The sequence below is a fragment of the Eschscholzia californica genome, unplaced genomic scaffold (assembly GCF_041429995.1).
Source record: "Eschscholzia californica isolate CP2 unplaced genomic scaffold, dmEscCali1.0.p SCAF_6, whole genome shotgun sequence".
Classification (NCBI taxonomy): Eukaryota; Viridiplantae; Streptophyta; class Magnoliopsida; order Ranunculales; family Papaveraceae; genus Eschscholzia; species Eschscholzia californica.
Genome location: NW_028238483.1, coordinates 20,535,104 through 20,605,602, shown reverse-complemented (window position 1 = coordinate 20,605,602; position 70,499 = coordinate 20,535,104). Strand labels below are relative to the sequence as shown.

General features: G+C 34.8%; 6 protein-coding genes and 1 long non-coding RNA gene across 10 annotated transcripts in view; 3 read left to right on the top strand and 4 right to left on the bottom strand.

Annotated features, from left to right (window-relative positions):
• Positions 1 to 4,613, top strand: part of LOC147532346 (RING/U-box superfamily protein) — an 8,000-nt gene extending 3,387 nt beyond the window's left edge. Inside the window, exons 4-15 of the mRNA XM_086648895.1 lie at positions 1 to 31; positions 118 to 209; positions 285 to 408; positions 751 to 837; positions 1,319 to 1,412; positions 1,886 to 1,993; positions 2,176 to 2,276; positions 2,979 to 3,044; positions 3,115 to 3,202; positions 3,819 to 3,879; positions 4,033 to 4,096; positions 4,306 to 4,613. The exon at positions 1 to 31 is cut by the window's left edge and continues 31 nt beyond it. Of these exons, the coding sequence (XP_086505021.1) occupies positions 1 to 31; positions 118 to 209; positions 285 to 408; positions 751 to 837; positions 1,319 to 1,412; positions 1,886 to 1,993; positions 2,176 to 2,276; positions 2,979 to 3,044; positions 3,115 to 3,202; positions 3,819 to 3,879; positions 4,033 to 4,096; positions 4,306 to 4,437 (1,048 nt within the window). The 3' untranslated portion in view covers positions 4,438 to 4,613. The remainder of the gene's footprint in view (positions 32 to 117; positions 210 to 284; positions 409 to 750; positions 838 to 1,318; positions 1,413 to 1,885; positions 1,994 to 2,175; positions 2,277 to 2,978; positions 3,045 to 3,114; positions 3,203 to 3,818; positions 3,880 to 4,032; positions 4,097 to 4,305) is intronic.
• A 1,103-nt stretch (positions 4,614 to 5,716) lies between these two features.
• On the bottom strand, positions 5,717 to 10,127 carry LOC147532345 (putative alkaline/neutral invertase D). Of its 2 annotated transcripts, XM_086648755.1 has the most exons (5): positions 9,924 to 10,127; positions 9,137 to 9,599; positions 8,628 to 9,059; positions 6,791 to 7,349; positions 5,717 to 6,264 (listed from the first exon to the last, which is right to left on the bottom strand). In XM_086648755.1, the coding sequence occupies exons 2-5, from the start codon at positions 9,518 to 9,520 to the stop codon at positions 5,951 to 5,953; spliced, it is 1,689 nt and encodes a 562-aa protein (XP_086504881.1). In that variant the 5' UTR covers positions 9,521 to 9,599; positions 9,924 to 10,127; the 3' UTR covers positions 5,717 to 5,950. The 2 variants fall into 2 exon arrangements, with proteins under 2 accessions (XP_086504881.1, XP_086504882.1); XM_086648756.1 differs by lacking the exon at positions 5,717 to 6,264 and having other exon boundaries at positions 6,786 to 7,349; positions 9,924 to 10,085.
• A 4,162-nt stretch (positions 10,128 to 14,289) lies between these two features.
• Positions 14,290 to 15,714, top strand: LOC147532344 (uncharacterized). Its single transcript, XR_015227822.1, has 5 exons — positions 14,290 to 14,393; positions 14,506 to 14,598; positions 14,771 to 14,842; positions 15,010 to 15,081; positions 15,460 to 15,714. It is a non-coding gene; the product is annotated as an uncharacterized LOC147532344 (long non-coding RNA).
• Positions 15,715 to 28,841: 13,127 nt separating this feature from the next.
• On the bottom strand, positions 28,842 to 32,800 carry LOC147532343 (SET domain-containing protein). Of its 3 annotated transcripts, none has more exons than XM_086649267.1 (5): positions 31,755 to 32,800; positions 31,619 to 31,658; positions 31,422 to 31,519; positions 30,093 to 30,191; positions 28,842 to 29,935 (listed from the first exon to the last, which is right to left on the bottom strand). In XM_086649267.1, the coding sequence occupies exons 1-5, from the start codon at positions 32,538 to 32,540 to the stop codon at positions 28,877 to 28,879; spliced, it is 2,082 nt and encodes a 693-aa protein (XP_086505393.1). In that variant the 5' UTR covers positions 32,541 to 32,800; the 3' UTR covers positions 28,842 to 28,876. The 3 variants fall into 3 exon arrangements, with proteins under 3 accessions (XP_086505393.1, XP_086505396.1, XP_086505395.1); XM_086649270.1 differs by having other exon boundaries at positions 31,603 to 31,658; positions 31,755 to 32,727; XM_086649269.1 differs by lacking the exon at positions 31,755 to 32,800 and having other exon boundaries at positions 31,603 to 31,714.
• A 2,208-nt stretch (positions 32,801 to 35,008) lies between these two features.
• On the bottom strand, positions 35,009 to 42,927 carry ABCG25 (ATP-binding cassette family G25). Its single transcript, XM_086649261.1, has 3 exons — positions 42,610 to 42,927; positions 41,613 to 42,438; positions 35,009 to 36,423 (listed from the first exon to the last, which is right to left on the bottom strand). The coding sequence occupies exons 1-3, from the start codon at positions 42,742 to 42,744 to the stop codon at positions 35,369 to 35,371; spliced, it is 2,016 nt and encodes a 671-aa protein (XP_086505387.1). The 5' UTR covers positions 42,745 to 42,927; the 3' UTR covers positions 35,009 to 35,368.
• Positions 42,928 to 53,149: 10,222 nt separating this feature from the next.
• On the bottom strand, positions 53,150 to 58,649 carry LOC147532341 (uncharacterized). The gene is made up of 17 exons (XM_086649116.1): positions 58,333 to 58,649; positions 57,963 to 58,113; positions 57,787 to 57,837; positions 57,502 to 57,677; positions 57,338 to 57,415; positions 57,114 to 57,225; positions 56,682 to 56,766; positions 56,547 to 56,598; positions 56,393 to 56,451; positions 56,201 to 56,316; positions 55,991 to 56,103; positions 55,381 to 55,449; positions 55,238 to 55,295; positions 55,034 to 55,107; positions 54,497 to 54,545; positions 54,061 to 54,140; positions 53,150 to 53,452 (listed from the first exon to the last, which is right to left on the bottom strand). Exons 2-17 carry the CDS (start codon positions 58,087 to 58,089, stop codon positions 53,390 to 53,392), a joined length of 1,362 nt encoding a protein of 453 aa, XP_086505242.1. The 5' UTR covers positions 58,090 to 58,113; positions 58,333 to 58,649; the 3' UTR covers positions 53,150 to 53,389.
• An 8,330-nt stretch (positions 58,650 to 66,979) lies between these two features.
• LOC147532340 (uncharacterized) lies at positions 66,980 to 68,042 on the top strand. Its single transcript, XM_086648957.1, has one exon. It carries the CDS (start codon positions 67,158 to 67,160, stop codon positions 67,719 to 67,721), a length of 564 nt encoding a protein of 187 aa, XP_086505083.1. The 5' UTR covers positions 66,980 to 67,157; the 3' UTR covers positions 67,722 to 68,042.
• The last annotated feature ends 2,457 nt before the right edge of the window (positions 68,043 to 70,499 follow it).

Here is a 70,499-nt window from a genome sequence, read left to right as displayed (position 1 = left end):
AGCTCCAGAACCTTCCAATCAGCTGTTAAAGGTGAAACCCTAATCCTACGCTTAGAACTTTATGCTCTCTTTATTCATGGGACAGACTAATCAATCGTTTACGCTTGATATTGATAGATATCTATAGATGTTGAGCACGCGAAATGCAGTATTTGCCTAAACATATGGCATGATGTCGTTACTGTTGCCCCTTGTCTTCACAATTTCTGGTACGTTATAGAGAAAATTGTTTATTTCTGGCGTGATTTCGTTCTATAGTCTTACATTTAATTTCTTCCGTCTAGCAACGGGTGCTTCTCAGAATGGTTAAGAAGATCTCAGGAGAAACACTCTAGTGTTCTATGTCCACAATGTCGTGGAGTTGTAAAATTTGTTGGCAGAAACCACTTTTTGCATAATATTGAGGAGGTAATTTCTAACTATTGTCCTCTTAGACATTCGGTTGAGTTCTAGCTTTTATGTGGTAGATATATCAAGTGTTTCATATAGCTCCTGATCAACTGTGAGAAACTAAACATTTAACCAGAAGTGTGTGACTTATCTCAAAGTTCATAACTTAAAGTTAAATGTTCTAAGCGGCTTATAAAAAAGACTCCGATAGTAATCTGCTAAAGCTAAACATCTTTTCCGTTTTTCTTTATGTAATTTGTAACTTTTCAGTTTAAGGGGTATAGAAGAGATCAGGCAATTATTCAATTTTCACAATTCAGCCCATTTTTAGCTTGATGTTTCTTCTCTTTCTTTTCGTAGGGTTTGTTACAAAGTGATTCATCACTAAGACGCGGAAGTGATGAACTGGCACTTTTGGATGGATGTGCATCAATTAAATCAAATCTGGTGAGTATATTTTTCATTGAAAAGAAGACAGGATAGTGATTGAGAGCTGCTCGAGCCAATCTTTTCCTATTTACTCTATTTCCCCCTCAGTTTAGTGACAAAAGTAATATGTCTCAAGTATGGTGTTCGAGCCACTTGCCTCGCTTCAACCTTGTTGGGCCTAAAAGCCTCTGTCATGGAAGCACCCTTTGACTGAGCTCTGATTGGTTCTAAATTGTTATCAAAGTGCATTTGTTACACATTGTTGACCTTTTCATCTCAAAAAATTAGAGTTTTTTTTTGCTTTTCCTACTAAGACAAAGAACACAAACAAAACTTAATTTTTATTATTTTCATTAATTTTTTTCTTAGTAAAGTGAAATCCTATACTTGTCCATCTATAACTAATTATAATGTTCTGCCATGTGCTACTAACATACAAATGCAGGGGTTTGACTGATTTCATTGATTCTTGATTTCTAGTTTGCTGTAACTTGTTTAGGTTGTTGGTGCGGGGAAAAGGTCCCGTAGAAAAAGGCCGTATTCACCTCCACCTGAGGAAAATGACGAGGGAGAACATTCATGTCCTCAATGCGGTAATATTAGAGCTAATATTACGTAGTGCTAATGTAGTTGATCTGATTCTTGTTGCTTATAAACTCGATAAGTATGATGCACATTCTTCAACTGGTCCACATGAAAAAGAAAACGTGTTTTACCCTTCAATTAAAAGAAAAGAAGAGGAAAAACCAAACTGCCCAACATGTTGTGTTCGTATATTTATGAATGTAGTAGTTCACTTGTGTGAGAAAATCATTATTCCGAAAGAAGTCTCTTGAACTCAAAACTCGATTACCTTAGTAGGTAAACAAAAGGAACTAGTTATTGATCAATATTACTCGCACCTAACTTGCAGAAGCATGTCCGGTGGTTCATTTCCTTTGTAGTCTGTCCACGGTTCTATTCTGTTTGCTGTTTTAAGTTCATGAGTTAGTCAAGAAAAAAGAGTTTTGAAATACTTAGTGTTGGTCAAGATAAATTAGTGATCATATTTTTAAACAAATGACAGTCACTGAATTTGGCGGGTTCCAGTGTAACCGAACAACTGCTCATCTACAATGTCATGCTTGCGGTGGAATGATGCCGTCCAGAACTAACATTAGTATACCACAACACTGTAAGTACTTTGACTAACATATTATTTGCTTCTCTGTTGGAATAATAGATCGCAAACACGGGAATACTTCTTTGAAACCTATTTACATTCACATTTAGACCCAAAAGTAATATTTCTTTGAAACCTGTTCGCTTCATCACCGTCTTTTCAGTCTCCTTTTTCTTTTCTTTCTGTCCTTGCAGGTCTAGGCTGTGATAGGGCATTCTGTGGGTCCTACTGGCTGGCTCAAGGGGTGGTTCCAAGCAATTCTCACTCTGTCTGCAGTCCTGAGATCTTCAAACCAGTATGCAAATGCTCTTGCTGTACTAGTTGTTTCTCGGTTTTATGAATTGCTTGATTACAGAATAATGGTTTCATTATAGACTTAGTATTGTCCTACTTTAACACCTCCATGTTTTATTCTGATTTTGTGTTTTTACGTATTGAATTAACATCGTCGTGCTTGAAGTAGAGAAAAGTTATCACGAGACTGAAATATTTAAAAGGATTTTTCAACCAAGAATGGTGCATGCGCATTACAATTGAAAATTGCAGTATCAAAGACTGTTAACTGCTAAGCAAAATTAAGTATTCATTTTTTTTTTTCGCAATATATAATACAACTCTTTTTGCTAAATGTGGTTAAGTGTATAGAGTATATGTTTTCTTCTCGCGTACTAGTTATTGGGAAAAATCTGAGGAAGTGGTTGTCTGTGGCTGTTATTCAATTGGACAATAAATTGCTGGCAGAGGTTATTTTGGGTCATCTTACTGGAATCTGTATACATGATATATGAAATAAAGTCGTCCCTTGATTGATATAGAGAAAGTATGACCATGAAAGCAATAAGATAAGAGATGCATTCCTCGAGCTTGCTTACGCTTTACTTAATGAGATTCCGTTTTGATGACTTTTAATTGCTTTGTAGTTGCTCAAAATTTTTTTTTTTTTTAAGTTCGTATGCAAATAATGCTTTTCTAAGTGTTACATTCCATTTTTTTTCAGATTGCAGCATATACTGTTACAGCAATTCCATCTTTGACGCACCAAAACAATCAGTTTGAGCAAGATGTATGGATATGCTATATTTCTCCATTTTTGTCTTAAAAAAAAATTTCTTTACACATTTTATTTCGTGTAGATCACAGAAAGGTGCATTAGACAGACAGGGAGGACATTGCAAGATGTTATTTCGGAGTGGATTGTGAAGTTGAATAACAGAGAGATCGGTAATATGCTAAAATTTTTATCAGTCCTAGCACAATGGTGTTCACATATCTTATGCGTAAATCTATATGGTAGTCTTATGCTTCCATCCCTTAGTCTAACAGTTGTGATTATAGCAGAGTATGTGTTTACCTCATAGATAGACCAATTCTGTAATAGATTGCCAGCCCATGTCACGTTTGTCGTCACTTCAGATGGAACTCCAATATGATAGTATGATGCCATAATCGTTCCCTATAGAAGAGTTGGCCAAACTGTGTACACATTGGTGGGCATTACTTTTATAGTGTATGTGAAAATTTAAGTCTATTTCTTTTTTTCTCTTCCTTTTATATTCTTAGAAGGTTAGTCTTTGTCGGTTTATGATATTTTGTAACTTTTCAACTTCTTTTAGTAGCTCAAAATAAGGTAGTGTATTTGTTTTTTCTAAGTCAGATCTGAAATCTGACTCAAGGTTTCAATTAAGTCATGGTGTCTGAATAGATGATTTGGACTGATTTTTAGATTTTGGTTTATTTCAGTCATATGATTCAGATTCAAACAAGTTACAATGAGAAAAAAATATATCATCTAAGTTTTAAGTAACATTTCTATACTCTATATATTTTCTCCTTTCAGATCGCACAAGAATGCCACTGAATCATGCCGAAATGATAACTTCTGGGACACAAGTTTGCAAGTAAGATCCATCTTCTATTACACGATACCTATTTATTTTGGTCGATGTCTACTTCCATAACCAACGGGTTGTTTTACTTTATACTGGTTTTAGACTCTTAATTTTGTGGTTAGGTTCATTTTTCCCCTGTTCACCAAGTCTGTTTGATTGCAGGGACTGTTACGACAAATTAGTGTCCTTTCTCTTGTACTGGTTTCGGATTTCACTACCTAAATCCGTAAGTAATTTCCAAATTCCAACTTTCACTGAGAATCTTAAAACTTTGAAAGAACATCTTATTCTATTTTTGTTTTCAATTCTAACCATATGCTTCCAATTTCTTTTCTGTTACAATTTGGTGAGCAAAATCAAAATCCGTTGACTTCGCTAGTGCTTGAAACGCTCTGTTTAGAATAGTTCTTGAATCTTCTTCTTCTTCTTTTTCAGAACTTACCACCAGATGCTTCGAAGAGAGAAGACTGCTGGTATGGTTATTCATGTCGGACTCAACGTCACAGTGACGAACATGCGCGCAGAAGAAATCATGTTTGTCGTCCAACAAGGGGCAATAATATGTAAGTTTAGTTACTTCAAAATTTACCTTAAACACCACCAACTAGTCATGTAAATTTTTGGAGGCACTGAAAAACTTGGAGTTTGTGGGATGTCAATACTTCTAATTTGCTATAACTATTGTGAGACATGTAATGATATTTAAATAACTTAAAATAATTTATCGTCGTTATCATATTGTATATCTTCATTTTGTTATCCTTAAGCTTCATAAAGTTTAGAAATGATTTATCTTGTTGTTGTTTATAAGTGAAAGTCATTTCTTATATTTCTTCTGTGGTAGCTGTTAACCAGAAGAGCAAGTATATACTAAAAGTATAATTGCTTTTGAGAAGCAAAGAATAAGATAAGCTTAGGTTATTTTTTCTAGCAGGGGAATGCATTCCATGCTAAGCGCTTATCGGTTAACCCCCGATAACAATTCTTTAACAAGATAGATGTGGAATCGCCTCAAGATCGTCTTGGGATGGGTCAACTTTCAAACCATATATATACAATATTATATACATATCTAGACATATAGTTTGCATAAAACTTTCTCGGGGATGGGCATGGATCAGCTTGATCTAATATACCCCTGAAGCCCGATCAGAGTCCTATACGAGTTACTCAAGTGGGTCAGTCGATCCAAACTGCATAGATTCCAGTCGGAGTGTGTTCACTTCCACAAATTTCCACAAATTCTGTGGAAAGTGAGCTTGGGCGGAAGAAGCGAAAAAGTGTATCTGATTGAAGTGTTCAATAATCACACTTTTTCTAAAATTTTGAAGTTAATGGACAAAAAAAAGGAATAGTACTTAAATCATGTTGAACTAAAAATTAGAAAACACAATAAGCATGTTACTTTGTAACTCTGAAGTTTGATGAAAACTTGCTTCTTTCAAATCAAACATTTAAACAGTCTAGGGTATTGTGGGCTACCAAAGTGTATATACAGGAAGGTCATTGATTTGGGAAAATAAGAATATTATTCGGGTGAAAATTTTTGAAGATTATCACGGAAAATAAAATATTTCTTTTTCTTCAACTCTGGTTACTCTCTCGCCCAGCTCTCCCTTACTCTCTCTCTCTCTCAGTCCCTCTCTCTCTCACGACATCTCTCTCTCTCGCTAAAAACTCTTGAGCCAACGACATAATTTTTGTGTAATTCACTTTGATTGAGTGATAGGTGTATATATTTTGACAAAAGACACCAAAGTTCGAATCTTGTAGTAGAATAAACATAATTATCCAATAGATTCCTAATGTTTGAGAAAAAGTAGAGAACATGAAACACAAAAAGTACGATAATAGAAAGTTTTTTATCCTTTTATATGAAATGAAAAGCGAGATGCCTGCCATGGAAGAAGATAATGTTATTTTAACACAAACTCAGATTATCAAACCAATCAATCCCAACTACAAAATAGAAACACCGACCCAATGAAAAGTTCTGTTAAAATAAATTAACAAACACTTCTCTCTCTCTCTCTATCTATATCTCTCTCTTCTTTCTCTTTTTATTGATCTCTTCTTCTTTTCAGCTTTTAGTAGTCTCTCCGCAAGTCCATGAATTTGATCTCCTAAGCACAGGTTTCATCTGTTTGTCTTCTTCCAATGATATCATTCCCAAATGAGAAGGATCTTCAAGCATCATCTTTGCCACTAGGTATCCTGCTATTGACCATGTTTGGTATTTCCGTGCTTGTTTTCCTATATATCTACCTTGTTTTCCGTCGTAATATTCTGGCCAACCATCTTTTGCTAGTCGGCTCTCTGTTAGATCAATTGCCCGTCTTGCTATTTGTGGCCTTCCCGTCTTAATACACGCAGCCGTCAGCATCCAAAGTAGCACTGTCACATGGAAAAGGTCTCACTGAATATTAACCAACTGTCGTTAATGATCATAAATATCTCGAAATAACATACAATTTTACTACTAAAAATAATAAGCTTCCTAGTAGCATCCTTTTTACTGGCAAAAGACCCAAGTTCGAAATCACTCTCATTGTCATACTAAATTATGACACTAGTTGTGACTGTTGAGTCGGGCCTGGGATACCGTAATGAGTCTGGGGTCATACTCTGCCGAGCCCGTTCCCCCGAGCTGACTCGTGAGCCCATGCTCAAGGTGGTGAGACGTGAGAGTTACTTTTCAGGGAAGAACTGCATTTTCATTGGAGATGTTGCATAATTCTAGGGTTCCACATACCATTCTGAAGAACACATTGTCAATCTAACACTAAAGTCAAGTTCCTAATGAGAAGATCAAGCTCTTAATTTTTTGAAAACTATCAAGCTCTTAAGTTACACCATTATTTAAGTAGTTGAGATAAGTTTGAAAATATAAAGAAAGCGTTCGTTGATAATATGAACTAACCTGGCCAAGATCCACCATTATGATAACTCCATCTGGTATTTTTAGGATCACAACCTGTTGTAATCCGCCATTCATGGCTTTCAATAGCCGGGTAGCTTATTTTCAGAGGCATCTCACCGATCAATTCTTCCCACCGTGCTTCAATAAGATCCATTATAGCCATGGATTGTTCAGGAGTAGCAAGAGAAGATAGAATAGCAACACAATTACCTAAAACAAACCAACGGAAATCCATCCTTGCTGGACTCACATTACCAATAAAATAACCACCACGAGTTGGCATAAAATCAAATACCCAATCTGGAATAGAATCGGGAATCACATTAAATTTGTTAACTGCTGTGTGTGAGTACTCTTCTGTTTTATAACGATATATGTCATTAAGCTGTTGGAAATCAAGCCAGAAGTAGCTTCTCATGTGATAACTTAAGGCGTGTAGACGCTTTACAATTCTTTCCACAAATTCTTTTCCTTCCGTGTCATGTTTAAGCATCGGTAGAGCAGACCTCAAGGCCATAAAGAAAAGAGCTTGAATTTCAATAGGATAACCATAAATACCCTGTTACCAGAAGACATGATAATGAGTAAATTTATGGACTCCTAAGCAGAATGATCAACTCTGAAGATTAACTTGGTTCATAGCGAATACAATTTATTGAAGTAAGATAGGAATTGTGCTTGATGAAGATGTTTAAGTTATGGTATAGGTAACTTTATACAATAAGGGCAGTGTGTTTTCCTAGAATTAGACACCCGTGCTGGCAAATTAGGAACAATTTCTTGGAATCGACATATATTTTAACCCACATGTGTGTACATATATAGAAGAGTAGTGGCCTGAAATGTACTTAGGAAGTCCAAATACCAAACAGTTCAATTAGGTTGAAGTTACACTTGACTAGATCAGCAAAAAAGGGACAAGCAATGGACCAGAGTATTCTATACTTCAAAAGCAGAAGGCACATCTATTGATAGAAGATGAGGTCTAAGCGTGGAAACACGGGTGTATAAATTTCACGAGTTCAATTCTGTTAAAATGCAAAATTAAGAAATTCAGTAGAATTAAGAGTCTAGAAACAACTACAAATACAAAACTTTCGAAGGTAGATGGTAATAAGTGTTAGTATTTTTCTGAAAGAGTTTCAAGCATAAGAGGCCACGAGAACATCTCATAAATAGCTACATACAAGATCTGTCAGGTATAGTGTTTTTTATGTCTTACGACTTGTCCGAATGATACTTGTAAATCCTATTTAAATCTGCTACAGACTTCAGTTCCCATTGGCCTATAAAAGTACTAGCACAATACAAACATGAAGTGGTTAATCCTCTGGCTTATCTGATCTTATTATAAGCTTGCAATATATAAGAATCGTCCACTCCGGGAGAACACATACAATTCAATATAAAGGGAAAAGTATGGGAGAAAATCAAAATGCATCTAATGACTTCCGTAGAATCTATTGTCTAGTGCATCTAGATGTTTTCAATGAATCATGTTAAAAGGATAGGCAAAATCATTTTTGTTCATAAAATACAGAAAACAAAACTGATCAAGGCTTTTTATTCATGAACTTCTACTTTCGTCTATTTCAATCATCTCTAATCATTGTAAATTGGAAGTGTGATGTTAACACCCACAGATATGAGCAAAACAAAAGAAGGATCTGTATATGCCCCCATAAACAATTAAGATCATAAATGATACCGCCTTTTAAGTTACTTGTATTTCCACTAGTTCTGTTTTTATTATTCTTTTAGGCACATAGCAATAATCTTGGGAAGCAAATCAGCTTGAATAAACAATGACATTGGAAGGATGTCAAGGAAACCTTACCATTCTCCGATCAATCATGGAACATCCATCGGCACAAAGCAGGGTTGGAAACGTGTCAAATCCCTCCGACAAACATAGAGCCAATATTAGCCTCATCCCCTTTTGACATTCAGGGGACTCCGCCAACGTCAAGTCTCCTGTAGATTTTGTATACGCTCGAAGCAAAATAATCCACCAAAAACCAGAGTCAACAGGAGCAACTCTACCAATTGCACTCTCACCAAAATCTGCAATTAGGGTATCTGTTTTCCTAATAGGATCATGAAGTACTTTAAAACTAGCAGGCATCGCACCTTCGCCTAGCTTAAAACGATCTATTCTTTTCTCCCACCCTTGAAGGTGAAGAGTTTTCAAGAGAAAATTCTTTACTATCTCAGGCTCACCATTCATCAAAAAAGCTAGAGCACTTGGCACAAAATCACGAACGAAAACCTGCATATAAATCAAACATTAGTGACTAATGTAATGATCTTCAAATGTTAATTAATGCAAAGTTCAAGAAGTATAACCTGATCATAGTTCAGAATCTCCTCTGATTGATGATCGTGAGCGGCGATTGTTCCGACAGGTTGGCCTCGAAAATATACCAAAGATCGGCGAAGAGATTCCCAGGCTTCTGCAACCATTGGATGAGGCTCAAATGAATTTCTAGTAGAAGATCCAGGGGTTCCATAACCAGAGTGTCGTCCTGGTGAGTAAGTCTCTTCTAATGCTCTTGAAAGACCAACTGATAACTCACTCAAAGATCTCTCATCAAAAGATCTCTTCCTTTCAATGTTCAATGTTCTTGGTTTATCAAAAAGAAGCTTTGAAAAATCATAATCTTCGTTTTCTGAGATTGAACACTGTGAAGTTACACTTCTTAGACTATTATTATCTCTACCTCCATCCATACCTCTTTCTCTCTGTATCTCACTTTCTCTCTCTAAACCGAACCAGCAAAGCTTAATCGTAAGTCGTAACCGGAACGATCTAAAATTCAGGAAAACTCAATCAGTTACAGTTTGAAGAATTTTTTTAGAGTTTCATCAAAACAACAACTGTCAATTAAAGAAAGAAACAGAAAAAAGATAAAGATTAGATCTATAAGAACTACTAGTTTACTACATCACATTGGAAATTAACCTAATCGGATCTCAAACAAATTATTTTCTGAATATTCAAACAAAAAGAAGATGTAACTTGTAAGGTACAGATTAAACTGATTTGAACAAAAACAAGATGAAACTTTAAAATAAAAAAACAAAATCAGATCTGGCAAAAAGCGTTTCAAGTGAAATAAACAAGAAAACTGACCTGAAAGATCTTCAAATGAGACAAGAAGAAGGAGAAGAAGAGTTTCTTCTGTAGTGAGAGAAAAAGATTGATTTCCGATTAGTTAGCCCGGAAATATCCAAAATCTTAGAGAGAGAAAGTAGAAAGAGAAGAGAAAAAGTGAGCATTGGTGCTAGAACTGGTATAAATAGGCAAATGAAGTGGGTAAGAAGAGAGATAGTCTGTGTTAGAAGTTACTGGTAGTAGCCGGTTACTACACGAGGAAATTACCGATTATCCTACGTGGAACTTAAAAGACAGAAGCTAGATCGAAGAGTTAAGTTATTAGTTTCATTTAATTAAGTAAGATAGTAATTAATTAGGGATAGTTGATGTTTTGAAAGCTGTTAATTAGGGTGCTTAATTAAAATTAATAATTATTTACTCCGTCCGTGGCATTTTGTTTGGGTCTTATTTTTTTAAAAAGAAGTCCTAAAATGTTTCTCTATTTACTTTAAATAAGATTCATTTATTACTAATTTTATTAACATCTCCCTATCTACCCCTATTTTCAACTGGTTCTACACTACTTCCTATATAGTACTTATTTATTGTAATACTCTAAAGTATTTATGGGTAAATTAGGCAAATACATTTAGTTATCAAACAATAAATGAAAATCTTGAATAACTTTGGTTTCCGAATAGGTCAAACAAATTGGGATGGAAGGAGTAGAAAATTCAAAATATTTAGATTTAAAAAAAAAAATTATGTTCTATCTCTCATAGCTGGTCTTTGGCACGCGAGAATACATTAGGGATTACATTCACAATGATTTGGGATCCAAAAGTATGTGACTTCGCAAATCTTTTTTTTTATTATTTTGATGAATTGTAATAGAAAATTTATGGAAAAATCAATCTCTACGAGTCATATTAATAGAAGTGAGAGAATGTCACAAATTTCACTAGCTTGTTAGATAAGAGGGACCCGTGGTTAGGTAAGGGGATGTCATGGTGGGAAAGAGTAAACAAACTACCTTTGGAAACAAAATAACATACTTTTATACATTCTCAGATAGCAAAATATAAGCATGTTAGACTACTAGCTAATTCAATCAATATAATTGTTGTCGTGAATCATTTAACAAGATTCCTACTTTGGATAATTGTGTTATTTTTCCGATTGCCGAACATTGATTAAATACGACTTAAAAAAGAGACATTTATGGTGAAAATATGTCTAGGGTAATACGGGAATCATTTCTGGTGCCACTCTGAATCTTAAAAATTATGGATGTCATAGAATTTTAGAGATTTCTTTTATACACCATCTTCAATGTCAAAGTCAGCTTGAATCTTATGTTTCAATGACTAATTTTACATATCTTAAGAGGACAGTTTAAAATACCTCTATATAGTTATTCATCATTTTTTATATTTAAATCAATGGAAAGATACTCTCTTATTTTTTAAAACAACGAATTATGCTTTCTATTAAAATAATAATATCACGTAAGTTAATAAAATAATTTTAGAAATTTTGTATGGAAGACGCAAATATTTCAGTAGATATCGATGCTTGACCTTAACTAATAATAACTAGTCACCAGAATCAAGAAAATACCATCAACATGACTAATGGCCGGACACAAGAAATTCTCTCGAAACGCCTTAAAGGCGGTCAAAGAGTTGCAACGAGGAAGGTAGTTTTTTTTCTTATCGAAGGGGAGGAAGGCAGCTTCGTTCGGGGAAGATGAGGGGTAACAATTAGATGATCCAGGATAAATTGTGAATTTAAGAAACATTTTTCTTGACAACACTTGGTCGCCCAAGCGGTTAAAGTGTTAGACATATGATCCAAATGTCTCTGGAGGTCCCGAATTCAATCCCCAGAAGAGGTGGAATCTCTAGACTGTTGAATTTGAAATTATTAGGGCATAAATGATTAGTTGGGCGTCTGTTCTTGTTTAATCTGACAATCAGATCTTTGACGTATCAACGCCATTGTAATGACTATCGTGCATTAAAGTCAAATTCTAAAAAAAATAAAAACATTTTTCTTGAAATTGAAGAAGTAACTATCGTCCATGAGCCAATAAATGAAAATTTTAGTCAACTTTTGTTTGGTTATCGAAACAATCCTAGCCGTTGAAATTGATTATACTAGAATAGTACGGTGATAACAAAATGGAGTATTTGTTAATTGTGGTGTATTAAAGCAGCATGAAGTGCGCATTGAAAAGGAAGAATATTTTTGTATAGCCGTTTGACCAATCCACAATGCCAAGTGGGACCCTACACTTTGCTGTAATAGGTCTGCAAGTGGTCCCCACATCACACCCTACTGTTACCAAATTCTCAAGTTGGATGAGACAATAAATACAAAACACACATACTATCAATTCTTAAGTTTTCAAAGCTTCTCTCTTGGGACAAATTCAATGTAGGTTCGGGCTTTCAATTTTGAGAGCCCCTGAATTTTGTGAGTCTCGGAATTTTGTCTTAATTCTAACGTTGGGGTTCCCAAATTTAAAATATGTGCACGTGTGGTGTACGCGTGTGAAATTTGTGTTTTAATTTTCACTCATTAAATTATTAGGTCTAATATTTTAAATTTCAATCAATGAAATGTTATTTAAAAAAATCAATGAAATTCTATTTCAAAAAAAGTTACATAAAAAAGATTTACTTTAAAATATTAAAATATTTTATTACAAAATGGGGTGGGGGACCCACTCCAAATTGTCGTTTGGGGGCTGGGAGCCCGGAAGCTTGGGACTCCAAGGTTAGGCGACTATGTATGGAGGCTGGGCTCCCAGAATTCCCAAAATTCAAATTTTGGGAGCCCAACCCCGTACACTGGATTTGCCCTTATGAGGTAATTCCAAAGACATTATTATTATTACGATGGAAACATTATTTCACTTTATATTGTTAGAGATATGAAGTATTCTTAATTTCTTGTAGTGCCCCTTACAAATAATATTCATTGGTGTTTATTAAGTTTTATTTTGCATTTGACAAAAGCCATATATTCGGAACAAATACATATGATGCAACTGTTTGTTGATGGTTTATGCATTATATAATCTTTATTTTTTCTTTGTTGCGAGTATATAATCTTTACTTGGTCTGTTTAATTAACCAATGAATTAATTTATTCACAATAAATGAGACGTAACAATATGAAAAACAAATTTGACATACAAAGTAACATCCACTTTAATTTCAATGCATATGATATATGAACATAAGTTAGGTCCAAGGCCGGTCCAAACATTTGGCTGACCCTAAGCCAAAATTTAAATTGGAGTCCAATATGATAAATGGTAGAGAAAAATTAAGGGAGGATTTGAACCTTTTTACTCATAGTCTACACTATTAATCAATAAATTACAACTTGCTTTTCACAAAGAGAAATAAATTACAACTAAAATCATGCTACAAATTTGTTTGGAATATAGACTATATAGTTACTATTCGAAATTAACAAACAAAACCAAACACGAGGTCTTCCATTAAGTTGCGCCCAAAACGATCTTCTTGTCTATTTTAGGTGTGGGCCACCCTGAAGCTCTCTATCTTATTTACAGAACAGGAAATTGGGTCGAAAATCCAGTTTTAAACATTTCTAGTTAAAAGGACAAGTTAATTTTTTTTTTTCTTTGCTAAAAATCTAAATTTTGTATTTTTTGTTTAAACCTAAATATTTGTATTTTATTTGGTTAAAACCCTCCAACATCTTTTCACAAAGGGGTTGTAAGGTGTTGCAAAGGCTCTATCTAGAATTACAGAAATGTCTTTTCTGGAAAGTTGTTGTTTTAGTGATGAGTGATGACGTTGAGTTTTGTAATTGGATCTACAATAGCACGGTGACCATCATCATCACCAGGAGCAACTCCCACTAAATCACCACCAACCACCGCCATCCATTATATAAAAGACAATGTTTTGTGCTGATTGGGACAAACCAAAAGACAAATCTAGCCGTTTATCGCGTTTTCGGTTGCATCCCCACCTCTTGACGTATTACCTATCGTAAAAATAAAAAATTAATTAACCCACTCGATCCAAGTGAGTAAATAAAGCTCAACTATGAATCTAATGGCCCCAAAATTGTCCCCTTGATATTATCTTGATCTCGAGTTCACCCGATTTAATCATACGGTTAATAAATAAGTTTGCAAGGAAGACCAAAACTCCCGATCCCTACCTATCATTTATTCTCATCTTTCTTACTTGAAAATAATTTTTTACACAAAGAAAATAGGTATGGGTATTTACTCCCACCATAACCACCATCCATTATTGAATTTTTCTTTTAAATACCCAACCTCTCAAGTCTCATCTTCTTGTCCGTTACTGATATTCTGTATAATAGATTTATTACCAAATCTCTCATCTGTTTTGCATAAATAGGCGTATTACCCAATTTCTCATATGTTATAAAAATTTCTAGAGAGAGAGAAAATGTCTTCAGCAACTTCAATGTCATACTAATGAGTTCAAGGTAAAGTTTTTCATCTTCCTTTCCTTTTCTGATGAATTCTTAAAGTTTCTTGTTTAGATATTATTTTGTGTGAAATTTCTCATTTCTTATCATCTTCTTTGAAACCTTGTAGTTTCTATTCTTTGTTTTTCAGATCTTCAGTTGAAACGGAAAAACGTGTAGAATTTCTAGCACATAAATAAATTTTCAGAAATTATATGGGAAGGTATATTATTTTAATTTTAGTTTCTTCCTTATTTAATTTTCTTGTAGTTTCACTTTTTTTTTGTTTGTTAATCGGTATGTTTTTATTTAGATATCATTTTTTTGTATGAAATTTATAATTTCTCATCATCTTCTTTGTAACCTTATTATAGTTTATATTCTTTGTTTTCTAGATCTTCAACTAAAATGGAAAAAGGTGTAGGATTTAAAGTACAAAAGAAAATTTCCAGACATTATATGCGAAGGTATGGTTTTTTTAATTTTAGTTTCTTCCTTATTTAATTTTATTGTAGTTTCACTTTTTTTGTTTGTTGATCGGTATGTTTCTATTTAGATATCATTTTTTGTGTGAAATTTGTAATTTCTCATCATCTTCTTTGTAACCTTATAGTTTCTATTCTTTGTTTTCTAGATCTTCAGCTAAAACGGAAAAACATGTAGGATTTCAAACACATAGGTAAATTTTCAGACATTATATGAGAAGGTATAATTTTTATAATTTTAGTTTATTTCTTATTTAATTCTTTTGTAGTTTCACTTTTTTTTGTTTGTTAATTTCTTTTTTACGACTTTTCTTTTTGCTTAATTAAATTTCATTTTAATATTTTACTTGGTACAAAATTATGCTGAAATTTGATAGACTAGAGTATCTTCGCACTTTCCTTAAACACTTAGTTTTAAAAATTGCTTTGCTTAGTAGTAAATTCTTTTCTAAATATTTATTATTTTTGTTTTTATACCATTCATTGTAATTTAATCCTCTTTATTCCATGATTTTCACTTTAGTGGCTCTTTAATAACTCAAACTTAAATTTTTATATTTATTTAATTAATCTTTTTTTTTTCATAGTTTGCTTCGTAGGCAATTGTGTTGAAAAAATTCTGAATTGATATCAAGCAGTCTCTATTGGTGGTTTTCAGAACTAAACTTGTGTGCCTTTATACTCTCCATCTATCTTCAACACTTAGTTTTGAAATTGATTTGCTAAGTTGTAAATTCTTTTTTCAATATTTGTTACTTTTTTTTTTACCATTCTTTGTAGTTTAATCTCCCCAGTTCCATGATTTTCTCTTTAGTCTCTCTTTAATAACTCAAACTCCGACCGTTGTCTTTCCCATTTTCTTTCAATAAATTATTTAAGTGTGTTAGTTGATCTAACTTATACAGTTTAAATCTCAAGTATGTCTCTTACCTTTTCTCTTATAACTAATTAAAACGTAATAATCATTCTCTAAATGACTCTTATTCCATGAGAGTTTTGCTAAAAATTTCATATCTATGTTTTGGTTTCAAAGTCAAATAATAATGGAAGCAAAATTGTAAAAAATAAAATAAAATGTCTTCTTATTGTTCTTTTTTTTACATGAAGTTTTTAGAAATACGTCGTTTTTCTCACGTATTGGTATAGTTTTTTGCTTCATATAGTTAACTTTAAAACCGCTAAACATACTTTTTTCTTACATCAATTGTTTATAGCATTCTCGAACGTGCGTTAAATAATTGTCTGTTCCTTAGGGCACGAGTTATACTTAGTTCCACTATAATTAACCAAACTAAATCTTAGTTTTACTGCAAAGGCGTTGCAAAACTGTTGTATGTTACAAAGCGTTACAAAGCTATTGCAAAACAGTTGTTAAAGTTGTCGCACGGCGTTATAAAGTTGTCGTAAAGCGCAATAACACTGTCGCAAGACGTTGCAATTTGCAAAGTTCTCACAATGTGTTGCAAATTAGAAAAAAAAAAAACTCGAGGAGCTAGAGACTAAAAAAAAATGACTTATCATTTTTAACAAAAATTAAAATATTTTAGAGAGTTTCAGTCAATTTTCCCTTTACCAAGTTCATCAATGTACGTGTACCCTCCCCGTCCAAGCAACCAAGCTAGCTTAATGGGCACATCAATTAAAGTGAGAGGCCAATCAGATAGCTTATAGCTAGCTTATGTACTCTATAAGTTATATTGAATTGAAGAAGTCTTTGTTTATACGTTATTGAGTGAAGAAGTTTTTGTTTTATAGGCGTCTAATTAGGATAGGTAATTAGGTATGCTATAAGTTATACTGTATAAAGCAAATTTGGAAGCAAATTTGGAAGTTTGTTGGACAAATTGTTCTTCACAGGGCTTTAGTCAATAAACTAATAAATATGTATTAAGTTACGAGAGATTTTATAAGCAGTGTCCAAAGTTGTTATAGACAATCTCGTTAAAGGCAAGCTTTAATTTGGTTAGACACAATGTCTTGTCCATGTTTGACCTAACGACACAATTGACGCCGTTAAGTCAACAGTTAGTCCAAAAACTTGACTTAACTCCTTCCTCCCAAAATCTGAAATCAAAGTTCCTTTTGTTCCTCGTCACTTTGCTCTTCTTCTTATTCTTCTCCAAATCTGCATCTCTCTAAATCAGGCATACGGCGTCAATTATGCAGTTAGGTCAAACTTAACTGAGGCATGTGGGAAACGCGTGTATGGATTTTTTGTGGATGTGCGAAAAATGTGCGTGATCTTGTGTATGTGCAAAACACGTGTTTGAACTATTTTCACAATAATATTTTTTTTCAAAGTAGAGGAATTATTCGGGGACCGACACGTTGGCGGGATGCATTTTAATTATTACTGTGTTAGTTTTTGTTAGAGTTTAAAAAAAATTAAAACTAATTTAAGTTTTTTAAGAAAGAATTGTATTAATGTGTTAGTCTTAATTTTAATTATTAATGTGTTAAAAATAAGTAATTACTTTTTTTTAAGAAAAGATAATATATATTTAAAAAAAATCAGATCGTTGAATGTGATATGACGATCAAGATTGAAATGGTCATATGCCGTTGGGGACTCCCAACGATCCAAGAAGGGAAGAGATTGGGTTGACATCAGGGACGAATCTACATGCAGGCCAAAGGGGGTCATGGCCCCCCTTGACTTGCCGTAAATTGTTTTAGAAATGCTGATTGCTCTTTTGTTTTTCGTATAAATAAAGTCCGAGTCATACTCATAACATATATATGTATAGTGGGTGAGATGGTAGAGGTCCGTGTTTCAGACGTGAGACACCTGGGTTCGAGCACTGGTAGACTTAGATTTTTCACTTTTTTTTTTGTTCGGCCCCCCTTGACTACTACTTCTAGTTCCGTCCCTGGTTGACATAAGGGAAGAACTAATGCTCAGCCTCAACTCAGCCCCTTCCAATTTAGGTTGGAGCAGTTAGTTGATGCCGAAAATTCGGATTAGGTCGAAAGAAGGGAAGAAATTGGGTCGACAGAAGAGAAGAGCTGATGATGAGCCTCAACTCAGCCCCCTCAAATTCAGGTTGGAGCAGTCGGCTGAGGGCTAAATTTTGAATTTTTAGTTTCAGACTGAAGTTGGAGTTGCTGTAACCGAACTTATATTTCCCAAAATCAAGAATAGGGAAACAAAAAAAAACTTTTAGGAAGTCATCAATCAGGCAAACCGTGTGCCTTATCCCATGATACAGCCAAAGAGGACATGCAGCTGGTGGTCATGGGGTTTGTAGTCTTTCTAGTTTGTAGAGAGAGAAAGTAACCAATTGGATTAGGTTTCAAGAAAAGAGATACTCCTATATAGTTTGGACAAAAGAAAAAAGAAAAGAGATATATAGAGAGAAAGTATCCATCGAGTGTTGCGCAAGTATCAATCTCACGAGGGGAACGTGCATAATACCTACTTTCACGGGACTGTACGACTTCCCAACCTACCCCCACCCTCGACCCTCCCGCCAATAACAAAAAAACTACCTTTATTTACCCTTTTTTTTTTTTTTTTTTTTTTTTTTTTTTTTGTTGAAATTTATTTGCCTGCTCGGGTAATCCGATTACCAAAAGGAAAATGACACTACGTCCGGTACGATTCTCGACCCAATTCCAGGGGATTGACGTGTCAAGCATAGCATCACGGCTGATGTTACCGAAAATCATATAAAAGTATGAGACTTCAAGCATACGAAATTCATACTATGCCAATAAATTTGAAACCTAATGTATTTTAAATGTGATCAACATGTCAAAATCTAAACGTAGCTAGGTTTGGCTAGCTTGTTAAGTTAGCCGAGCCAAAATCTAAATCTAGGTTTGACTAACTTATTCATTGAAACTAAAATTAGATCAACTGAGTTACTGAAATTTTATTGAATATTATTAGATTCTTAGTTCAACAAAAAAAAAAATGTTATTAGATTCTTGTTTGCATATTAGAAATCTAACACTGGCTAGAGAATGTTGAAGTTTAGTTTCCACGTAGTTCCACCTTCGTATAAATAAGATTGATGAACATATAATTAAACTCTCAAATAAATTAAGGATGCTACTATATGCAACTTCAGTTTTGCTAAGGACAACTATTAGACAAAAATAACTAAATAAAACTAACTAAAATTGTGTCCTAAATTGCTAACCAACACCAACACCAAAAATCAAGTATAATCGAATCTCTCCTCCATTCTATACACAACTCTAAAAAAATTATTACACAAAATAACTAAATAAAATTAATTGAATTTTGTCTGAAATTGCTAAACCCAACAAATATTTATTCATAAAATTATACATAAAATCACCAAGTATCTTCTATAACCCTAACTACTATGACTTAGTCAAGCTTAGTTTAAACCTTAATAGTGTATATTTCATTAAATCAAACCGTGTTTATAGATGAGAATTTTGGTTTATCAAGTCGAACGGGTATTTATAAATTAGAATTTTAGTTTATCAAGTCCAACGGATACTGTTCAACAAAAAAAAACCAACAGATATATTTTCAACAAAAAAAAAATAAAATCCCATGGGATATTCATAAAATCATACTACATAAAATCACTTTGTATATTTTTAAGCTTAGTTTAAACCTTAATAATGTATATTTCATAAAGTCATACTACATAAAATCATACTACAGAAAAATAATGTATATTTTTTAAAACCTATAACACGTTTAAGTATTTTTTTTTTAGATATTAGATAACACTAATACAACCAATTTTATTTTTGTTTAATAATTTAGTTAAAGAAAAAATTGTGTCTAGTAAATAATTTTGGGAAGTTAAAACATAGTTGTATTTAGCAATCTAAGATTCAAAAAATTATTTGCTAGATAAAACCAATAAATCGATCTTTGGTGTTGTTTAGCAATTTAATAAAAAATAAATGGTTGTGTCTAGTAAATAGCTTTATGAAGCAATTATGCAGCTTCGTTTAGCATTTGTCTTAATTAATCTTATAAATCAATACAATTTCATGTTTTAAAGGCAAAAGTAAGTTTTGAAGTAATACATTTATGTTTACTAGAGGAAATTAGTATCAGGAGGGGAAAGAGTACTCAATCTTGATTAAAGTAATAGTGTTAACCTTTCTGTTAATATGAAGATGTAGAAGATTTAACAAAAATGTGTTGAAACTTACACTAAGAATCTATATTTCTCTCAGAACCTATACTAACCCCACCTTTTTTTATACTAGTTTTATTTAATTCCCACTAGGCATGCACACATAAACACACAATTAAATAATTAATTGAATGACTACATATTTAAGTTAAGAAAATTAATAACCAAGGTTTAGTTAATTTCTTTTCAATATTATTGTTAACTACTATGATTTTTTTATTTCCATCACAAACCACACAGGGGGTGCGTGTATATTATGTATTCCTATTATTATAATTAAAATATATCCGGTTAAAATTTAATGTAAAAAAATTCTCTATTAAAGATCAATTTTATCTTTATCCTGCTAACAACTGATAACTCATTTGGTAAGACATGTATTCCTAAACTTTGAAGGTCCAAAGTTCAGTTTGTTGGACTTTAGGCCACAAATTTAGTTAGATTTTAGGCCCCTTTATTTCAAGGTTTAGTTAAGCAGTCATCATGATTATTACATCCTATTGATGCTAAAAAAAAATATATATAATTTTTATTAGGGTTATTTCTCAAATGGCCACCAACTTTGTGACCAGCTTCCTGCATGCCCCCCTAGATTAGCAAAAATACGCATATAGACCCTTTTTTCCGTTAACTTTAACTGTCTGTTACTCTCACTCCTCCACCTCATTTCCTCTCTCTACCAAGTCAACTAAAATGCCACATCATCTTCTCCGGCATGGGTCGCTGGCCGGCCAAATTTCCGGCCGACGACCTTCAAACCTAAAAAAAAAAAAAATTCTCTTCTTATTCCTCTCCCTCTCTCCTGTTTTCTCTCTCCTGCGTTCTCTCTCTTCTTCCTCTCTCTTCCTTCTCTTCTCACTCTCTCTAAAATGGTCGGCGAAGGGGGAACCCTTCGCCGGCCGTCGGTCTAGTTTCCCCAGACCTTCAGATCAGACCTTCGTCGGTCTGGTTTCCTAGACTGACGGCCGACGAAGGAACCCCTTCGCCGACCATTTTAGAGAGAGAGAAGAAGAGAGAGAAAGCAGGAGAGAAAACAGGAGAGAGGGAGAGGAAGAAGAAGAGATTTTTTTTTTTTAGGTTTGAAGGTCGCCGGCCGAAAATTTAGCCGGCCGGCGACCGTGCCGGAGAAGATGATGATGTGGCGTTTTAGGTGACTTTACAGAGAGAGGAAATGAGGTGGAGGAGTGAGAGTAACAGACAGTTAAAAATAACGAAAAATGAGGACCATATTGGTATTTTTGCTAATCTTGGGGGCCAGACAGGAAGCTGGTCACAAAGTTGGGGGCCATTTGGAAAATAACCCTTTTTATTATCATTCAAAGAATAATATAATTTTTTAGCCTTTGTAATGCCTTTCGTAGTAAATTACTAGAAAGAAATGATCTCTAAAAAATGTTCAACTTCGAAACACACCATACATATTTATTGTCATTCCAAAAATAATATGGTTGAAGGCTAGATGCGATATCATCTTTAAAGGAAACACTTTAAACCAGGAACACCTCATTTCTACTATTCAAAGTTTTCTGACTGTCCAAACTTTAAACCTCAAAACTTACTTGCCTGACCAACCTTCAACCATAACACAATGGAGTCCACCTCCTCATGGATATGTTAAAATTAACTATGATGCTTCATGGGATAAGAACACACTCATAACTTGTATTGCTATTGTTATCTCTGATGAAACAGGTTTCCAGTTTGCCAAGGAATCAATCCTTACCTCCAGTAGAACAGTAGATGAGGGAGAAAGCAAGGCCTGCCTACTAGGGATTCGATGGGCAAAAGATCATGGTGTGAAGAAGGTTCTTTTTGAAGGTGACTCTTTGAATGTCACAAATTTCTTGAAAGGCAGGAAGAATACTACTCACTGGACATCGAAGCATGTTTTGAAAGAAGCTAAGAGCATAGTTTCTTCTTTTGAGAGTTATAACTTTTTGTTTGTAAATAGGAAGTTTAATAGCATGGCTCATAATCTTGCTACAAACTCTAGGAAAACCAACAATTATGTTTCGTTATGTTTTCCTAACTGCTCCTCATCACATTGTAACATCTCTTTATGTGGTTTTACTTCTAATCAATAGATGTTATTTTGTTCAAAAAAAAAAAAAAAAATGGTAGTGCAAAAAGCAAAAAAACTAAAATAATCCCATTTCCACTATTATAGTAAAAGTAACCAAAAATATATTTGTTTTTTCTACACAACACTAGTAAGTAGTAATAAACTAATAATAATTTGTTCAGACCTTTTTGTTTGTTTAATCGAAGTCTAATAAAAAAAACAACTTCAGCAACTTGAAGGGTTGTTTGACAGTGATTTGGTATATTCCATTTTTGTTTTTGGCTTATAAATATTATGATAATCAAATTTTATTCATCCCTCTATTTTGGTCCATCTTACAGCCCTCTGCTGACGTGGCAACATATCACTTGAATGTGGAGCAATTGGAGAGAGAATTTGTGAGAAAATATACTCCAGTGATATATTGCCACATTAGCAGATGGTCGAGGGAGGGACCAAAATGAAGGGATAAATTGAATTTTTGTACAAAGAAAATGTTTTCTAACATTTTATGAATATACATGAAACAGACCACGAAGGACCTTTATTAGTACTTAAATAGATACGATTGCAATATAGCTTAAAAAGAGATCAGAATGAATAAAATAGATTATTCCAATAATCAATTTATTTCGGGAAAATTAACAAAATTATTTAACATCAAAGACACGACTTGTAAATAAACTCTGTCAATATATATATATATATATATATATATATATATGTTGGAAAAATAGGCGTTTAAGTTGAAATGGAAGGTGGAAAAATAATCGATGCATAAAATCACGTTGATCACTAGACTTCAAAGCTCGATAATATCGATTCTTTTAGACAGTAATTCGCCCCCTTCTGGTATGAAACCACGAGTACACAACGGGTCAGGAATTATGCCTTCAGGATACGATGAAGCCCTTCAACAACAGCTTGGTTCAAAGTATGTACGCTTTGACCAAGACCAAGAACACTCTGTATTAATAATCTGATAATGCCAAAGAAAAAACCCGACTTCGAATTCGACAAACAACTTTGTATAAACAAATACCCAAGATAAACCTTCACACTTGATATGATGTAAAAGATGAGAGCAAGACAGAGATAGAAATAGAATTTCGTTGTTTTGCTAACTATATCACTTCTATGATAGAAAAACCCAAGAATACTTTTACATTTGTCCATAAAAAAAGAAACTCAAGAGATAGAGAGAGAAGGAATTCGTTGGATACATATATACACTGGTGGATTGGTTAAGTGACTTATTTATAGTTTTCAATTGTATACCATCTAATGGGTGCATCCCTTCACATTGGATATGTCCATGAAAAGAGATGTATCCATCCAATACCAACAATGGGAATTGTACCCCTTCCGTATTTTGAAAATATCCAACATTCCCCCACCATTTTCAAAATTTAAAATATATATGAAACAGAGTATCGGAAAAACAAGACATCAAAGAAACAAAAATAAAATAACTTTGGAATGAAACGATTTTGGCATTATCGTAGAAACTTGTACATAAATGATAGGTATCTTATGGATTTGAACCTTCACTTAGTGCAAACAACTCAAAGCTTTATCAGAATGCTATGGTGAACGTATCTTGAACCAAGAATCCTTAAATGATAAAACCGGAGTCATCGCACATACTTGTTTCAGAGGACAGAGTGTTCATACTCCGCACGTTAATGGCCATGTGCAATATCCCTTTCATGAGTCTTCTTCAGAAAACGGTCTTATTTTCTTAGGAAACGACCTGATTTCCACACTCACTTAGGTAAGTCCACATGAGGTGTTTCCGCGAGGCACCACTTAAAATTTGGACTTATTAAGAATTTTCATTCATCCTTTGTCTTGCAGAAAAAACCAATACCAGCTTAGAAATGGGAGATTATAAAATGCTAGTATTCCATAATCGCGAAAGCTTTAACTTGTTAGTACCCATTGAACTTTGTCTATCTATTTCAAGACATAAGTTGGGTTCCCGTTAAAGGCGATCAACCTTCATTCACAGACCTTAGCCCATTTCTTTTTCTTTAGAGATAAGTTCTCTATATAATTCTGAAATCATTAGAGAATATTTGTTTAGATAACAACATTAGAAAATATTTCTCTAGAAACAAAATTGACTTAATATAGTCAATCATAACTTTACATGAACGACAATTAACGGCACTTGTTTTGGCCAAAACATTTTATGAGTAATAGTTTCTCAACCATCTACAATTTGTCTCACGTAGCTTCTCAAAATATTCGTCACTGAGCTTCTTTCTAGTGCACATGACTATAGAACTCAAATAAGTCAATTTAAACTAAATCACCACTTGTTTCTTGGTTGCCCAAGACAACAACATCTCACAACATGAGGATTTACGTATGGACCCAAGATGAATCCACCAACTTGTGTAATTGTATTCTCTTAATACAATGGGATATTCTTTTAAACCAAAAACATCATGTCACTTGAAAATAAATAGTCCAAAAGAACCATAATTGTATTTTTACTCAATACAATTTCCATTTGTTATATTCTTCACTCAAGAATATGATTATGCATTTCTTAGAGTTTTAATTCTAAGATCACCATAACTTTTTCATCATCTCAAAGTTATAAGTTATCATTCATTTCTTTCCAAAAAATGAGTTATAGTATGACGAGCATTATTAACCACTTGTTAAATATTAATGCTACAAAATAAAGTTCCGTAATTTGGTAGATTTGAATTTCTCAAATGCATATCGTCTTCTAAAAATCTTATTTAGAAGGTTCCACGTGTTCATAGATAACAAAATGATGTACTCATAACTTGAAGTAAAATATTTTTGTCTCTCTAAATTTAGCAAATATAACTCATACATGATGCACCTCTTGTACCAAAAGATTATATTTCAATGTCTCGTAGAAGGCTCATAAATACCTCTTCAAGTGGCTAACCATTTGGATGCCAAAATCAAATAGCTCTCATAAATTAAAAAATAGACCAACTCTAGTGTTAAGAGTCTCATTTAAACAAAAACTCACTATCAACCTTAACAATGTACTATGCATAAAATATATCTTAAGCATGATCACCAAAATATCTCAAATAGTCAATTTGATGTTCTCAAAGGATATCTAATAACCCTTAAATTCATTGTTTCTTGCCGATTCATGCAATACTCAGTAATGGATCCAAATACTCAAAAATGAGCATCAAACTATATGTGTCCACATAAGCAGGTAAGTATACATTAGAACTGACAGCATGATATAAAAGTAAGAACTTTGATAAAGGAGATACGAACTTACCGGCGTTCCGCTAATTATGTTTTTATTCAATCAGTTCGCGTGATCATATGGCAAGATGTTAATTGAAACGACTTCCACTTCAACTACAGAAATTACCGTCTAAAAATTGTTGGAAAAATAGGCGTTTAAGTTGAAATGGAAGGTGGAAAAATAATCGATGCATAAAATCACGTTGATCACTAGACTTCAAAGCTCGATAATATCGATTCTTTTAGACAGTAATTCGCCCCCTTCTGGTATGAAACCACGAGTACACAACGGGTCAGGAATTATGCCTTCAGGATACGATGAAGCCCTTCAACAACTGCTTGGTTCAAAGTATGTACGCTTTGACCAAGACCAAGAACACTCTGTATTAATAATCTGATAATGCCAAAGAAAAAACCCGACTTCGAATTCGACAAACAACTTTGTATAAACAAATACCCAAGATAAACCTTCACACTTGATATGATGTAAAAGATGAGAGCAAGACAGATATAGAAATAGAATTTCGTTGTTTTGCTAACTATATCACTTCTATGATAGAAAAACCCAAGAATACTTTTACATTTGTCCATAAAAAAAGAAACTCAAGAGATAGAGAGAGAAGGAATTCGTTGGATACATATATATACACTGGTGGATTGGTTAAGTGACTTATTTATAGTTTTCAATTGTATACCATCTAATGGGTGCATCCCTTCACATTGGATATGTCCATGAAAAGAGATGTATCCATCCAATACCAACAATGGGAATTGTACCCCTTCCCTATTTTGAAAATATCCAACAATATATATATCTATTATATATAGCACAATGGTGTTTTTTGAGGTGAGCCGTTGATTTATCTCCGGATATTCGTAGCCTTTGGATTGTCATCTTAAACTTTTGATCCAACGATTCTAAAACATTTAAAAACTAATTGATAACTACCCACAATCAACAATCCCTAACTTTCTTCCTAAAATCTCTCTGGATCAAATACGGTTGAAACTACCTCACCCAAAACTACCCACACCCACGTATTTATCTTTACTTAGACATGACCAAACCCACCAAAACCATATTTATCTCCTTTATTCTCTCTACTTCACACGACTCTCTCTCCCTAAACTATATTTCTCACGCATATTTCTTTCTTTTGTACTCAGTCATATTTCATCTTTCTATTTTAAAATTCTATATTATTTTTACTATATATCTATTACTTTCTCATAACATAATTATAGAAAATCCGTGCCCATAGGGCACAGGCATACCCTAGTATATATATATATATATATATATATATATATATATATATATATACACGATTTATCTATTTATTTATTTATATTTAATCTATTACCAAAATAACCATACCTTTCATGTGGTCATTTGTTAACTCCACCTTCCTTAGTTCCTTATTAGAAAACACAAAGTGAAGCTGGCCGTAAAAGATGCAAAAGTCTTTTTTTTTGTTGCAAGAAGAAGCAAGTCTTTTTTTTTTTTTTGTTGAAGAAGAAGATGCAAGTCTTTGGTAGAGGAATAACATATTATTTGTTATGGACATTGCAATAAAGTGAGTCAACTTATGTATTGCTTTTCCTACACTAAATAAAAATTAAGAATAAATTTAATACTTACTTTATTTATTTTGTCGTTTTTCTGATATAAGCAACACAACAAAAAACTATCAACATCAGTATTAACATCACAAAAACTACAAAATACAGAAGTTTACTATCATTATTGTCTTAGCTACAAACTGTTAATTATGATGCCTTAAGATCTTATGAATTTGTGGTTTTGACTAAACGAGTAGGCAACCAACATCAAGAAAGAATAGTCCTTCGATTTAAACGAAAACATAGACTTAAACGAAGACATACGTATTACGACAATAATGTCTTAGGTAAAAGAAATTCTTATTTTGTCATTCTCTATAGTTGAACAAACATTTTTAGTGTTTTAGGTCGTTTTCTTGTTCCAGCCTAGGAAGGACTTTCGATTGGGAAAAAGGGAAAAAAAAACACAAGTTTCGACCAAAGCGGATGAATTTATCTATTTTTTCAACAATTTCTTGCAAAAATTACGTCATATTTCATCTGTTGTGGCTGTTTACATTTTCAGTGGTTTTGGTTGAATATTTTCACTATTTTCATTCATGAAATTTTTATTTTCAGTCGAAACTTCTTTACTGTAAATGCGCTTATATATTTTCTGAATCACATCATGTCTAATTAATTGATTTATTTTGTCTTCCTAGACCAAGGTTTTTGAGTCATTTCTTAGCCAATGCACAAGTAGTGGAAGCACACCTAACGTTGAATAGGCGAATGTGGAAGAAGGCCAACCTATCTCAGGATCGAATTTGACGCAATATTTTGACACGAATCTTGCATGAACTTTATCAATCAGTTCAGAAGATGAGGAATAGAACTTTTACCTTCCTTGCTTGTATTCTTCATTGCAAAATTGATAGTTCATGAAGTTGAAATATTGTTGCCAGAGTTGAAACCCTTGCAATCAATGATGTTTAATCCAGGAAAATGTAAGGAAATCAATCACTAACAAGAGGTATGAATCTCTTCTTTCTTAATGGGGATGAGTGTCGTGTTAATCAAGTAGGTTTAGAGTGTCCATCTTTTTTGATCGAGTACGATTTTAGGAGGAGGACGACATGTTTTTTAACCCAATAAATTTTGGAATATTTTAGAAACAAGTAAGATGAATCTCTGCCTGTACTAAAAGCACCGCTCTCCTTTTCTAATGTGTTGTCTCTACTAATTAGTGTTTTCTAATGTGCTCTCTACTAATTAGTGTTCTTCATGTACCAAAGACCAAGACATATCATCGGACCTTAAGCCAATATGAGCTCATTTTATTTTTTCCAAATTCTAGACAAAGTTCCAAGGGTCCACACCCATTCCTCTGCCTAAATTTGGGAGATTTAGGTTCTAGTGGCACCCCTATTATTGGTGACTGAGACAAAATGCTATCATTTCCAGTGGCATTGGGCCGGGCCGGGGCCTAGGGCTACTGCCGATTATGATCTGATCTGCATGTTGCTGAGCGTTTCTTTTACGACCTTAAGCATTCTAGACTGGTTCTAAGAGTGGATCGATCCCCTAAGTCGAGATCTCATGTTTGTATTCTTGTTTAGAATCTTTTCATCTCTTATTAAAGTCTCCTCATTTTGTACTGTTTGATTTCAGGTTTTAGTGGTCTGAGCCTGTGATCAAGTCCCTCCCAAAATTTTCAGGTTAGCTAAGGTTAACCTGGACTATACAACCTCAGTCATACCCTTAGTCGGCATCTATACCGTTGAGTCTCCCAGCTTAACTGACCAGCCAAGTCGGACCAAACAGAGAGGTAGTTGGTCGTGGTTGGCTCGGCCTTGGTTGAATAACAAACCCCACCAAGAACCACTTACTTGGACTGTGCTCCATCGAAATGGGCCAGTTGATTGATCCTACCCATCTACAACACAGTTTAGCCCATCATTCTAGAGTCTAGACCCATACACCCCATAGCTGATAAACACCAATACTAGTGTTATGTTGATAGCACTACTCCGTACCGTTAAAATTTAGGAAGTATTTTTGCATAATTTCAGAGACATCTAGTAATTTCTCAGACCCATCTTTACCATAACAAATTCTAGCTAAATATCCTCCATAGAGCAAGCAATGAACACCAAGCTGAAGCACACTCGTTCTTCTTTGTTCTTCAGAGGCCTCTGATGCTTCAAATCTGCAGCAACAAGAAGAAATTCTCCCATAATAAGAGAAATCATCATCTTTTCTACTTGCAAGATCAACAGAAGCCTCGAAATTGGGATTCTTTGGTGCTCCAAGCCAGCTGAAGTTGATAGGGTCCTCGATATATTGTAAGTAACGATGCCCATGAATCAAAAATGGCCAGACTGTCAGTGAAATACCCAAAACACAGCCCAGAAAAGCTTTCGAAATTTCTTCAAACTCTAATTGTTTTATTCTAGTTTCAGATTGATCAGTTAACAAAACTGTTTCCAACTTCTCAATAAACTTGCACTTGTTCTCTCTAAGATCGTGCTGAGATGTAAGAATTCCATTCTTTAGTTGAAGACTCAAGTTTGGACTCCATATCGGGCTTCTGACAAGATCAAGTAAGGACTCTCCAGCACTTATCCAGAAATGAGCAGCAACAGCAATCAAAGAAGACTCATAAAGGGAAAAGTGGTGGGTAACACCAGCAAGCAACAAGTAATAGGCGGTGCTAGTTTTGCTCAGCTCAAGAACCTCTGAAATTTGATCATCTAATCCTGAATTGAGAGCCCATAAGTTATTCGCACGAACTTTATACGCAGAAGATAGGGTAATAAATGCATTCAAAGAGAGATGATGCAAAGGGTGCAAATTGAAATTCTTCGGCCTTGACAGCATTTTTTCTTCTTCTGGTTGATTTTCTCGGACACTTTGTGTTAACAGGTTTTCTAGCTTCTCGCAACACGATTCAGGATCCCCGACTGATAAGTACTCAGCTATTATATCATCCACGTAATCGATTAACTCTTCGTGTCCTATATTTCCGTAGGAGTTATCACCTGAATAGGTGTTTGGCTTCTCCAAGTAGGAAGCAGCAATTTGCTAGAGAAGAACACCACATACAAATGTATCAATCCTCATAGAACTGGAACATTAGCGGTAAATATAAAGGTTAAAACTAGAAATAAAAACAGGAAAGGAAAAGAAAGCATAAATAGTGAATATTCAAAAATAGCATTGGTTAAAAGTAATTTCGTACTTGCAAAACACGGTCCACGTAAGACGGTGGTGATGCGATACATCTCTGGCAGCAACATATAAAGCGATATTTAGACCATAATTCTGAATGTCTAATTCCCTGCAAAGAATGAAGAAAAACATAAAATGCCAACAACCTAGAACAACGTGAATTTCACCAATGGTGATTGTGAAAAAGATAATAGCGAAAAAAGCGAAAACAAGAAGTAACCACTTTTAAACAAGTCAAATACCAAATGATAACCTCAAATATGCATTATACATATAAAATTGATGGCATTGCAACGAGAGTGGAAACCTCAAACCGAATATTATGACATGATAGTTTCATATTTGCTTACTGGAAGGCCACAAGAAAATGCACCGATGCGTGACGAATACAAAGCATAAATGTCTGAAATGTAACATAAGTGGGGAGGGTTATTTTCCACGATGAAACACATATTTGGTAGTCATAGACTCTTACAGTAAATTTATTACGAAACACCTTCTCCACTATCCCACTACCTTCACAGGGTAGAATGTTCGAAGATTCTTCAAATAACAATATTAAGTAAATGGGAACCTACGAATACTAGTTTAATTAACAAGCTTTTAAGCAATGTTTTTCCACTTTATTTGCAACCGAATGTCACGACATTCTTCATGGGTTCAGCGACAAACAAAAAAGAAAATGAACATCGCTTCAAAGAAGCAAAATCCTGAAATATTTGGACCAACATTTGCGAAGAATATCTTTCAATATGATGACGTAACAAAAGAGCTAGTTCAAGTACTTAGATTTCAATTCTATGTACAGTCTAGAGTTAAGGAGTGTTTGGCGTGTTTCTAAGATGCTGCTTTGTTTCTGCTAGATGCCCCTACTCAACATTACGAAGATACTCTTGAGTTTAATGTCTAATGAGAAGAGTAAATTGAGATGAATTCTGAGTCCAAGTTGCTCGGTCAACCATTCAAGAATGACGTTTCCTACTCTCTATAAACTATGCCCAACAAACAAGATATCTTCGTTTTGGATTGCTACGGGAGTGGTGAGAGTGACTAGCTAATATCCCGAGCACATTGTAAATCTTTGAGATGGGAGATAGGTAAGTTCGAGCCCCTTGGTCCCATCCTCGATGGGATGACTCCATCTACTGAGGAAGGTAGGCTCCGTTATTCCTTCTTATCCACAGGGAAGGGTCTCGGTTTAAGTGTTCTTATGATACCCTCATGAACTAAAACCCAAGACCTCATGAACTTCAGAGTGGGATATGAATCATCCGACCAAAGGTCCATTCCCCCATTTGCAAATTATGTAAATCATATACATCACCTTGGAATATATTACCTTAGGTTGCAACAAATCCGTGTATGTAATGCAAACTTCTTCGCCTTTTTTAATCTTCTTTATGCTCCGAACCACGATTCTTGGACCATAACAAATCCCTGCATTAACATTAAAACCATAAGTAACAAAACTACCAAGAATAATAAAAGCAAATTTAAGTTTTAGAAGATCAGAAATCAACCAAAGCTAACAATCACCATTGTTTGTTTTGGTTTCATCACAAACCCATGTCTTCAACTGCAATCAATCAATTATAACTCCCATAAGTGTCCTCCCTCTTCACAAAAACAGAGAAAAAAGAAAACTTGAAATCATGCATTATGAATTTCTTACAACATTCTCATGGCCAGAAGGGAAAATTCTCAACTTTGATTCATCAAAATCCATTGTTTGATCCGACCCATTTAAAGAAAACCGATAACAAGCATTAGGAGAGCAACTATGATTAATCCAAGAGAAATTTGGACCATAAACTGCAATACCCAGAGATCCTTGTCCATTAATCTGAACTTCTACAGCATTGGTTAGCACTAAGCATAATACCATCTCCTCCACCAAGTTACTATTTTTCTTCATCTCATCTTTGATTCCTCCATCTCTAATTCTCCTGGCTAGTGATATTAGTCTCCCACCCTCTTTAATTCTTGCTAAAACCTCATCTTCATCTTCATTTTCAAGTAGTATCAAATTCTTGTGATTAGTCATCAACCCATGAATTCTATCGTAATAATGAAGAAGTGGTAGATGATCATGTTGGAAGAAGAGGAGGAGGCGGAGGGCGGCGCGTAGGTCGGAGGTGTCGCCGGTCCAAGAGGTGGGTTGTGATTGGAGGATGGAGAAGAGTTGAGGTTCGCCGCTGGATATATGAATATAGGAGTCAGAGAGGGAGCAGGTGGAAGAGCAGTAAGAGAGGATGGTGGTGGTGGTGGTGGTGGTGGGAGTAGGGGGGGAATTGTTGTTGGGGAGAAATGGGTTGGTGTTTAGAGGAGGGAGAGGGAGGAAGCAGGAAGAACAGTGAGAATGAAGGAAGGAATCAGAGAGAGAGAAGACAAGGGGTAGGATTTTGGGGGTGAGATCTACTCCTAGATCGTCTATATCATCGCAAGCTCTCATCTCCATCTCTCTCCCGGAATAGGTTCCGTCAGGTAGTCCGCCGGCCTGAACTCTCAGCAGATATCCTATGTGGTTGCTGTGTGCTTCATCTTTCCGTCATTCACGAATCACAATCGTCCGAAGCATGAATCACAACAAAACAACGTAAGATTTCTGTCTAGAGTCTCTCTAGTTTTTATTGTTCCCTAACACTATTTTTTAATTTTTCGGTAGAGAACTGTATGATCAAAATTACAAATTCTTTTGACTATTATCCGCTTGTGACTGGTTGAATGATCTCCCGATTATGGGACAAATCGAGCTTACCACCAGCTTGATAATAAAATAGAATATAAAAATTTAGTTTTTGTTATAAACAATTCCATATCGTTGGTGACACGTAGTGTGGTGCTCCTATTAAGAGGTTAAACATCCTTCCCTACCGAGCCTTTTAAAATTGTGCGGCCCTGAAGTGCCAAAAACAAACAATATCACTAGCATCCCAGAAGGCTGGTATGCGTTATCCTAGAACACGTTATCATCACGATTCGCTCTACTGTGATGTGGTCTGAGAGGGTGTGCTTGTAAACATCCACAGAGCGTTCGCGAGACAGAGTGTGGTGACCCTCTTATGAGGCTAAGCACCCTTTCCCAGCGAGGCATTATAACATACCAAAGCAGGCAATATCATTAACAACCCAAAATATTGGTTTAGCATCATCCAACAACCAATTAATGAAATTTCGGTTGCAGTGGAAATTTCAGATCCAAAAGTGGATACATTTAGTGGAAATATTTCGGTCAATGTGGAAGTTTTACAAAACCACAAAAATAATAGAGATTTGTTGAAATTGTATATAACAATATATTTTATCCATCATGAAGCTTAAAGCCGCAGAAAAGATAACATTGTTATTATTATAGTATTATTATAGTTTAAAAGAGTTGATATGGCGGGTAAAAATTAGTAACGGATTTGTAACAGAATCAGTAAGTTTGAGGTGTAAATTGCAATCACACAGTCAGGTTGGGGGGTGAATATCAAATCTATAACGTTAAAAAGACTTCAAGCTAAAATAACTGAAAACATAAAACACGATGTACTCAAAAAGAAGTTTTAAGTGCAACTTCTGTAAGTGTCAAAGGCGTCTGCCTTGAGAGAGGTGTCTTTTACACTTATTAAGAGCGCCCTTAAAACTCCCCTAATAGTTTAGAGTCTTGACGAACGGAGTTTATTCTTCTTCTTCTTCTTCCTTTGGCCGCCGACTTTCTCTCTCTAAGGTTTCATCTCAAATTTTCGAATTTAGCTGTAATTTCATGGGGTTTCATGGAGAAGATTAAAAACAACGAAATAAAAATTAAAACAAAAAAGAAATCGAAAAAAATCCACCAAAAGATGGAGAAGAAAGGATGAAGGTCGGTTTTCATGGTTAAATTTTGATTATTTCGAAATCTAAATCGAAACGTCATAGTATTTCGACTGAAAATCTGCATGAAATTTCTATAAGTTATTTTCGTTTCCTAATCTGAAAAACCGACATATTTCGTCAATTTTGACCGAAATATGTCGATTTTTCATTTCTGGCCTGGTACAGTTTTAAAATACATAAACAAACAAATTTGATTTAAAGATACGTTTGGTACCTGTGAAAACATTTAGATGTGTAAACACTAAAGAACACCATTTTTTTCAAAACTTACATTTTCTATTGTTTTGGTACCCAATGAGAAAATATAATGGAAAATTCTTTAGGCATCCAACTTTATTGCTATTGTCAACACTTTACTTTTGACTTCATTTCATCCTCGTCTTCAATCGAAGAAAATTTTTATATACGAATTTTAGAATACTAAAAACTAGTTTCAAGAAAATTTCTGACTTCAGTGGAAGAAACTCCGATCACTAACGATTCTCACTCAAAGGAATACATTGCTCACATTTATGACTTCTTTAAAGAATTCTTCAGTTCACACTCTTTTTCAGTGGAAAAAAATAATTTTATCTCATAAATATGATTTTGGATATGGTTTCCGAGCGAGAGATTCTAATTTTCTAGAGAGAGGTGAAGTAACGAGAGAAGTGTGAGAGCGCGCGTTTTTGAGAATGTGGAAAATGGGTCTTCCCTCAATCTATTTTAGAGTAATTTTTGTCTCACTTTTTTTCATAAGAAATCAGTTTTCATACTTTTGAGACAAACCAAACCGTAGAGAACTGATTTTGCTGTGAAAAAACGATTTCCTACGTAACAAACAAACCCTAAATCAGGTTAAGGTAGTCATTGATTGCAAATTACTACACATTCATATAAGTTAAGAAATTTACAAGCCCAGTCCTTCTAAAGGCACTACCACTTTTTTCCACCCTATTCTATCCTCCAAACGAATCACCTCTGCTGAGACCCTTTCTTCTTCTCTTCATGGTCAATTGATGACTTCATATAAACAAATAAAATATCAACTCATGCAACTTTTCTCAAGGATATATGACCATTCTATAAGCATAAGAAATTCATAATTTTGATCATTATTGAAAGTTATTGTCTCAAAGTGCTACACTAAATTCTTTTTTTCATCATCTCAAATAAGTACAATTCTAAAATCTTAACAACTTCATCTTTTGATAATGAACTCAACAATCTACCTACCTACTCTATCAAGACATGAGAAAGTTACAATAATCTCATACATGATTTGGGTAATCAATTAGCAAACAACAATGTCGCTGATCTAATCGCCTTTCAGATACTCATGTCTTTCATGCAAATGATCGATATCGAATTTTTCGAACATCATCATAAACTTATGTTAAAAATCTTCATAATCAACTTCATAATAAACAAACTTCTTCGATGTTGTTAAGCTTTTATACGTCTCAAAGCGATATATGCTAATAACCTATAACCAACAAACATCAATACCAAAATACCAACACTCACTAATGGAGGAACTTCCCCTTCCAAAACCAATTTGCAGTTTACACTTTTCATGCTTCCATGGTGAGACGAATGTGAAGATGAACAACCTAATACGGGCGATACACCGCTACCTTGATCTCCGTATTGTATGCCGATAAAGAGTCTATAACAGTAATAAGTAAAAGATGTGTACTTAACCCAAGTTAGAACAACCGGGACTTTATGAACGTAAAACCCTCCGGTTAAAACGAAAGCTAACATCGTTACTGTTACTACCGTTGAAGCTTGTTTCGCGTCCATTATTGCTGCACCAAGTGCTAAACCTAATCCTTGAGCAACCATTACATAACCTAATAAGACTCCTAATGTTAATAAGAACGAAACAAAGTCGGGTCTCAAACCTGCCATCCAATAGGTTGCTGTGATAAATACTGTAGGAAGAATAAGTTCCATTGGAAGATCTCCCACTATCCGGGCCATGAAATATGTAGAAAGAGTGTACATACCCGAAGACCGTTCTTTCATGAAGATGGCTCGGTCTTGAGGGAAAGCGAAAACAGCATTGAATGAAGGAAGAACACCCCAAAAGATTGAAATGAAGAAGAGTAAACCTAGACGATCTTGAACATCGTGAATGCTAGAATGAAACCACATTGAACCTGCTAATATAGATGCTGCAAGTACTTGAAAGACTCTTAAGGAATTGAATGATTCATGTCTTCTTTCTTTTAAGCTTCTTTGAAGGAGAATTAAGAATTGGTTGAACCAACTAGTACTGTAATTCCCATTGTTGTTGATGGTGCTGGTGGTTCTATTGATTCTCCTTTTGTTATGTTCAATGAATTTTGGGCTTCCAAGGGCTATACTGCCATTGATGGTGGAATCAACACATGAAGCTCTCACCAATGGAGCTAAATAATTGTTGTAGGATGAAACTAGGGTTTGCCTCACGTCCGTTTTATCTCCCTCAATTCGACTATCTGGTTGATAAGCTCCTGAAAATTTGTAAACTTATCTCATTAGAACACTAAATAAGATGAGTGATGATCGATACGAGGAAAGCAATGTAAATTTAAGCTAAACTAATAGTCACAAGATCACATATATCTATACACAAACAATTATACTCAAATACAACCATGACATGCACTCAACATGCCTACTTGAATAAAAATAAACAACTGTTTGTTCAGTTAGTTGACGCTCCCTTTCACAAGGTAAAAGTGCACTTCGAATATGTGGATTATAGAATTTTCATTTAATGAAGACTAATAAATAGTGACTAAACAGACTTATAAAGCTTACGCAGTTCCAATGCCTTCGACGCAATCTCGTTTTTTGGTAGTTCTAGCGTTTTACGATAACTAAACATACAAGACTCGGCACACTTTCCTCCGAATATATGTTCTTTTCTCAAAATTTACCTTATATAACTTATTCACCTCTACCAATTTTTGCACTATATTGTTTAAGACAAGAGTATAGGGCGAACCCTCGCCCCATACTCTAATCCATGTTGTCATGTCGAACTCCCAACGTAACGAATGTTGCTTCATGGTTAAATGCTACATGACATGAACTGACTAAAACACTCTTAGAATTCAAACCTATATACAACTTGGCATTCACTAGGTATGTCAAACACTATCTCACAACTCATCTAGTTATTTTCTTTCTCTTATCCTTTGATACATCACTAAGAAACTTATTTTCAACTACAAAAGCAAACACTGAAAATGTATGACCCCAAAATGATAGGGTTGATCTTATCTTATTCAAGGACCACTTCATCCATCTAGTGTACCCACACATGCATCATGATTTTTTTTTGGTAACTAAATTTGGCCTGGTGGAGCAAGAGAGAATAAACAAATATGGTAAATACAAACACAAAAATAAGTGATAAGAAAATAGTGATAGTTTGGTCCCACTTCATCACTCAAATGGTTGTTTTGTATAGTAACCTTATCATCCATTTATTAAACAATATTTAAAAAAAAATGTCCACTACTCAGAAGCATGGCAGAGCCAAAAGCATACGATTTCCCTCTCTCTATAGATAGAGTAAGATTTCGAACCTCCAGATATACACATGCTACTACTCAACTAAATTGAACTTCAGACTTCTTTGTCTTTGTCTCTATACCATTGTGAATTTAAGCTTACCCCATCTTTTCATCAGAGTGATACACGTTACTACTCAATGAAGTCGTGGACTTCAGACTTTTCTGTCATTACCACCGTGAATTTATGCATTCTTTCTAGTTAATTTCTTGATTTTTTGGTCAACATTTTCAGCTTCTTCAACCACCTAATGTGGGTTGAATAGTCCACTGACATGAACTCTGACACTCGATTATATTAGCAATGAGTGGTGTTCTTAAGGTTGGCTTCCACTAAAATTTAATAAATTATTGAGAATAACTTTTTACTACTTTAATTGGAAAGGACGTTTTAACGTTTAATCTCAAAGTAGAAAATTCTAGCTAAATTATAGAAATAATTGAGAAACAATGACAATAAGAATAATTTACTTTAATTAATAATAAATAATATAATATAAAAAGAAATAAAACATCAAAGTTAAAGTATGGTTGAAGACCTTTTTTCTAGATAAAGACCTCAGATTTTTGGCTTATGTGTGCCTATTCACATGTCTAAGAACTCTAAAAAGTTTGGATGTCAATATGATGTTTTCTTTTTTAGGTTATTTTTATGAACAATTTTATTATTGATTTATGTTCAAATATGATGTTTTGGAGATCATGTGTTAAAGAATATGCTGTTAGTATCTTGAAATATTGGTCAAGATTTAGTCTCTTCTAATCAAAGTTAGATTGACTAATGATATTTTTGACTTTCTAGTGTGTGTGGTGCAGGGTGGGGAGAGTGGACCAGTTTAATCATTCGATAACCATTGAAAGATAAAATCTAAAGATTTAATATGTAGAAATATTTTTCTTCAAGTGCTAGACGTATTAATCTTACAAAATTGAGTTTTAGGTCGGTTACGTACTAACTCAACAGTTAGAAGATAGCTGAAAAAGAACTGGCAACTAGTTATAAGACTAGCGATAAGTTGTTTCTTCCTAATTTATCAATCCACAAGTTCTCATCAACTCAAGAATAATGTTAGAGGACAAGAAAAACTAAGCAGACTCGGGCAAAAATCTTATGTTGTTTGCTGTGATCCGCAGTTCACAAGATCAAAATGATCAGAAGTATAAATTAGATCAGACCACATAAGATTTCTGTCTAAAGTCTACCTAGTTTTTTTTGTTCTCAATATCTTTTTGAGTTGATACATATTGCTTTTCGCCCTGATATTCAAAGCTAGAGAATGGGTATAGTACTGCAGATCTACTTCAAAATGGGGGCATAAATAGCAATACTACACATCATCTCTATCGTCCGTCTCGCCTAATCTGGTTTCTCTATATTCCATTATTAATACTATCTCTTTAGGAGACAAAATGCCCCAGAAAAGATGCTTGAGGTGCCGTCACCATCTTCATCTTTACTATATAAATAATACGATATCGTGAAGAAAACCCAAAAGAAATTATAAAAAAGAAAGGCGGTCCAATCTCATATACTTGTTTAATATTTCAGACACTATTTTATGTTATTTGCAGTGTTGTAAAGGCTTTAGTCAAAGTGTTCCCCACCAACTTATACAAATTCATAATAGCAAATAAACAATAAGTGTTCTTTGTGTCTACTTTTACTTAACTTTTTTCTTTTTAACATACCCTACCCTTAAATTCACCAATTATTTGTAATCAGGATATTTTAGTTTAATATACGAATATTATGACATAGTGCACCTTCTAGTACTATTTGACATCTGTTAGCTCTTTATCTTGTTATTAGGTAAGAGGAAAAGTATATATTTTAAAGACAAAGCTAACATCAATTATATGATGGGGACTACCCTCCTTAAAAGTTGCATTGGTATAAAATTTTCACGAGTTTCTATCAAGCTCTTACGTTCTATATTCATATCACTAGCACACATATGGGTACGATATCGTTTGATGTGATATCAGTTGATGTGGAACTATTCTCAATCATACGATAAAGATTTATAGACTCTGTGATCAACTTTGTGATCATTGAGACTATCCCTTGGTCTAAACATGAAATTAAGATTTGATGGATAATGGGAGTCCCAATTACAAGGGGGGTTACAAGTGGGTAGGGTAGAGTGGTAGACATTAATCCCACGTGGCATGAAGGGTTAGTGTGGTCGGCCACCTAAACCCACCTGAGTAGTCATTAGTGTTAAATGGAACAATATCCATGGAAAAGAAGAAAATCAACTCACAACAAAAGGAAAGAGAAGAAAAGAGAGTGAAAAGGACAGACTGTCTTAGAGACAAAGAGAGAGAGAGAAGTAACTAGAGAGAGAAAGAGTAACTAGAGAGAAACTAGAAGAGAGAAAAAGGAAAAGTGGGTGTCCCACAACTCTGCCATTAGATTTTATAGGACACGTGGAGAGCAATATCTAGCAATTCTTACCCACTAAAAATATCAACTCAATCTCTCTCCACCATATATGTCTTTCATTTGGATTCTTTCTTTCTCTTTCTCTTTCTCTCTCTCTCTCTCTCTCTCTCTCTCTCTCTCTCTCTCTCTCTCTCTTAAGATCAACCAAAAGTAATGCCCTCCATTCACGATTATTCAACTCTTTTTAAGAATGTTAACCTTCTTATTATCCAAATATTAAATCTTAATGGGTACTAATTACTTTTCTTTTGTGGTCTACCTTTTGTTCTTAAATCTTAAACCCTAGATGAATCCTATATGGGGCAAGACATTATTTATGAGTTTTATCATGTTATCTCTTCTTGGTGTTCAGATCTTTCTAAAAGAATTTCTCAAAATTATAACCCAATAACCCCTTAAAAGAAACATGAATTCTTGTGGTGTGGGAAACTCTTCCGAGAATGCATTAACTTTTACACTTTTTCAGAACACTAAGATTAATGAGTAAATGCAGACAATCATACATCATAACAATGAAATGTGCTCATAACTGCTATAAAATTGTAGACAGTTATACACACTAAATGCCATACAAACTACTCTACGTACTATTGTCTGTACCTTTCATAGCACAATGACGTACAATAAATTATAGATTTCATTGGTAATAAGCTTTGTATTATGTGATTTAAATGTTTATATAAAGTTAGTTTAGTTCTTATGGCTTTTCCTAAGTTATCATAGCTATCGAGGTTTCATTATGTGTCTTAGGTTGGTTTTGACAATTTTTTTCTTTCTTCCACAAACCTATAATGTAGTGATCTTTTATTTTCTATTGAAGTTACTACGTAGAATTGTTATAGAGGGGTTGATTAGTAGAGGCTTTTCTAATAAACGTAATTACAATATAACACTCTCTAGTCACAATTTGGGCGGAGATATGTTCACGAACAAGATTTAGTCTCTAAATCCTGTCCTGCTACATATCTTTTCGAGATTTAACTGAAACTATCAGTCTCGAAATTAAAATATTTAAACAAACAAATTATATTTTCACATCATACACTATATGCATGGTGATAGTATAAATAAAGGATAAGAATAAATCAACAGTCAACAAATAATATCTAGGGATCAAAGTCCAAACCATGTTTTAATCTATAATTAACCAAAGAATAATCACTACGTTAGAATATTAATTTTTCTAAAAACAGAACAAACATAATTTTAGTGGAGCACTAGTTGAGAAAGACAAAGCAGCAAATAACAATCAACAAAATAAACACAATTCCACCACTAACAAAACACCACGTGTTAATTATTTTTCTTCATGGGAGTTGGGACCCACATTGTAACTATCACACATGTTGATCTACCTAGGACTTGAATCGGTCACTCAAAATCGCTTATGTTGACTCAGTGCCGTCTATTGGTTGAAGTAGACTAGTAAAGTGTTGTTCCTATTTCCTAGTGAAAGATCAAATTGATTATCGAGGCGAGTCAACTCGGAAGAGTTCTATGTGTAAAGCCAAGACAGTTAACTCGCCTGTACATACAGACCTATAAAGTTGTGAACTAGGACGATCACGACCTAATTACGAGGGTTTAAGTGTACAAATGATTCATTGTTTGTATTTGGAATTTTAAATCATTATAAAATATTTTGTAGAGATAAAAAGTAGGTATTAGTACGTACCATTAGCGAGATCGAGAAGGAAATCAGCAGGATTCATAGGAAACGAAGGGTTGAAACCGATAGAACCGAAGTAATCCATAGCATTTGAAGCTTTACCAAAATAAATACACCTTCCCTCACAAAGAACAAGAACCGAATGAAACATTTGATAAATTCTACTACTTGGTTGGTGCATTGAAGTCACAATTGTCTTACCCTTTTGAGCCAATGTTCCTAATGTCAACATCAACCGATGAGCCGCTGTCGAATCCAAACCAGAAGTGGGTTCATCCAATAATAACAAACTAGGGTTTATCAACATTTCATGTCCAATACTAACTCTTTTTCTTTCTCCTCCTGATATACCTCTTATAAAACTATTACCAATAATTGTATTCTCACATTTACCCAAACCCAATTCATTAATTACTGATTCTGCCACTATTATTTTCTCTTTCTTTGTTAATGAATTTGGTAACCTTAATAATGAACAGAAAATTAGGGTTTCTTTAACAGTTAGATGTGGGTAAAGTACATCATCTTGTGTTACAAATCCTGTTCTTCTTAAAATGGGTTTTGTTAATTTTCGACCGTTGGCAAGAACTGATCCAGTAAAACAATTCTTGTTTAGTCTACCTGCTATTGTATTTAGAAACGTTGATTTTCCACTTCCTGATGGACCAAGAACGGCTAAGATTTCACCTGGTGATACCATTCCTGTGATTCCATTTAATATCATTTTCTCCTCACTTTGATGATGAAAATTATTTCCACCACCTATGATTTTGTTAAGGGCACCACTGGTGTTATTTCTCTCAAGCTTTAAATGATAACAGACGTCAATAAACTGCAAAAAAAAAATAGAAAGTCAACGTTAAATTCTTGACTTTTTTTTTTCTTTAACTTGGGTTATAGTCAACTATATATATAAATACAAGATTTGATTGAATTTCAATATGGGTATGAATAAAAATTGAATTAAAATGAAAAATGAGAGTAACCCAAGTTGATTAAATACCTTAAGAGTGATTGGGTAGCAAGAAGAGATGAGAGAATCCAATTCTCTATGGTATTTTGATGATCTTTGAGTTGAAGATGAATCATTGTTGTTAGTATTTGAAACAATAGTTGGTTGTGTGCCTTGATCAGCCATGAGAAAGAACTAGGTAGCTAGTGTGAGAACGGAGAAATAGAGTTTTAGAGAGAGAAAGGTAAGAGAGGAAAGTGTATATAAAGCATTAACAAGTGATGGTTAGAGAGAGAGAGAGAGAGAGAGAGAGTAAAGGAAGGAATGGGAAGAGATGATGAGTGAAGGAAGGGGAAAGGAGAGAGTGGTGTATTTATTTAGTTTTTGGGTATCAATGCTTTCCACGTCAAACTGAAACGGCAGTACTATAATTGCTACGTGGCAGCTCTATGTAGAAAGATGGCACTCTTCAAACTAATTTAGGAAAGGTTCATGTATAGGAACTTATATATACTGTTAAGGGGCACATAATCTTTTTTAGCTTTTCTACTTTGGTGTCTACCCAAGACAAACTCAATATCACTCTTCCTTTTGGTGGATACTTTGCCAGATCCTGAAAAACCTTCTCGGAATAAAGACCTAGTCAATCAAGTTAACTCAGAGGGTGCCTATGCACCTTTGGAGAAAAAAAAAATCTTTATTAATATCACTCTTCCTTTTGGTGGATACTTTGCCAGATCCTGAAAAACCTTCTCGGAATAAAGACCTAGTCAATCAAGTTAACTCAGAGGGTGCCTATGCACCTTTGGAGAAAAAAAAAATCTTTGAAGAATAAAGATTTTACTGAATAGATATTGATCTAGGGACATTTTTTTTAGTCTAAAAATTGATTTGATCAAACATTGCTCCCTAATCTTCATTTTCTATCTACATATCTCTCGCACTCTATTTCTTTCTCCTATTGCTCTCTTTCTCCCTCACTGTCTCGCACCATTTTTCTCTCGTTCTTTTATTTTTTTCCCTTTTCTTTTGTCAGTCTCTCTCTCGATTCCTCATTGTCTAACTCTTACTATCTCTCTCTATTGTTCTTACTATCTATATCTCTCGATCTTTCATTATTTTTCTCTCTATTGCTGTCATGATTTTTGTCTCTCGATCTTTCACTGTTTCTCAACTAATCTCTCATTGTTTCTCTCCCTCTCTCACACATACACCGCTTCGTCAAAAGGAAGTGTTCCCTTCGTCGAAACCTGACATCGAAGAGGTTTTCTGGTGAAACCCTCCACAAGGATTTCGTGGCCACAAACTCTGATTTCCAAAAAGAAATCTATACAGACCGAGAGAGAGAGAGAGGGAGAAAGACTGCAAGAAAGAGAGATATAGACTACGAGAGAGATATAGATAGTGAGAGAGATATGTCTACAACGGGAGAAATAATGAGAGTGATCTACAATAAGAGAGAAAGAGAGAGAAAGATCTAGAGTGAGAACAACAGAGATAGTCAACGAGAGCGAGAGAGAGAAAGAGAGAGGGAATGAGGAAAGAGAATACGAAAAAACAAGAGAAAGACAGAGGGCAAAAGTGAGTTAGATAAGAGAGGAAAGAGAAGAAGTGGCAATGGTGGTGGCCAGAATGGTGGTGGTGGGAAGTTGTTGTGGTGAAGGTGATAAAGAGGATGAAGATTAGGGAACAATGCTTGATCAAGTCAGTTTTTGGACTAAAATAAAATATTCCCCTGTGAATATACAAAAAAACATGGATTCCCTAGAAAATTTATTCCCCGAAGATTATTCTTTATTCCCCAAAGCCGAGACCTTTTTTTAACTAAAAATTTACATGATTGTGTTTTAGGACTCTACTCTTCCTCTCTTCATGTCTTTTTTTTTCTCTCTCCCTCTCTCAATTCATTTAGTGTTCAAATCTTAAGACTCCCTCATGAAAATCGAGTATACAAATCAATTTTCAATTAGACACTGATTACTTCATCTCGAACCCCACAAAGATTGGTTTGTTCTCTTTTTAATTATAAGAGTGTTCCTAAATGTTCTTCAATCTAAAAGCTTTAAAACTAAAATCAAAAACCCATTTCGCCAATCAAGTAAAAAAACTCGTAATACCAAGTTTAAATTAAGCAAAAAATATTAACTAGAATCATAAAAGTATTGAAGGAAACAGACTCTAAAACATAACCAATAAATGAAGCGAGAGCGAGAACAAGACAGTGAGAAAGAGAGAGAGGGAGAGAGAGAGAGAGAGAGAGTGGGAGAGAAAAAGGGAGGGAGAGAGACAATGAGAGAGAAGATATGAGAAGATGGAGATTAACGAGCAAAAACAAAAATTTTATTTTTGGACCTAAATGAAGATGCCCTCCATGTCAAATCTTGTTGACCAAAGTCTTTACGTCCCGGTGAATTTTCTTTATGCCCCGAAGCCGCAACCTTAATTTTTGATCTCTTCTTAATATACCTTACAACTTCATCTTCATTTTAACCGTGGTTTTAATTTGGGTATCCACAATATTCTCCAGACAATAAAAACTATGGTTTCGTGAAATTGTGTTTTGAGACAAATCAGTTTGCTTGTTTTTTCCACCTAATCTTCAACTCTCACTTCCACTGCCATTTTTCTCCCTCTCTCTATCTCTCATTTCTCTCTCTCTCTCTCTCTCTCTCTCTCTCTCTCTCTCTCTCTCTCTCTCTCTCTCTCTCTCAGGAGATGGAGAGAGAGAGGGAGGAGACAGAGAGAGAAAATAGAAAGAGAAATGGCGGCGATGGTGGGCGATCAGTGGTTGAAGGTGTGAGATAAAGATTAAAAAATAACACAAACAACTTAATTTTTGGACTCAAAATATATAAGTTTGCTTAAATATAATCTATCAAAGTCTTTATTCTCTGAAGAATATTTTGGATGCCCAAAATCCGGCCTTATTTTATTCACAATCGCCGCACCCACCGCCATCCTCTTCTCCTTCCTCCCTTCGTCTCCATGACTCAATCTTTTCTCTTCACTCTCTCTTTCCTTCATGTTCATATTCTCTCATCAATTCTTTTTTAACGACAGAAGAAACTCATGTTGTCGGCAAAGAAGGGCGGAGAGACAAAAGAAAACTTATAAGAGTATGTTATTGTAGAACTAATATACGAAGAGTTAGGGACTGCATTGTAAGATGATGTCCCTATAGAACTAGTGTCCCTATATATGAAGGAAGGTCCCTTTATAAACCACCTTATGAAAACCTATATCTTCCCTCCATGTCTGTAAAATCTCTCAAATATCTTCTGTCTTTAATTAATTTCTTTCTTTCTTTCTTCTCTCTTACTTTTAGAATGGGTAACTAAATGAAGTGGTAACTGGGTGGCATTTACTTCATTATTTTGTTAGAGTTCCAACTTCCAACCCAACTCAACAAAAAAAAAAGTAAGAGAAAGTCAAGAACCCCACTGAAAACACTGAAGAAAAAGTGGAAGATGAATATAAATATACTACTAATAAACTAATAATTTAGTATTTAGAATGAGAATTAAGTCAAAATTAGGATGCAAGAAAGGGTAGTAGAGATGAGTATGAAACATTGAAAATGGGTCCTCTTGCTTTTCTTTTTTCCTGGGAGGAAGAAGAGGAAAAAAAGTAATGACGTGTGTCGTTCGAACACGGCTCATGCCCTCCTAGCTAGCTCTCCTTCACAAACAACGTGCTGCCCATTCCCCCTTTTCTCTCTCTCTCTCTCTCTCTCTCTCTAACTCCCCTCTTTGTTATCTCTCTTTTTTTCTTTTTCAAAAAAGATGATGAAGAGAGAGAAAGAGAGAGAGAGAGAGGGATTTATCTTCAATGAAACTAGCTATCTAGGTTAACACTTGTACCTTCCTACTACCACCACCACCACCACCACAACATACCTACACATTAACTTTCTCTATCTACATCTCTTTCTTTTCTTTTACTTTCTTTAAAAAGGTGAGCTTCCCAAATTACATATGTAAAGTTCCTAAAAAAAAAAATTACATAAGCAAAGTGGTGTTGATCGTGGGAGTGATGGTGGGGTGGTCATTTCTTGTTAGTATGTTTTTAAAACGACAGAGGGTTGCTTGTGTATATCCAAAGTCTTTTTCATGGGAGACAAACACTATCACTAGAATTTGTCTTAGTATTTCAAGTGTCCCAAGTTGATTTAGAATGGCATTCTTATTCAAAGACTAAGAAAATGGTCTAATTCAAATAATCTTAGAGATAGTAACAAATTTTTAGAAATAAATGTCATTTTCAATTTTTAGATTGTAAAAAGTAATTGTGATGGCTTTATTTCAAGTGTCTCAAGTTGATTTGAGATTAGCATTCTTAGTCAAGACTAAGAAAATGGCTTCATTCAAATAATCCTAGGGATAATAAGAAATTCTTAGAAATTAATGTCGTTTAAATTATTGGATTGTAAAAAATAATTTGGCAGTCTATCACTAGATATTAGTGGTGGTCAAACTTGTCATTTCGTGGTGGAACGACACACTGGTCAGGCGTGGTGCGGCAAGCACGCCATGCCAAACACGACATTAGAGCATGTTGTGTTGTATCGTGCCATGCCAAAGCTTTACATTTTCGGATACGACATGGCACATTGACACGGTACAATCTGTGCCGCGTTTGGCGAATGGACGTGGCGTGTATACTAGCCACGACCCAGACTTAAGCCTTAGAGGAAAGGGAGGGCCTCCCTATATAATCCTTCCCCTTCTTCATCCTCTTAAATCAAATGGATGTAAGACCAAAAATTAAAATAAATTTGGTTTCCGTCGCGTTCTATGGACGCGACATATCCCTCTTGATTAAAGCCGGAGATGGCATTTGAATCAAATTACTAAGAAGAACTCTCTAGAGATGAAAAAAAAAACTGAGAACGATTAGTAATAAAGATCATGTCTATTTTAGAAAGAAAATAAAAGACAAATGCTAAACAAAGCTGCATAATTGCTTCATAAAGCTATTTGCTAGACACAATCATTTATTTTTTATTAAATTGCTAAACAACACCAAAGATCGATTTATTGGTTTTATCTAGCAAATAATCTTTTGAATCTGAGGTTGCTAAATACAACTATGTTTTAACTTCCCCAAATTATTTACTAGACAAATTTTTTTTCTTTTATTAACTTACTAAACAAAAATAAAATTGGTTGTATTAGTGTTATCTAATATTTTTTTTAAAAAAAATACTTAAACGTGTTATAGGTATTAAAAAAATATACATTATTTTGATGTAGTATGATTTTATGAAATATACATTATTAAGGTTTAAACTAAGCTTTAAAAATATACATAGTGATTTTATGTACTATGATTTTTACAGCGTGGAATGCTCTGATTGGAATATAATATTTTTCAGTTATTTGTTTATATTTGGTTAACTTTTTAGTTTAATGTTCGAATAGATTTTATTTATGAATAATTAATTATGGTAATAGAAATTTGAATTTTGACAAAAAATTTGATTATATTTGATTTTATTTCTTTTAGTGTTGGATTTAGCAATTTAAGACAAAATTCAATTAATTTTATTTAGTTATTTTGTGTAATAATTTTTTTAGAGTTGTGTATAGAATGGAGGAGAGATTCGGTTATACTTGATTTTTGGTGGTGTTGGTTAGCAATTTATGACATAATTTTAGTTAGTTTTATTTAGTTATTTTTGTCTAATAGTTGTCCTTAGCAAAATTGAAGTTGCATATAGTAGCATCCAAATAAAATTACTAAGAAAACCCCTCTGGAGATGGAAAAAAGACAAAGAACGACTACTAATAAAGATCATGTCTATTTTGGAAAGAAAATAAAGAAAATAAGGGAGAAGAAATAGGGAATATAGTAACCAACTCACAAAGAAGTTCTAAATCGTAAAGAAAGTCGTGGGTAAAAGAAGTTCTAAATCGTAAAGAAAGTCGTGGGTAAGGAGAGAAATACGTGGGTAGTAATTATTTTAGAGATATTCTAATCAATTTTGATCCATTTACACTAATTCCCTTATATTTTGATTTAATTTACACGAATATGATTTTATACCAGTGGTCGGATGTGATCTTTATCAAAAATCTAATGAAAATGAACGACCAAAGTTATACCTCACATAACTGACTGAGTTGCTTCAATATATCGGATGAGGCTAGATACCATTAGTCAGTTAATGAACATCGACATTGGCAAATCGTGTGTCACTCCACCACTTTTTCTTTTAAAAATGAAATTTGGTAGCCAAATTGTCCCAAACTTCACCTTATTTAAAAAGAAAATTATACATGGGCTATAGCATATGCATTTTACTTAAAACTTAAATTTTCAATAATCCATAACTGTTTTTAGGTAAGTTTTAGATTGTTACTTTATTCTCATTTAAGTAAGTTTTAGATTTTTCATTTATTTTGATTTAGGTAAGTTGTTTCATAAAAACTTGTTCCATAATCTATATGATATATATTTTAGGTAACTTTAGGTTTTCAATTTATATTCTTTTAGTTAATTTGTCCTATAATAGTTAAGAAACTCTTTATATTTGTATACTTTTTTAGATTAAATCTAATTAAAACAAAATATAAATGTTGAAAACCAACTCGATCAGGCTTGGGTCTAGTGCCGACTGTGCCGGTCCTGAGTTGGGCCAAGGTTACAGCCAACCCGGGCCCGACTCAACCCATTCCGAGACTATTCTGACCCGAGTTGCTGGTTGGACCCAACCCGACTCGATAAGCACCACTACCTTTCTGACTTGGTCTAGTGAGGCCTATGATTGGGATAAAATAATCCCAGCGTACACCTCTTCTTCTTGGTCACTAAGATTGTGGGGCGAAAGAGTTTGAACTATCAGAGACACTTCTCTCTCTCTAACTTCTAGAGAGAGAAAGTAGATCTAGATTGCTCTTCCTGGAAAATCAATTTTTGGAAGCAATCGACGGTGGAAGGGTGCATCTCGTTGATGGTTCTGACTCATCTTTCTCAACAATCGTTTAATACTTCTTTATTAATTATCAAGATTTTTGTTGTTTCAAGTTTGGTTCCAGTGGACTTCTGTGGCTTGATCTTTTGTTTGGAGGAAATGGTTTGCCCAACCTTCAAGAAGGCTTCTACTAAGTTTCTTCTTGATCATGTTTCTTCCGCTTACTATTTCTGTCTAGCACATGATTTAGGCAACTTATCCAGCGAGAAGTCACAGATCGGGTGAGGGATTGGATTTTGTAGGTTTTGAATCTAAACGGAGATGGGGTTTGACAATTGATTTTTCCATGAATGCAAACTTTTAGATCTGAAGAACTTATAAGAATCAACCTACAGTGGAGAAGAGAGAGTATTTAGTAACTCTATATATTTAGTACAATAAAATTGGCGGTTCTTCAGTGGCGGCGGTGACTTCCTGGTAATGGCGGTGGTGGTTCACTCGGCTGTGGTACTTTTTGTCTTAGTTATATTTTTGTTGACCTTTAGGGTCTTTTCATTCTTGATCTTAAGGATCCTTTCATCTTTCGACCTTAGGGTCATTTCATCGAGTCTGTGTCTAGTCAATTTCTCTCCCTTCATGAGGCACTTTACATTTGAAGGTACGTAACTCTCATGTAGTTCTAAGAAAAATAAGAATTATCATCCATGTAACATTGTGATTGTATCACTTATAAATGAAAAATGGTTTCGCTTGGTTTCAAAAAAGAAAAGATTGTGGGACGAAAGAGAATTAAATTTTGGAACTTAAGAATCCAACCTCCAACCTCTTACTCGTATATATAAAAGGGAAGTTGAAAGCCATGAGAGGGTTTATTCAAGTAACCCCTCATCTAACTTCTTTTCTTAATTTAGTCCCACCCACGTGGAACTGAAGGAAAGAGGGGAGAACTTGCTTGACTGACCCCTCAACATTGGCTTGACTGACCATGTGACATGGTCGTGACTGGCGGGTTAGGGACGACACTAGTTGTGGAGGACGATGTTGTTGTTCTTTACGAGTTGTAATTGGCTGGTTCGGGAACTTTAAATCTTAGACCAACCATGCCTAGGTTGACCTGTAACGGATCAACACAACATGATGCGAGTCATTTAATGTCGTGTTGCCTCATAAATGGGTCGTATTGGTCTATTCATGGGTCGAGACGACTCGTTGGTCACCACTACCAGATATTTTAGGGGATAATTCTATTTTGGCCTCTTAAAGGTGACCAACTTTTATTTTGGTCTTTTTTATTTTTTCTGTCAGTGAACTGTAATTGTTGATTTATCTTTTCTTTTATACCCCTCTCTTCAAAACTCTTTTCTTCCGTATCTTTTGTCACTTTCTTCTTGCTTGCCGTCGGAGGTCTGTCGATCACTAGCTGACAACCATGATTAAAAAAATCTTCTTCTTATTCTTATCCTATCTTCCCTCCTCCAACCACAACCACTTCCTCTGTCCAACCACCATACCTCCATTATCACATCTCTTCTCTCTAACAATTTGTTTTCTCTCTCTTTGTCTCTCCAATATTCTCTTCCTCGACAATAGAGAGAAAGAGAACCTTCTAGCTAGAGATTCATGGAAACCTTACTTCGAAGGTTTCGTTAATAGAACCCTAGATCGAGGGACTCTTCTTCTTATCTCGCTCTCTTTCTCTCTATGTTCTTGAAAAATGACAATAGAAATACAGAGAGAAATCAGGAGACAATGAAACCAAAATAGCAAGAAAAAAGTTGCGAGAGAAGAAGAGATCGAAAGGGAAAAGGAGAAAAATAAGAAGAAATGGAGGAGAGATGGTGGTGGGTAGTGGCAGATCTAGGATTTTCATCCAGCAGAACTAAAATCAGAGTTCAAAATTTTCAAGTACAAATATGTTATCAAATAAAAACTTTTGAGAAATCTTGTTTTCCCCCTATACAAACACTTTCTTTGGTTTCTTATTACTACTTTCATTAGTTTTAGGTAAAATTTACTCACTCTCTCTACCATAACCCTGAATTGAGGGTTCCGCTGAAATATTTGATTAAGAGTTCGACCCGAACCCTCGATCGAAGTTTAGTTTCAGTCGAACCCTCGGTCGAGGTTTAGTTTTAGTCGAGCCTTTGATCGAGAGTTTTGTCTTTCTTTTTCTCTCTACAATAGAGAAAGAGAACGATGGAGAGAGGAGAGATAGATGAACAGAAAGAAAAAGAGACAAAGAAAGAACAATATGGCGTGAGGGATGCTCTTTTATGTTTCCCATTTGACATTTTCTTTTCCAAAATAGAGTAATAGGGGTGAATGCCCACTTTCGAACCAATCAAGCTAATTGAGCACTGTGTTATTATTATGACCAGTCAACTATTGATTATTTTCCTAGTGGTCTAAAATTTTGTTTTAATGTGTTTCTCCGAAAGCGAGGGTAGGTTATAGCCTACCCTAGCCCTACAGTAAATCCGCCACTGGTGGTGGGCGGCGAAAGGAAGTGGTGGAAGAGAGGAGAAAATAGAAGAATAATATTTTAAATGATGGTCTCGCAGATGACTGGCCGACTGACAACGACCAACAGAAAGAAAGTTACAATTGATAGGGAGGGAAAGAGTTTTTACGAGAGAAGTAGAAAAGGAAAAGATAAATTAGCAGTTAAAGTCGACTGGCTAAAAAAATCAAATGAAGACTAAATGGTCATATTTAGACAACCATCTTCTGAGTTGGTCATCTTTTAGGGGCCAAAATAGAATTATCTCGTATCTTATACGTGACCACCTTAAAGCATGACATGGCGTGAAAACGAGCAATCTCTATCGACACAAATTTTTCTTTTTTATGCAATGACTGTTTATGATTCTTATTGGGGGGCCCTGTGACCTATCTGATGACTATTTATGTGACGCTGAAATTGAAGCTAACTTCACTTTAAAGATTAAAGAGTTTGTTAGGTTTAGATCGAGTGAAACTGAAATTTAAGTTCAGAACACCTTCTAGATTTGGATATATCCACAAGAGGCCAGTCTACTAACTTCCAAGAGAGTCTTCAAATATATGTAACATCTTTTTAGGAACTTTACATATTTAAGTTAGAATTCATTGTATATTTTAGAAAAACATTGACTTGTTGTTGTTGGCCTGAATTTATATTTGGGAAATGATAGAGTGACTTAGAAATTGGTACTTAGAGGGTGACATATTTCCTCATTTAGAAATAAATGCGGTCCCCACCGTAGTCAAACTTTGAAAAAACCTTGTCTTTTAGTGATTCCACATCAGCTGGGCACTAAAATGCCCAAAAAAATTTGGGCTCTCTAGCATCTCCCTTTATATTTTGAGTTAGAATTTATTGTGTATTTTGGAAAAATAAAAATTCATATTTTCTTTTGCGGAAAAGGACTATAAGCAGTGTGGGACTATCTTCGGATGCTACAAATCACGCATTCACCCACTTATTATTGGGCTTGGACTTTTATCTTCTCCAAGACTGAGTTGACATCTATAGGCACCCCTAAGATTGTATTGTAGGCCACTATGGAATGAGACTGTTTAATTATCGGAGTATTAAATCGCCTCCGTCATAGCTATTAACTTCACAAAAAGTAACTATGATAGTATTGTTCTCATTGTACTGATATATCGTCCCCCTTTTAATATAATAGAGACAAATTAATGAATTTCGTAAGCTCAAATTAATGGTGTTAAAGCGAAATGAGTTAACTAGTTATCCGAGCATTCAAAATGAAAAATATATAGGTTCTGCTTCTGAGTCGTTCAATAACCAAAGAACTTTTTAGAAGAAACAGTAAGATGATAATGTTACAAGCAAAGTAGATATGTAGTAAGACTCAAGTTTAGGTTTCTGAAAGATTCATATTGTGAGCATGAAAATGCAAACCCCGGAGATTTTTACCAATTTAATGGATTCTTTGATTGTTGAAGTTTTGCAGCATATGAACTTTCCATCTCTTCCTGCAACATGCAATGAACATGAGATTCAGAAGTGTTCCCTATAAAGGAAAATAACAGCCAGCACACGAGACGACACTATAAAAAGTCGGGAGTTTTGTTGCTATGAAGATCTAGAGCCAAAAGAACTGCGCTTTTGGTAATGGGTTTAGATCATTTGATGAAAACGTGGGTGACAAATAAACAAATCATCCATTATTTGTTTTAGAAATGTTGTTGCACAACCAGGAAAAAAAAAACACTTCGGATTTCTCGTTTCTTTCTCTCATGATCCATGATTGAAGTTGGTGAATATAATTCCTCCTATTTCACAAGTCAACGATTTAAATCCACAGTAAAAGAATGGTTGTTTACCCACTATAAACGCGGTCACAACTACCAAAATACACTAAAGCTTACAAACTTCATATGCCCCAGGATCCCCGGCTAATCCTCATGAAAAGCCATGTGCTGACATGTTTATTGTTTCGCTAGTTGTCGAAGATGAAATCCTCCTTGTTGACTGATCGACAACTTTGGGTATCTAATTTTCCTAGTATATTCTTTTAGGAGAAACTTATGCACAAAAAAAAAACGTCAGCAGAATTTAGTTATTGATTAGAGAGGGATACCTTGCAAGATTTCAATAGCGGCTGTAAGAATGATGTGCTGAAAAACCTGATATATTTGCCAAGTGAGGTTCTCTCCAATTCTGCATATAAATGTAAAGCAAAAGATTTTATTACATTCAAGTGATGATGTGAATCAAAATTCACAAGAATACATATCTTAGATCTCTAAACTGACAGTTATAGAAATGGATAGTCTGATATCTGAATCTGTATCTGAGTTTCTTCAAATATGTGTAAACTTTTATGGGTCATTAATCATTATGATCCAGCTTGGATCAAACAATCAAAATGCACTAGTATAAATGTTGAATTCAGCACTCATTTGTATAAGTGTTGGTGCACATTGCACGGTTGTCGGGAGGTACGGAGAACTGAATTTTTGGAGTGAAAAATACTTAAATCAATAAGTACAACATTCAAGTCTTGTGTGACGTACCATTTTCAAGATCTCCTCTTAAACCTCCCTTATTTATTTCTTCTATGAGCTGCAAAGTTAGCAAATACAGACGTTAGCCTTCTCAAACTTGATAAAGTACAAGTAACCACAAGACTAGGAACGGGATATATAGCAAACCCAACAAAGAAACCAAAGATGGAATACTTTCATTTATCTGAGGGTAATTTATACTGAAGCTTCTGCAAACATGCTTACATTAGGAACAGCTGTCTAGAGATCTGGAAATCCTATTTTTGTCTTCTTAGGTAGTTTCCGTACTTAACTCATACTGATGAAATTTTAGGATGCAAAGCTATAACACTATAACAGTGCTATCAGAGTGAGTATGTCTATTTGTCTAGTCACTAAAACTTTGGTTTAGGTTACTTGGTAGATGATTAAGGATCCAATGTTTCACCCTCTAAATCATTAACTTCTATCTAGAAATGTATAACTTTATCTTAATCTTGAGCCATTTTATCCTTCCCGGTTCCCACCAAAGAGGCCAACTCATGGGTCAGTTAACTACAAGCTTACCCTAGAAAGAGTCGGTACTGTTGAAGGATCAAATTCATCGCAATGCTCAGGGTCAATCGGGACACATACATGGCCTGCAAAACAATCAAATAGTTTAGTGTATATATTATTATATATATACACTCATGAAAGTTGAGAGCTGAAGTGGAACAAGCTGGTCTGAAGTAACTATTTGAGTGTTAAAATTTCACAAATAATCCTCACCTGTTTTTGGGTGCACGCAGAATGGTGCTTTTAGCAAATGATTCGTATGTTTTGTAACCTGGAAAAAATTAGAGCAAAAAAAAGACATGTCAGAAGATTAACAAGATATGTCTGCAAGTGGTACGAAAGGAAAGTTTCTGCACCTCCATGTCAAGCCTTGGGTAGGTATACGAGAAAACAATTTCTTCCACGCACCTACGAAGGCCTGGTACCTAAAAACACAATGTAATCAAACTAAGTATCACTTTGAAGTATGAGAGGTACCAGAATGACCAAGGAAGCAATGTAAACAGCAATACAATAAGATCCAATAACATTAACAATATCAAACTGATTTGTGGTTCTTATCCCTTCAACAAAGATGGTAATAGAAGAGCCAGAATTAACAAATAAAATTCAAGACAAGAGGGAGGAGAACAAAGATGGTGAGAAGATGAAGGGGGACCGAAGAGGAGAAAGGAACTTTTGAGGAACACCAATTCTCTACTTTGTTTACTGCATTATGAAATTTATAAAGTTGCAATAACTTGCAGTCAAAGATCATGTAGACATGTCGTCCAATCAGTGAGTTGTTGGGTTGGGAATTTCGGAGGTCCTCCACCTTAATCAAATGATCTTCAACAGTGAACTCCTATTTTTTAGTTATCCTCTGCTGTTTCGCCACTAGCTAATATTGTGGAGTTTGACTTTTATGTTGGGTAAGTGAGTTTCATTTCCACTAGTAAAGAATCCCTTATATAAGTAGTTCTGTACCTTATGTTTTCCTGACTGCAGTTGATGCTTTAGTTGTTTCCACCGATCACTATTAACATCTTCTTTCAAATAACGTTTGTCTTCCCAATTACTCTGAAGGTCAGCTGTAATAGCTGCAAAGATAATAGAAATGGACTTCGTTCTAGTGAAATAAACTTTGTCTATAAATAAACATAAACTTTGTTCTGAGGATATTGTTAAATTCCATACATTCATTTGGTACCATCTTAAGGATCTTCTCATATCTCTCCTTCGTTGCGAACAAATTTTGGCCAGAGAGCAATTTATCTTCAAAGTAGGTCTTCAAAACTTTTTCATATGATCTTCTGCAGATTATAATACCATTTGGTTCAGAAAAGAACCGGAACAGTTGAAAATGAAGCAAGGAGGGCCAAAACTTACACTAGAAGAGGATGAAGAGGAAAACTTCCTAAAGAAACTTTTGTACTATTTCCTTTATCCTGAAAACAAAAAAATTTTATCGAAACCCATAAGATTGGTTCTAGCAAAAATATATTTTACATATCTAATCATGAAAGAAGTCATGATATACCACCTTATTTACACGGAAATAGTCTGAAACTGCGGCTCTCTGCTCATTAGTTAACCTGAAGAGTGTGGACCAAATTAAACCTTTGGAATTACATACGAAGGTAGAAATCTATCTATAATTCCATTTTTATACAGTCACCTTCGAGCTTTCCCATCACAGACCCAACAATGAACACCACGTCGACCACTATACACCCATAGAATGTGACTAAAACCAAAGTCATCTGCAACGGGGATGTTAACAAAGTGAAGATCTCAATTTCATTTATGCATTAAAAAACAAAAAATCATCAAGATGTTATTATCAAACTTTCTTAAATGTTGTTTTATCGTGGCAAGAAAATAAATTATAATTATGACACAAATGGAGGAATGGATAACATGGTCTCGATAACGCATTAAACAAGTGTAATACATAAGCCAATGTATATATATATATATATATATATATATATATATATTATATATATATTATATATATGCGTGTGTGTATTACACAGTGACCTTGTGTGGCCGAGTTTTCCGTCTAATGAATAGAATATGCAGTAAACCTGTGTGCAACATTTCCTACCTCTGAGGGCAGTATCAATCACTTTAATAGCAATTGTCATTAACGGCCAGCAATCTGAGCAAACATCAGCTCCTGAACAACAATATCGAACATCATCATAATCCGTCATATCCTGTAACAAAAAAAATGCATTTGGTACATTAAACAGCATGTCACAATAATCTTATGTTTAAAGTTTTAAACTTAAAAAAATTGTTTAGTTTCATAAAAAGGTATTAACATACAATATCGAAAACTAGCTCCCTCTCCACTGGAGCGAAAACATTGTCACCAGTTTGGGCATAAGCATTCTTCTTAGAAGGCTGTAAAAGATGGCAATGTTAATAATTAATGGATGATAATGGATGTTAATAATTAATTTTGATTTTGAAAAGCACGAAAATCATACCTCTACACTATATACAGGTCCGATATCAATTTTGAATGGGCAATTGTCTTTGATTGAATTTTCGAATTGAGTTACACTGTTGAACGACTTAAAACGAATATATACATCATCTTCCAGAGTAAAAGAAAACTCTCTCCGTGCAAAGTAGGAAACGTCACATGCCGGATGCTTCCCATCTTAATCCAAAAAGCCGGTCGGATTCACATGTGAAAAGAAGAAGAAAAAGTTGAGCAATGAAAATCAAGAAGTATTTGGGGAAAGGTAATGTAGAAGAAATTCACATACCATTTCCATAGGACATCCATTTAAACATCTCAGCATATGGAAACAACCTTACTGTAGCAAAAAAGAGTCACCTTTCAGCTTTCTGATTAAATTTTGCTGATTCTGATTGTTAAAGGACAAGAGAGAGAGGGGGCCGGGGGGCAAACATTTGCCCTAAAATAAAATTTGAAAATTACCATAATAAACTTTAAGATAATTGACATCGAATCCTTCTTCAAGAACCAACTTTCTTTGTCTATCTTCAGGTTCATATCCATCAATCATCATATCATCTTTACCATTATCAATTTCATCTTTCGTCATGTTTTGGAACTTCAAACTAAAACCCTAATCCGAAAAAAAAGACAAGATTCAGATCAAATAAACCCTTTTTTTCCCAAGAAAGACAGACTCAGAACATGGGTTTAACCTAAATCGACTATGCCAACAATTAAGACAGAAAAAAATTGAAGCTTGAATAAGAAAAGGGCGTTTGAAGATTATGTTACACTTTCGCATAAAACCCTAAAAATTACGAGTAGTGATCAGAGCACGATAGATACTTACGAATTCAGCACTGAAGAAGTAATCTACAAGTTTGCTCACGTCGATTGCGCGAAACGAGATTTGTGAGTTCGGTGGGAGAGAGGAAATTGGAGAAGAGAAATGGCGGGAATATTTAGAAAATACAATGACTTTGGCGGGAAAGAAGAAGGGAAATCATAAGGTACTTGGCGGACTACCAATGACCAGGGGTGGGAAACAGGCGAGTCGCGGGTATGAGCGTTCACGGGCACTTGAAGCATCGGGCGGGCCGGGTCGACCGACCTCATTCCCATCCGTGGATCAAGCTTGGACATGGGCGCCCAACCCATTACCACCCCTAAATCAATCATGGACCATACATTCCCATAGACGCAAATTATTTGTTCAAAAGAAAGGATTTAGGGATATTTTGTGCTACTAAAGAAAATTGTCTCTCTCTCTAAAATTGTCTTTCACAGATCTGAGTTTTTCCTCCGGCAAAGGGTCCCCCCTCGCCGGAACCCTTGTACATTTCTTTAGTACTCCCTCCGTCCCATATTCAATGACCTAATTTCTATTTTGAGTTGTCCCATTTTAGTGTCCCGTTTCTAAAAATAAAGAAATGAACTTTTCGCTCTTTTCAACAATACCCATTACTATAAATTTAATGACAACTTTATTTAAAAGTAAATTCAACTTTTTCATTGTAAATTACAAAACTTAATGAGGTTACAATTGGAAAAATCATGTTATTTTTTAAAGTCAAACTCCAATTAATGATGTTCTCTTGAAAAGTTATGTTTTCAAAATAGGTCATTCTTTTTTGGACTGAGGGAGTAGTTTGTTATCTTTCCATAAATAGTTTATAGGGTCCCAGTTCGGTGTGGTAGCCGTTGTGTTCTTGATGAGGTGGTGGTCTTGGTGTATGTGGTGGTTAGATTTATGGTTTATGGTTGTGGGGCGAAGGGTTTGAACGGAGTGATGGTGGTCTGATTTGGTGTTGTATGGTGGTAGCGGGGATTGAACGAAAGTGATGGTGGTGGTTTGAGTTGCTGTGTTTGGTGTTGGTGGTGGCATTGAATAAAAGAGATGGTGGTGGCTTGAGTCAGGGTTCTTGGGGGGTTTTCAGTGGTTTTGTGGTATGATACGGTGGTGGTTTTCAATGGGGATGGTGGGAGTTTGTTTTTGTGGTATGATATGGTGGTGGTTTTGTGGTTTGGATTATGGTGGTTTCCGGTAGTGACGATGGTTTTCATCGTAATGGCGGCGGCGCCGCTTTCCCGTTAATGGCAACGGTGGTTCTCTTGACTAGGGGCACCTTTAATCTCAATACAACAATTTTTTCGACCTTTAGAGTCTTTTCATTCTCGATCTTGAGGATCTTTTTCTTTGTTCGACCTTTAAGATTTTTTTCTTTTTAGTTGTGTCTTCTCATTCCTTTCCCTTCATGAGGCACTTTACGTTCGAAAGTTCTGCGAAGAACTTTACTTATGTAACTCTCATGTAATTCTCAGAGGAATAACGATCGAATACCATGTAATTTTGTGGATCAATTCACTTATGAATGTAATTCTGGTTTTAACCCAAAAAACAGGATTTAGAATATTTGGCCAACTCTAGTTTTACCCTATTTTTTCTTTTTGAGTTAAATAGTTTGAGATCAATTGACGAAATAAAAACGTGGATTAGCTATGGTTCAACGGAATCCTAAAAGTTCTCGTTTGGGTACACATGTAGCTTATTTTATAAGTTTTTATATTAACCCGTAGAAAAATCGCTTAATAATAAGTAGTTTTTGTCGTTTGGTAAAACATAATAAAAGAGCTTTTTTTTATCTTCAAAAGCTACAACAAGACGTTTAATAAAAATAAGCTAAACGTAATTTTTTTATTAGATACCCAAAATCTAATAGACAAAATAAAAAAGAGCTCATCTGTAACATTAATCAAATGAACATATGATAGAAAAACATAAATAAAGATTTTTCTACAACAAATAAAGTTTGTATAAGATTTTGGCAAAGGATTGTTAAACCAGTAAGATGATTATCAACTAAATGTATACTTTGGAGGTATATCGACCATATCTTGAGAATGAATTATAAACCCTACAACCAATTTGCCCACAAAAATAATCAAACCGTGCAAACAAGATCATTGTGATGGTTTACCCTAAAAATTGTGTTAATGCACTGTACATCACTAACTAGCCAGATGAATGTCAAAGCATACAAGAAAAACACAAGAGTGTCTCACTCTAACAAACAATTTAGAGAGAGAAAGCTTGAACTAAAAACCTTGTAGCAACCTTGACAAAATCCTTCCCCAAATTCTTAAACAAACTTTATTAGTTGAGTTATTTTCTTTTTGGCCCCCTACTTTGTGACCAGCTTCCCTTATAGCCCCTTGTTTTCCATAAATTCAAATTTGGCCCTCTATTTTCATGTAAATGCCATAACTACCCCTCCCATTAATATATTTCAAAATTAATTTAATTAGGAAATATCTCCCTCCACCTCACATCCCTCTCCACCACACATGTCTTTCCACCTCACCTCTCTCTCCACCTCACCTCGCTCTCCACCTCACCTCGCTCTCCACCTCACCTCGCTCTTCTCCGACGAAGGTCGCGCGACCGGAAAATTCAACATAAAAAAAATCTCTCTTCCTCTCCTTTCTTCTCCCCCCTCTCCTTTCTTTTCTCCCTACTATCTTTCTCTCTCTAAAGCTCCGGCGAAGGGGAAGAGCCCCTTCGCCGGAGCTCCTGATTTCCAGACTGGTTTCGTCTGGAAACCAGACCAGACAAGATATCGTCTAGACCAGATCTGGTCTGGTTGAAACCAGATGAGATCTTGTCTCGTTTGGTCTAGTTTCCAGACGAAACCAGACCTGGTTTCGTCTGGAAATCAGGAGCTCCGACGGAGGGGCTCCTCCCCTTCGCCGGAGCTTTAGAGAGAGATAAAAGAGAGTAGGGAGGGAAGAAAGGAGAGAAAGAGAGAGGGGGAGAAGAAAGGAGAGAGAGAAAGAGGAAGAATTTTTTTATTATTTTATGTTGAAGGTCGCTGGTCGAAAATTTTTCCGGCTGGCGACCTTCGTCAGAGAAGAAAGAGGTGAGGTGGAGAGAGAGGTGAGGTGGATAGACATGTGTGGTGGAAGTTAGGTGGAGAGAGATATTTACTAATTAAATTTATTTTGAAAATATATTAATGGGAGGGGTAGTTATTGTGTCTACAAAAACGATCTTGATGTATAATTGTTATAACATTTTTCTTGCATGGACTATAAGAGTCATTAATAACAAATGACGATTTTCATCAGGTACATGAGGATTGAAGAAGTGCACACAAACCGCCATAACAACACTTTCACTTTTAGAAGCTATCAAACTACTATCCACCACACTCTAATTATAAATTCTTTATTTTGTTTCACACCATAAATTAGATGAGATAAAAAAACACCCTAATAAATCAAATGAGCTACTTTTTGGTATTTTTGGAAGAGTATGCCACCAACTGAACTATTAGTGGATTGATGCATTATTGTACCAATGTCCAAATTGGTTGCTTAAAAAGAGAAGTGATATTATATTCATCCCCTGACATATACCTCCATAAATTGCATAAGATAACTCAAATGTTTTTGTTTGATTTCCTACCCAGCCATTTTCAGTAATGAAATTAATAAATAAAACCAAGTGTTTTATTGTCAACTACCCCAAAGAGAAGAAACAAATTGGTGCAATACTCACCATTATTGTTAGATATCTACAGTTATGAGGTATGTAGACGATTGATTAATTTTAGAGAAGTTTTATTCATCCCTCCATTTTGGTCCCTCTCCCAGCTCTCCGTCGATGTGACAACATATCACTTGGGTGTGGAACAATTGGAAATAGACTTGTGAGAAAATATACTCCAGTGATATGTCGCCACATCGGCGGCGGGCTGGTGGAGGGACCAAAATGGAGGGATAAATAGAATTTTTGTTAATTTTAAGTAAATGTGACAGTGAGTTTGATAGAAATGTAAACTATGATTTATTCAATGGTTATTTTTCAAATGACCCCTACTTTATGACCAGCTTCCCGCTTAGCCTCCTACTTCATCGAAAACACTCAGATGGCTCTCTTTTTCAGTTACCGTCCATTTGACTGTTAACCTTCTTTTCCCTTTCCCAAAACTACCCTTCCGCGTTGTCAATCTCTCTCTCCTCCATCGCATCACCTCTCTCTCTCTGCCGCGTTGTCAATTTTTGCTGGTGAAAAGAGCAAAAAAAAATATATTTATTTTTTAATTATGGAGGTCGCCGACCGTCACCGGAAACTTTGGCCGGCCGACGACCTTATCGGAGAAGATGATGAGGTGGCGAGAGGGATGACGTGGCAGAGAGAGGTGATGAGATGGAGGAGAGAGAGGTTGACAACGCGAAAGGGTAGTTTTGAGAGAGAGAAAAGAATTTAACGTACATGCGACGATAACGAAAAACCTACTTTCTTACGATTACGAGGTTCATTCGAATATGAAATCCAATCCCGGAAATACAACATCCCACTTTTTTTTACGGACTCAACTCTATAAGAATGCTTATATGATTTGTAAGTTTTGTAATGTTTGTCAAAATTGCGTGGTGACTTTCACCCCTGACCCGAGCCGTACTGCTCCACTCTTCCTCTTTTTTCGTAAGAGGCATTGCAAGCAAATAGCTTTTGAAAAGCGGCGAAGCTTGTAGAAAATATAAAAGTTTTCTTGTTATTCGCAGAGGGGCCGCGGAAGAATATTGGGTTCGAATCTCATAGCCCCGATGTGGCGAAAAAGAGCTATTTTTTTTCTTCATTAGTATAAATCCAATGATTATACAGTTCTTCGAAGGAGAGTTTTCCTGTTGTGCACAAAAAGATCTTTCCTTTTAACATTTCCAAAGCACATGCCGAAACAGGTGAAATCAAAGGACATTACTTGAATGTTACTGCAGGTACATGCGAAGAAATGATCAAAAAGGATTTATTCATCTGGGTATTTTTGATAAAGTAGGGGCTACGAAGGAAGATGATCATAAAGTAGGGGGTCATTTGAGAAATAACCTTTTATTTAAATTAGATATAAATAAATTAGACATAAGAATAAACGGGTTCTCAGATTCTATAAGATAGCCTTAAAGATATTTACATGACGTTTAAGGCCTAAGAAATAAATGGGTGCAATATTCACCATTATTATTAGATATCTACGATTATGAGATACGTAGATGATGAATTATTTTAAGAGAACGTGATTGTGATTCCTATAGAAATGAAAATTTATGATTTAGTGAAATTTGATATAAACGAAGTAGATGAAGAAATAAATAAGTCTTTGACTTTACAAGATAGCCTTAAGCGTCTTATATTTTTAAACAATCGTTCAAAATACTATTCAATTTTTTGTTCTCCACCAGCTCCCAAGGGGGGTCCAAATCATGTCGGGTATATTGGATTATTAGGTCACGCCCAAGTAATTTACAACTAATCTTACGTGTATTATTAATATTTATTTAAAAAATTAATTAACTATATGTACGCATAAATTAATATAGATGAATCTGGGCCGTTCATTTTAAGTGTTATGTTACTCCATGAAGAAGATAACACATAAGTTTCTTTATTTATTCATTAAATACCACACCTAACCGACAAATATTTTGGCCCATTCTTTTTACACCAAAAATTCCATTTCTTTTTGTTTTGTTGAAAGAAAAAAATCCCTTGATTGATATTGCAATGATAATGGCCGGGCTATAAGGTTAAATTCCATATGAAAAATTTTGTGGTATTCGTCACATTCCATCTGCCAAATGACTAGTAAAGTTTTTTTGAATTGTTGAGCGTGTGTCTCGAACCCTTGACCTCTAAGTGGAAGATTATACCTCTTACCACTCCAACCAAAGGTTGTTGGCAAATGACTAGTAAAATTGACTTGCTCACCATTTTTTTTAACAATACTTAGCTCACCATTTTTTTAACAATACTTGCTCACCCATTTAAAAACTATATTCTAGTAAGGCATTATTAATGGCACAGAATCGACAATAGATGTCAATCTGTCTGTATGAGTGAAATACAAAAATAAATTAAATATATCTGTTATAATAAAACAACTCTGTTAATTATTCAGTAGATAAATCTGGCCGTCTATCTTTGTGAAAGTTTTGCATTTAATTCTTTATTTTTAGTGTCACCATCTCTCTCTCAGAGTTGGTGGTGGGGTGGGTGGGGTAAAAAACACTTCTTTTATTTATGGGTTATTTCTCAAATGACCGACCTTCTAGTTTATGGTAGCTTCTCGCTTAGTCCCCTAATTTATCGAAAAATATCCAAATGACCCTTTTTTGTCGTTACTGTGACAGAACCGTTATAGTACCATTTTCTATTCGGAACTTACACTTCTTTTAATTCTTTGACATACTTAACCTTCTTTCTCGCTCTTACTCCAGAAAACCCCTATCTCTCTCCCACTTTTTATTTCTTTCTCTCTCTCATCATTTATTTCTCTTTTCAAAAACTCTATCTCTAAAATCTTTTCAGAAGTTCATCTTCAAACAACAAATTCAGAGAGCATCTTTAAGTGATCTTCATGGCTTTTGCTTGTTATTGTTGTCCTGCTTTTGATTTTTAGGATAAAAGTGACACAAAAACGTTCTCCTCTGGAAGATCCTTTTGATGTTGCTTCCAATGAGGAAATCGTATTTGTAGATTCCGACAAATCAGAAGAAGAGGAAATGAAAGGATCAGCTGAAAAAGATTCAGATTCAGAGGAATCTGGTGAAATTCCCAAACTAGTTTCAAAATCTCAAAAACTCCCTTATAAATACCTTTATCAGATCTCAAATTGCAACCATTTCTCTATCTATTATCCGCTTTCCTTTTCTATTACTATTTCATCTTCTTAACTTTTCTCTCTTTATGATTCTATTTCTTTCTCCTCTTTCTCTTTATTTTATCGATTTGTTCGATCTGAATAAAGAAATATGAGAAAAGAAATATGATAATCCACTAATCAAATAGGGTATGAGGAAGTCTCGATCGATGCCGATGCTAGTTTTCCGATTCATTGATAATAATCATAATTTGGTGGTTGTAAATTGATTTCATGCCAAAATGGAAGCCGATTTGAGCAGTGCGAGTCTGATTATTCCACTTTCATGGAGTCCTAGTACATCTATCAGCGATGGCTCTGAAATAGATACATGTGTGAGAAAGAGAAAGAGGTTTTAGAAAGACAAAGAAATGATGCGTGAGAGAGAAAAAAGTGTTTAGAGAAAGAGAGTTGTATGTCAAAGAATTGAAAGAAGGATAACTTTGGAATAGAAAATCTGACTTTAACAGTCCTGTGATGCTAAAGACAAAAAAGAACCATCTGAATATTTTTTTTATAAACTGGGGGTTATTTAAGAAATAACCTTTTTTTTTGTTAAAAGGCCCTTCCTTTTTTTTTTGAGAAGACGACTACGATCTACGTACGTCGTGATATTTGGCATTTGATACATCATAGATTTGATAAGCTCGATAACTGCCCGCTCAAACATTAACAACACCGGGCCTATAGCCCAACAAAGACAATGATCTGAAGCCCAACAACTTTATTAATACCTACATAATCCCAATTCAAATAACCAAAGATTCCACCTTCACTGGGATTCGAAGCTGGGACCTCCAGGGATTTCTGGAGTTTATGTCAACACCTTGGAAACACTTGAAAGCCCTTCCTTTTTCTGGCCATACAAAATATTGTCTTTTACACCTATTTTTTTCGCCCAAATTTTATGTGCCCTCCAGACAATCTTGTATTTCCCCAAGCACTGTCATTATTTTATTGAATACACCAACACCTATAAGTTACAGGAAACAAATTTAGGCCGCGGCTTTGGGGAATAAAGAAAATTCTCCGGGGAATTAATAAAGAATTTTCTTAAAACTAGTCAAATAAGATTGACTTTTATGTCTATTTTTTATTGCTAAGGGGCTTTTAATTTTAGAAGATGCTATAACTCATCACCTCTCTACAACCTCATCTTCTCGCCACCTCATCATCTTCTCCGGCGAAGGTCGCCGGCCGACCAGTTTTCCGGCCGGCGACCTCCAAACATAAATTTTTTTTTTTTTTTTTTCTCTTCCTCTCTCTCTCTCTCTAACACTCCGGCGAAGGGAGACCTTCGTCGGAGGTCCGGTCTGTCCATGAACAGACCTCGAAGGTCTGTCCACGAACAGATCCGGTCTGTTCGTGGACAGACCTTGAAGGTCTGTCCATGAACAGACCTTCAAAGGTCGGTCTGTCCACGAACAGACCAGATCTGTTCGTGGACAATTCCATGAACAGACCAGATCTTCGGCGAAGGTCTCCCTTCGCCGGAGTATTAGAGAGAGAGAGAGAGAGGAAGAGAGAAAAAAAAAAAAATTTGAAGGCCGCCGGCCGGAAAATTTTCCGGCCGGCAACTTCGCCGGAGAAGATGATGAGGTGGCGAGAAGATGATGAGGTGGCGAGAAGATGAAGTGGCAGAGAGAATAGATGAGATGGAGGAGAACTTTCACAAAAATGTAATTTGCATTCCTCATAAAAATTTATTCCCCGGAGAATTTTTTAAAAAATCTGAATTCCCTGGAGAATTTATTCCCCGGAGAATTTTCTTTATTCCCCAAAGCCGCGACCCAAATTTATAGGGCAATTTGGAAGCTACCCCACTCAAACTCATGAATGCACAACCAACTTAGCCAGAGTCTGCTTCTTTTAGTCTTCTCTTAATTTCAATATTTCATGCCCTCTTCTGCCATTATATATATAACCTTACTCAAAGAACTAGCTGGGAGAAAAAAAAACCCAAACTAGCATTTTCATGGATTCTACTATATCTAATATTTTCATTCCCAATAATGAACTTTCCCGATCATCCTCCTTTTCTTCTTGTTCATCGTCATCTTTACGATCATCCTCCTTTTCTTCTTACACCCATGATACACCTTTAAATTCTTCAAATATTTCACATACCCATAACTTTAATGGAGTTCCTTTCTCATGGGAAGAATCCCCTGGAATTCCAAAAGTATATTCCAAATCCTATTCTTCTTCTTCTTTAGAAATACCCAATAAGAATATGGTCATTCTACCATTACCTCCTAAAACTCATCTTGAAGGGGTTACTAAGAAATTTGAGGGCCTTAATAGGAAAAAGGATGAAAGCTTGGAAACGGATCCATTTGTTGCTGCACTAATGAATTGTTCAAATGATAGGCGAAATGGAAGTGTAAAAGTGGTGTCAAAAAGTTTAAGTAATAGGTTTGGTTTTCTTGATGGTTTTATTCATAGTTCTTGCATGAGAAGTTGTGAAGTCTCTGATCAGTCAAGTATTTTGTTGCCTAGATCAAGTGGATTATCTAACAGAAGGTCTTCTTCCAAATGATTATATTCATAATTATGAGTATATATATAATTAAGCAAGTTTACTTGACCATAGTAATAATTGAAGTTTAATTAAGAAATAGGTTTTGTTATTACTAAATTTGTAGCCGTGAGTTCGATGTTTTTCTCTTCTTTCTTCTCAATGTGGAAGATTCCTACCGACCAAGTTGGGCGGAGCCGCGGAGCTGTCTCGTTATTAAGGGTTTCTTTTTCTTATTGAATGTTGTCATTAGCTAAATATTTGTATTTTGTTTTTTTTTGTTAAAGGTTTGTAAATTTGTTCGTAATTGAATAACTAAATGAATTATATAATGAGTTTTTCTATTTTTCTCTTACTTTTTGAAGATGCATGGTGATTGAATTCTTTAGACTTCTTCCCATAAAGAGTCTCTAATAAAGAGTTTTTCTATGCTAGGTCAAGCCATCGGATGAAATCTTTTATCATTTTTGTTAAATTATTTTGAAATCTGAGAAAATCAGAAGATCTAATAGTTCCGACTTCCGACTGTCCCGTAAATCTTTTCTAATTTTTTCTCTTACTTCTCCACTAGTCAACTTTTTTTTAGTGAGATCCACTAGTCAACTAATGGACCAAGTTCGAGATCAAAAAGAAAGACTTATTTCCTTTTTGACCCCCTACTTTGTGACCAGCTTCCTTTTGAACCCCCTATTTTTCATAAATTCAAATTTGGCCCCCTATTTTCACGTAAATGTCATAACTACCCTTCCTAATTTTAATATAAAAATATTAAAAGAAGAGATATTTCCACCTCACCTATTTTTAAGTAAATGCCGCAACTATCCGGATTTTTTTTTTCATATTTTTAATATTTTTTTTGATATTTTCAGTTTGAAATTAGGAAGGGTAGTTACCGTATTTACTTGAAAATAGGAGGTCAAATTTGAATTTATGAAAAAATAGGGGGCCAAAAAAGAAGCTGGTCACAAACTAGGAGGATGAAAAGAAAATAACTCAAAAAAACTATAGGATTGTGGTTTTCTTTTTTAGGCTTATATTAGTTAGTCGCTAAATCGGCCCATCTATATAGAAAGTATTTGTTTCTCCACGAATAAGCAAAATCTGGACAAATGATAGAGAGGATCAACAATACCTCGACCACTCCACTCAAGATTGAGACTAGAATTACTAACAATTGCAGGGGAAAAACTAAGCAACAAATATGGAGACCTCCATCGACACTATTCCTCAAGTTAAACGTCGATGCCTCATTTTCTATATTCACTGAACCGGCCGGGATAGGATGCATCATTCGAGATGAAGAAGTAAATTTTGTCATAGCAGCTGCTGACTCAGTACGTTGACAGAACGCGGAAGAAGGCGAAAGCTTGGTTATTCTGTCTAGCCTTTTATGGGCTATACAATTGAACAATGACCCACGTGCATGTAGAGAGTGACAATCAAACATTAATACTGTTCATCAACGGAACAAGCGTAGGGCTTCATTGGCAATCACAAAGAATCATGCAACAAGTTATGAACCTCAAAGATAAATTCACGAGCATAATGTTCACCTTTGTTCCTAGAGACTGCAATGCTCAGGCGGATGCACTCGCTAAATGGGGTCGTGGATATGGACATAGAAAAATTTGGAATATTTTACCCTTTTTTATTTCTAGTTTACACTAGAGATCTTGTATTGTTGTGTTTTTTGTAACGTTAGTTTATTTCATCAAAAAAATAAAATCTAAGAGCCAGCCTTATCTTATTCTTCACATTCCCTATATCAATTTTGAGTGACAGACTGAGAGATACTAACAGAGTAGTACAAATAGAAAAGAAAAGACAATAATAAGGACCTCCCCTCTTTTAATTGAGGTGGAAAATAAGTTTAAATCAACCTAGGTTAGTTGATTTCAGGTCCATCTTTGGTCAAGAAAGACCTTGCCATTCAAAGCAAAACTGGGTGTGCCTAAGAATATGGAAGAAAAATCCCCCCTTTAGTTGGACAATGCAGTAATGGGAAGTTAATAAGTGGTCCACCTCATAGTAAATGAGTGTACTTATGGTAGGTAAAAACAATAATTTTTAGGTTTATTAACCCCCCACCGCCACCCATTTCACTCCATTACCCCATCTATTCTACTTAATTTGTAGACAGAAGGTCTGGTATAAAGACTTGGAAAATCAAGGTCAAAATGTGGGGCAAGGTACGTGTGGCCAGGCAAAATTCAGGGATAAAAGCATCTCCAATGCAACACTCAAGAAAATCTCTAAAAAACATAGGTGTCAAGTGTGAAAATTGGGTCTCTAAATTGTCTCTTTCCTAATTGGCTATTTAGAGACACTCTAGTAAAACACTCAAGAGAAACTCTAAAGCTTATATTTTAACTATCAAACTAACCGATTTGCTTATGTGACACTTAGAGATCCTCAAGAGGGCACTCTAAATTTAGAGTGTCCTCTTAAAGATCTCTAAAATAACTACCGCCACCTCAATTTAAAGATCCGAATTAAGTTTTGCATTGGAGATGGTTTTTAAGCAAAATCTCGAAAACATCATATATGACACTCTAAGTTTTAGAGTTTGAGTGTTGCATTGGAGATGCTCTAAGAAGGGTTGTATCTCTCTCTATCTGAATTATGTTTGGCAATATACTTCGCCTAAAATTCAACTTGGATATTATTTGGCTATATACTCTGACTAAAATTCAACTGGGATATTGATTGCGCAAAATCTAATTTTCTATATTTGGTAGTACTCCCGTAGCAAGAATCTTAATGGCTGAAAATACAATCTTTGCAAAAAAAAAAAAGAAT

Excerpts from the sequence above, each read along its gene's own strand:
- LOC147532340 (XM_086648957.1), top strand. The coding sequence starts at position 67,158 with ATGGATTCTACTATATCTAATATTTTCATTCCCAATAATGAACTTTCC.
- ABCG25 (XM_086649261.1), bottom strand. The coding sequence starts at position 42,744 with ATGGCTGATCAAGGCACACAACCAACTATTGTTTCAAATACTAACAAC. Across the intron at positions 42,439-42,609 it reads GCTACCCAATCACTCTTAAG|TTTATTGACGTCTGTTATCA; the intron begins GTATTTAATCAA and ends TTTTTTTTGCAG. Across the intron at positions 36,424-41,612 it reads CCTTCTCGATCTCGCTAATG|GAGCTTATCAACCAGATAGT; the intron begins GTACGTACTAAT and ends ACAAATTTTCAG.
- LOC147532345 (XM_086648755.1), bottom strand. The coding sequence starts at position 9,520 with ATGGATGGAGGTAGAGATAATAATAGTCTAAGAAGTGTAACTTCACAG. Across the intron at positions 9,060-9,136 it reads AGATTCTGAACTATGATCAG|GTTTTCGTTCGTGATTTTGT; the intron begins GTTATACTTCTT and ends ATTTATATGCAG. Across the intron at positions 7,350-8,627 it reads CCATGATTGATCGGAGAATG|GGTATTTATGGTTATCCTAT; the intron begins GTAAGGTTTCCT and ends TTCTGGTAACAG.
- LOC147532341 (XM_086649116.1), bottom strand. The coding sequence starts at position 58,089 with ATGACGAAAGATGAAATTGATAATGGTAAAGATGATATGATGATTGAT. Across the intron at positions 55,296-55,380 it reads ACCCAAGGCTTGACATGGAG|GTTACAAAACATACGAATCA; the intron begins GTGCAGAAACTT and ends AATTTTTTCCAG. Across the intron at positions 54,546-55,033 it reads CAGTACCGACTCTTTCTAGG|CTCATAGAAGAAATAAATAA; the intron begins GTAAGCTTGTAG and ends CTAACTTTGCAG.
- LOC147532343 (XM_086649267.1), bottom strand. The coding sequence starts at position 32,540 with ATGGAGATGAGAGCTTGCGATGATATAGACGATCTAGGAGTAGATCTC. Across the intron at positions 31,520-31,618 it reads TGAAACCAAAACAAACAATG|GGATTTGTTATGGTCCAAGA; the intron begins GTGATTGTTAGC and ends ATGTTAATGCAG. Across the intron at positions 29,936-30,092 it reads ACGTGGACCGTGTTTTGCAA|CAAATTGCTGCTTCCTACTT; the intron begins GTACGAAATTAC and ends GTTCTTCTCTAG.